The sequence below is a fragment of the Cavia porcellus genome, unplaced genomic scaffold (assembly GCF_034190915.1).
Source record: "Cavia porcellus strain 051 isolate PalLab524CR breed Dunkin Hartley unplaced genomic scaffold, mCavPor4.1 scaffold_15, whole genome shotgun sequence".
In the NCBI taxonomy this organism is placed as follows: domain Eukaryota; kingdom Metazoa; phylum Chordata; class Mammalia; order Rodentia; family Caviidae; genus Cavia; species Cavia porcellus.
Window position 1 is genome coordinate 25,706,950 of NW_026947498.1, and position 72,089 is coordinate 25,779,038.

Consider the following 72,089-nt stretch of genomic DNA (forward strand, 5'->3'; position numbering starts at 1 on the left):
AAGCAGTAAAGCCTGTTCGATTGTGATGTACTTAGTTTTTGTTACTGGAATTAGTTTCATAATAATAGCGAAGATTTTTACATCTATATCTATAAATGCTCTAAATGTATATTTTTTTAAAATGTCTTTAGTTTTTATTTGTCTCTTTTATGTTGTTGTTTCAGTCAAGATCTCACTACATAGGGCAAACTGACCTTAAAAGTCAAAATATTCCTGTTTGAAAATACAGACTAGGGAAGGAATACTCTCTGTTCTTAAAATTTTTTGAAGCATTAAAGAATATTGGTGCTAATTTTTCATTAAATGTTTGGTACAGTTCAGTGTTAAAGCCATTAGGTCACTGGATTTTGTTTGATGTGTAATTTTTTATTATTGAATTAATCATTGGCGTTGTTATTAGGCTTTTTCATAAGTCAATCTAGTGGACTGTATTTCTATGTATTTATTCATTTCTTCTACATTATCCTTCTGGTTGGTATATTCTTAGTATTCACTTAGTATTATTGTACTGGCAGTTACAGTGTTCATAGGAAATGAAATCAATATCTGAAAGAGGTATCTGTATTCTCATGTTCATTCAAGAATTACTCACAATAATCATGATAACCAACCCAAGTGTCTCTTTACAGAGATGAATTGATTAAAATATGAAATATATATTATATATACATACTCAATATATATTCAATTTTTAGAAAGAAAAAATCTGCCATTTGCTATAACGTGGATGAATCTCATAGACATTAGGCTTTGTGAAATAAACCAGGCACAGAAAAATGAATACTGCATGGTATTCCTTGTACAGCAGGTTTCAGACTTGTGAATGTGTTTTGTTCCAGGAGAATGTTCTTAAGTATGATTTGTTTGTAATTCAATAAAGCGAGTTTTACGCAGCACACCTGTGAAAGCTAGCAACTTGAATGTTCGTACATCTGGTCTTACTCTATGTAGAATCTAAAACAATTGAATTCACACAAACAAAGAGTAGAAAGAGGATAATCAAGTGCTGGTAGTTGGAGAAACAGAGAGGTATTAGTTTAAGTGTGCAAAGTTTCAGTGATGCAGGACAAAAAAGTCTGATTCACAAATATTTCTTGATTTATCGTGGGATTACATCCTGATACACTCAAAGTTCACCGTGGAGTATCAGCTGTTCGCTTTTGTGATGGCATAACTGGCTGGGAGTTGTGGCTCCCTGTTGCCTTTCAGCATGGCAAAGACTATGTTATGTTATACATATAGCTAACCTTGGAAAAGATCAGACTTGAAATTCAGTGTGAAATTGCTACTATAGATGTATCCATTTTGAAACATCTTAATGTTGAAAAATTGTGGATCAAATCAAAATTTATAGACCATTTGCAATGAATTCTACTTTTGAAATTTGCTGACAGTAGAAACTAATGTTCTGACCCCATTATACACAAATGTCAGCTGTGGGAGATGATGGTTTTGGTTACTCATTTGATTGTGGTAATAATTTCCCAGTTAAAAAGTATCAAGCTATACATTTTAACATACAGTATTTTAATGTTGACAGCTATAAGAGTTATGCTTCATTATGTCACCTCATGGGCTTAGGAAACACCGAGAGGCTTGCTGGAGAACACTTCTAAATATGAGTGTGTGGGTTTCCAAGTGGAACTCTGGGCTGATCTTTGGCCCCTTTCTCTCTCACTAACACTGTGTACCTGCTCTGACCCCTGACCATATGAAATAAGCAGCTTCGTTCCACCATTCCTTTCCACCATGACATTTTTGCCTTTGAGCCAGCTGACCACAAATTGAATTCCCTTCAAATATGACTTAAAGGGGTCGAGAATATAGCTCAGGGGCACAAGCACTTGCCTGACAGTTGTGAGATTATGAGTTTGATTCTTGGTACCAAAAGAAAATTGCTAAAATGACCTAAACTACACAGCTCCTTCTTTGAGTTGCTAATAGAAATACAGACAGTATAAGGTAGACTCAAGAAGTTTTCATTGGTAGTTGAAATAGAAGTCCTGTGTGAAAGGCCATGTATACTGTGAAAGACAAGTTGTATCCTTGTTCCATGAGTTTGCAGGAGATTGCAGTTAGGAGTAGTGAACAAATTGATCTGGCATAGGACATTGCAAAGCAGCCTGATATTCAGGCTGTGGCATGGTAGTGCTGCATGCTTTTAGCTGGATTTATAGTGAGGATTAGGGGAAAAACAGCAGAAATTTTTGAAAAACTTAAACTTTGGCTCAGAAGAAACTACGTGTAAATTTGGAGCCAAAAGAGGTGAGAATGCTACATTAAATAACCAAATGTCCACTACCTAGACAAGAATAAAGTGTATCTCACAAATCAGCACGACTTCATCTATCATGGGCTCAAGGATGCAAAAATGCAAATATTTCATTCAAAACAAGAGTTTTTAGACCCCCTGCAAAAGAAAGATCTGCTAGGAAATTGCCTTCCTAGTATTTATTTCACTTTTTCCAGCCATCCAGGCACTGAAACAATTGAATCCATTGTTTAAGAGGGCTTGGAGACTGTTCCTGCTGACAGCAGACCTTGGTACCCTCCATGTGATACTGATTTTATGATTATGCAGAATGCAAGAGTGGTGAGCTCCAGGAGGCTTCCACCCAGATTTCAGTGGAAGGCCTGGAAAGAAGACCTTGATAGGTGGGTGTATGAGGCAGGGGAAAATGAAGCCAAAAGTGCTGTAAATATCCCAGGAAGCTGGCAATGCCAGAAATATGAAACATCTACTGAGGAATGTTGCACCCATTGTTGGAGCCAGCCACGAGAAAGGTCATGTGGGCTGCAACAAGCAAGACCATAGTGATGAAGCTGCCCAAGCTCTGGAGCACATACCTCACTACCATGTGCCCACGTGCCAGACACACAGCCAAAAGATTTAATGATTGCCCTCCTGGGTTACAGTCTTCTTTACTCCTATATTGTTTTTCTATCTTCCTAACACCTCCCTTTTGGAAAATGAATATTTACCCTAGGACATTGTAGCTTGGGATATATAATTTGTTTTTGATTTCCATAGGGATTCACAGATAAGAGTTTGTCTTGAGTCTCAGAAGAGAATTGGATTTAGAATTTTGGAAAATACTACAAGCTCCAAAACTTTAGTGAAAGGATTTTTGTATTTTCATTTGTATGCAAGATATCCTATCATATTAAGAGGAATTATGAATTTATGTTTATTTGGAGGTTAAGTGAGATTTAAGAAGTTGTGTTTGGTTGAGGCAGGAAGGAGGAATGAGTGGAATGTTAAACTGAATTTGATTGCTTTGGGAGCTGACTAGTACATTGGCTGAGTGCACTCCTGGGTATATCTCTGCAGGAACAGACACAGGACTGTTGGGTGCAACATCTGGTCCCTTTCCACTTCCTCTCTGATACAGTGTGCTCTGTTTCCCAGCACTGATGAACCATGTAGCTATGTTCTACCATGGACTCCTCCCATGATGTTTCTGTCATGAAACCTGCAGGCCATAAACTGAATCACCTTAAGAAATAAGTCAAATTAAACTTTTCATTGATTATATGTGTGTCAAGTATTATGTCCAGCAACAAGAAAGCTGACTAATACAATAATGTTAGAAAATCTGGGAAGAGGAAAAAATTGAGAAAAGAAAGTTAACAGCACCACACATTAACAACAGAAGTAAAAGAAATTTTATGCAAAATTCTGATCTATTGAAGGACTAAAAACTATGGGCAAAGGCTGTTGGTCATCTTGTTAAGGAGTTTGTTATTGAGAAATAAAGCAGAAATTATATTTCTATCTTATTAAATGCTCATGTTAAATTTCAAAGATTAACCCAAACTTCCTATAATTCTATAACAATTTATTTATTTGAAAATTTTAAAATATGCAGAAGTGAAAATAAATTTTAAATAGATATACAAGATAAAATAAAAATCTTCTTTCTGCAACCGAAGTTCTAAAAATATGTTGAAATGGATTTCTTTCACTATTTTGCTAAAGATTAGATTATCATTTTGCCTTTTAATATTTTACTAAAAATCATTAAAATAAGATATTATGATGCAGCTCATTATTTTTGTTCTTTTCTGAGCCTGAAATAAATACCTCTTTAAAAATTCTAAGTTCCTGTTGACTTGCTTATTGTTATATTTGCACTGGCTCATTTAATCTTTGCTTAGCCAGCCAAATCTCTGATTTCAAATGGAATATTGGCCACTTAGGATAACATTATGTTTCAGTATCATTTGTATCAATTCCTCTGGTTTCAGGATTATTTGTACTAAATATTCTAGAAGCAGTGGGATTTGTAGCCACATCAAGCCTGAAAGAGTTAAGTTTCAAGGCTGAACAGTTCCCATAGTTCTGATTATAATTGCTGCTGATTATTTTTATGTTGTAATGAAGCAATAATGATCAAAGTACAGGGCATTTCTGAGGGATTCATGACTGGCTGGCTTTGCCTCGGGCCATTAACCCCAGTCATTAATTCCCCTGGAAATGTATTGTGTTGAGGTCATTATTGTTAATAACAGAGCTATACAAAAACATTTACATGCACTCTGGAGTAAAACTGTTGATTATTTTCTGCTTGTGGAATTTTGTGATTAAAAAACCTAAAAGTGAGGAAGATTGATAAAGAGGAGAATTATTGTTCAGTAGAGTAATAAAAGATATATATATTTGTTATGTATGATTCATTATATATGCATACGTATATATATCTATATAAAGAATTTCTCTGAACACATTAACAAACATTTCATATTGTTTGACCTTCTACTGTGTATATATATATATATATATATATATATATTATGTAAATACATACATATGTATATAGATATATATAGAATGTCAAACAATATGTATGTAGTCTATAGTACATATATATATAATATATATATATAGTAGAAGTATGTGAACATACTATATAGCAGTTGAGATTTTTAAAAGCTACCTTTTTTATTATAATGACTTTTTAATTATGAAAACAATTCCTGAACAAATACTGTACTTTGTTTCTTCTATTGTACATCTGTTCCTTCCTAATGCCACTGGGAGAATGAATATGAATAAAATTTTTTTCTGAAAACGTAAGTCAAAAACTTATTGTTGTCATTTCCTTAAAATAATGACAGTCTTGGCATTCTAATTATCATTCATCATAGTTGTGAATTTGTTTTTAAATATTGTACCTATATATAAAATCATCAAATTTCTATCCAAAATATAGTCACAATGTGATATGTTAAGGCTTTCAGAAAAATTTAATAGCCAAGCAACCTACACTGTATTTTAATGTTCAAGAGACATTCACTAATGAAATAACTGTAACTAAAACTTCACTTTAGTTAAGCTTCCCTCCAGGGCAACTTGTTGCACTCAGAAAGAAATGAGAGTCAAGGAGGCACGTATCAATAAAATTGGAATTTTAGCAAAACCAAGAAACCGTCCTTCCTCATGGCTTCTTCATTCCATTTCTTGCTGTGGCAGAGCTCAGTCATTATTGACAGAGGGTTAACTTTCTGAGAAAGATAAACTTCAAGTATTGCTAGAATTTTAAATTTTGTAAAGTGAGGAATATCATAGGTAGTTTATAGTCAATGTTTTCTTCATTATTGTTCCTATTTAAACTTTAAATAGGGAGTAAAATAAGAGGACAAAAGGTTTGTCAAGTTCAAGTTCCAAGGTATTTAACCCATAAAATTCACTACACTTAATGGAAATGTAACTGAAAATGTCATATACCTTATAAATGTAAATTTTAAAAAACTAACAAGGAGAAAGCAGTTTGGAGAAAATGTCTTTAAGCCTCAAATGGTAGAAAATTACTAATTCAATCTATAGTTCTTTAAGCAGACAAATCAGTGAAATGTGAATTAGTGGAAAGATCTATCCTCATTTTAGAGTTGAAAAAACAAGCCTCCAGTCTATAATTTAACTGAGGTAAATCAACTACAGACTACACAGAACTAGAATTTCAATTATTCATATGTTCCCTCTTTATTTCACAAGTTTTATCATAGAGAGCCATCCACTGTTATTGGTTTTAAAATGACATTTTCCAAATATTCATAAATGATCATCCTTTTCTGTAAACGGTTAATGTTATATATCAATTTGACTTGGACACATTGCCCAGACATTCAGCCAAATATTGTTCTGGGTTTTCCATTAGGGTCATTTTTGGACAAGGTTAACATTTAAATCAGTTGGTACTGATTAATAATGCAGAATACCTCTGTGGAGTGTTTGAGCTTCATGCAAACAGCTGGAAGTTTTCATGAAATGAAGACTGACCTTAAGGAAAACAAATTCTGCCATGGGTATACCTTTGGACTCCAATTCTTGGACTTCTTTGAGTTTCTAACTTCCAGCCTTCCCTGAAGATTTTGAATTTACCAAGACCACAATTGCATGAGCCAATTCTTTAAAATAATTCTCTCTGAATATACAAATATATACTTCCGGTTGGTTCTCTTTTCTCCAGAGAAACTTGACTAATACAGATGGGAAATAAAAATAGAAATTGGAAAAATGGTGTGAAAAACTAAAAGTATGTGGAAAGAGGTACATATATAGAGAATACAGTGTGAGTTTGAGACTATTCCTGGTTGGGGACTTCAAAAGGGCCCAACTAACACCCAGAAACAAAAAACAGTAGCACCTCCAAGTAGAATGTGGGGTTGGTTTGAAAAGTTAATGACATTTTATGACTTCCATGTTATGGTGAAATCGTAAAAAAAATTCCTTTATGTTTGATTCACCTAAAATGTTTCATTTATAAAAATCAACATTCCTATAAAGCATAGGATTTTAATGCCAAGGAAACCTTTTTCCTAGAAAATCTTTTGAGCAGAATGTGTATGAATATGTATGAATGAATTCATATATATACATGGAAATCACCGTTAGCTAAATAGGTAAATGAGGAGGCAGGCAAAATGTATCTTTTAGGGTAGATATTTTACAAAGCTTCTTATTTCAATGAAATATAATTTGCTTTTAAAACAAAAGAAAAAATGGAAATGTCTTTAACAACAATATGATCTCTCCTGAGGCCTCATATTATTTCAATTACAACTAATTATGTACACAGGTATATATTCATGTCTATACACAGCATGATCCCTTACGAAGAGCTTCATTTCATACCTTATTGTTTTTGAACAGACCACCCACATATGCTTCAGAAATAATTATACGTTTGTAGCTGCTTAATGATTCTTTCTTCTGTTGTAATCTTAACGGTGTTAGAGGTGTCTTCAGAAGCAGAGCACTATGGGTAAGAAGTTTTGATGGCAGAATACAGAAGAGGGGCAGTGCTTCTTAACCTTTGACTTGGCCATGAGTAAACACGATCCTTTTTATTCTTACATGTAACAGTAACAAAATAAGGTTCCTAAATATGGCTCTAAAATATCATTTTCAAAGGAGGAAATGAAAGTAAGAATAACAGAAATGAAAAAGTCAAAATCTCATGAAGGAGAATTGGGAGTCCTTTTTCTTCAAGGGGTTTTCCTCTGAGTTTGTCAAAGTATGCTTTGTGTATTTAAAGAAATTTTATTTGTTTTACATATTTAAGGGGTGATGACCATACACCAAGGTCTATAAAGTACCTAGAGTGGGGAAATTGCTTTCACTTATTGAGAACCTCATTAGATGTTGCCACCTGCACTGACATCTCTGATATCTCTCCTACATTACAGCATTTTCAGGACCAAAGAGCCTCTGTCCTGGGAATAAAGGCAGATGGAGAGCAAAAGTCTGCAGTTGGATCCTTACTCCACAATTATTTCACAGAAGAGAAAAAAGGCTGGGTTCATCTTCCTTGTTTTATTGTGTGTTATGCCTTTCACAACAGCTCAATTTGATAATTTGATGATGAGTTATGATGATGATTAATTAAAAGTGAAATGTTATTCATGACAATTGAAGGATGAAAATGAAAAGTTATCATTTCAGAATGGTGCCAGAAGCAAATTTTTACATAAAATACCCTGTTCTATTCTTAGGTTAAAATGCATTTTTCCTATGAAGACATTTTTAAGTCATATTGGTTGATTGCCATTACTTATACAAATGTAAAAATATCATCCATAATGTTACCATGCTAAACATACTATTGAATCGTTTTAAATATTTCTAAAAAATAAAATGGTACTAAAACAGCAATATTTTTAATACAGCCTTTTAGACATTTAAAGAATGCTTTTCACACAGAATACTGGAACCCTTTTACTTACATGACAAAGATGCTGTGATCTTTCCAGTAAACATTCAGTTCACTTATGCCTGTTATTATTGTAAAATATGCATTCTGCAAAGCATATTAGTTGTTTAGAAAGTAACAACAACAAAAAATACCCTCTACTGTCTTTTGTCTGACACGTTCAGGTACTACATCCAGGTAAAACTTTTGACTATTGAAAGCTTATCTTATATTTTTAGGTTTTTCTAATATGCTAATTAGTGTCACATTCCTGATCTTGTTTTATATGGTTCATAAAAGTAATAATGGGCAAGTATTTACTATTTTATGTATGTAGATTTGTCATAGTGCAGCTAGGAATAAAGCTGATTTTATGTTTCACAGGAACTATATGAAATAATGAATTCAAAAACTTAATCATCAACAATAGTTTAGAAGTTTCAGGATAATATAATATCTATTTTTTAGATCACTTTTGACAATTCTGTGTCACGTATATTACACGGCCTTTGTGGAACTTTCGTTTATTCCAGGATTTCCCATCCATGCAAGCATTTGCCATCATTTGAGTGTTTCTTATATTGAGTAACTCCTCCCTTCTAAGTTAAGTAACAACATTTGTTTCCTTGCACATTCTTTTGTAGTAAACTCCTAGTACCTGAGGTTTTGCTTTCTGCTGTCTCGGTTATCTGAAAATATTAAAAGGATTATTTCACAAATTAATACTTCGTGTGGTAAACTGCACACCATATTGAGTAGCATGTTTAAACCTTGATCAGTCCCACACCATCCCACCTCCTGGGTATGTTACTTCCCACATAGTCAGGTGGCATTCGTTTCACTTGTCAATATATGATACTACCCCTGGTAGCTAACTGACTGTGTCCACTAGAGTAAGAACACACAACTAAATTGTTTCAGCAATTGTTTCAGGTGTTGAAGACACACAAGAATGGAACGAAAGGAAAAGGAAGAAGGAAAGCCTGCTTATATTTCTTTGAAGGAGCTACAGTCTTCACTTTCTCCTGGGATGCCATTTTCTGTGTTTTCAGCATAGACCCTCCTGCCTCCTGATACAGACTCCTGTGAGATACCATAGTGAGCTCTGGGTATTTGACTGGGTCCTTTGTATCCTCAGCATTAGGACAATCCTTTTGCATTCTTCCACACCCCACTCTCTGGGTGACTATTTTAAACCAATCTCGTAAATTGTTCCTAACAGTAACTAGTAGAATAACTATTTGGATACATTTTTGTCTTTTTCCTTTCTTCCTCTTTCCCTTTCCTCCATCTTTAATTCTTTTTCCTTTTGAATGATTTCTTGATCCGTCCCGCGGATCGGTCTGTGGGCCTCGCCTGGAGAAGGGACAGGGATGGAGGGCTGGGCAAGAGAAAAGAGAGATGGAGACAGGATGAGATTCCCTCGTTTATTCAGGAAGTGTACATGGCTTATATAGAGTCAAAGGGGACGTAGCCTTACAGGATAGGCCAGCTTGGATCTTCTCATTTGTCATGGGCCTATCAGACCAGGGGGAAGTCATACATAGGTAAGTGGGAAGTTAAGTCAACAGGAGGGGATTATGGGAGATGTAGGCTGGAGCGGGAAGTTGCTTATGTCATGCACACTGTAGGCAAGGGGAGGATCATGGGAAATGTAGGCTGACACACGAAATGCCCTCAGGTGGGAGGGGCAGGGCAGCAGCAGCCACTCCCTACAATTTCTTCCCACTTCACAATATCTGCTCACTTCTGAGGAAATGCTGCCATTATAGAGGTAGATCTGGAAAGTAATTGAGGCAGGTTTTAGATTTGGGGCCTACTCTTTAATCAAAGAAAGTTTTCATTATCTGAAAGTTGAACAGAGCAGTGCTTGCCTGCAGAATTGGAAGAAAGCTCTACTTCAGTTTCTCAGGTTGCAATGGGAGAGGCAAGGTGATAACAGCAATGCCCCAGTTTCCAAGGACTACCCAGTTTCCAAGGACTACCGTAACATAGTTTCTCAAGCTAGGTAACACTGTATCAGCAGTGTACCCCTGCTAGTTCTGGAGGCTGCAAGACTGAAACCCTATGTTAAAATCCTCAATAAATATATATTACTATCTAAAAATAAGTTTTATTAGGTGTACTTGAGGTTTATAACAATGTTAGGAGACATACATACATAATAAAATGATTATTAAAGAAAAACCAGTCAACATAGTCATCTTATGTAGCTACATTTCTGAAAAGAGCAGCTGAAACATCCTTGTTAAACACAAATTCTTACCATTGTGCAATTTTGTTAATATAGTACTCACATAGATCTCTTATGTCTTGTGGAGTCTGGATTTCTGCTACTTTTTGCTACTTTGTACCCTTTGAACCACATCTGCCCACTTCTTATCCACATACCACACTCCAGGAAACCCTATTATACTGTCTATCTCTATGTATTTAAAAATATTAAATAGACTGCATAAATAGGATAGTGAAATATTTTTTCTTTTTGTGTCTGGCTTATTTCACTTAACATAATGTCCTCTAGTTCCATCTATGTATGGCAAATGACAAGATTTTTATGGATGAATAATATTAACGTTCTTAATATGCATTTTCTTTATTCACTTACCATTCTGTGGGCATTTAGGTCATTTCCATAACTAGACAATTAGGAATGATGTTGCAATGAACATGAGCGGGCAGGCATTTTTATAAGGAGGTAATGTTATCTTCTTTGTGTTTATATTAAGAAGAGAGATTTCTGGGTCATATTGTGGTTCTATTTTTCTTTTCAATTTTTTTTTTCTTAGTCAAGCTCCATATTGACTTTCACAATAGCTGAACCAGACAATATTCCTGCTAACAATGTAGGAATTTCCTTTCCTTCACACCACACCTATGCTTGTCGTGTCATGTCTCTTATTACAGTCACCCAACAGAAGGCTTTGGTTTTGGTTTCCCTGATTATTGCTGACACAGTGTACCTTCTCATTTACCTGTTTCTGTGTCTTGGGAGAAATGTCCACTAAGGTCCTTTGTCTGTTTTAATTGGCTTCTGTATTTGTATACTATTGTTTCAAGAGTTCATTTTAAATCTCAGGGCTTTTAAGAGTTCATTGTAAATTTTGAATAGATATCTGGTTTGAATTTTCCCAGTGTGTTACTGCCTTTCATTTTGGTGTTTCCTTTAGTGTCCTGAAGCTTTCTAGTAGTTTGTCTTTTATTCATTGTTGCTTTTCTATTGTGAGCTTTTAGTGTGATAGTCAAATAATCACTGCCAAGAACAATGTCAAGATGACTTGTACCTGTGTCTCCTAGGAGTTTCATGCTTTCAGCTCTGAATTTTAAGTCTTTTATTCATTTTGCATCTAATTTTATGAAGGGTACATTTATCTAATTTTAACATTTTGCGTGGAGATGTCTAATTTTGGGGAAAACTGTATCTTTTCCTCATTGTGTCCTCTTTGTGCTCTTGTGAAAAATTGGTTTATTGTATATGTTTAGGTTATTTTTAGGGCTTCCTGTTCTGCTCCATTGGCCTTCCTTTTTTCCTTTCCCCACTCTAATTCAATAAAATGTCATATTAACTTGATTACATATTTAGAGATCCCTTTTCAAATTAGACATCATTCACAGATTTCAGGAATATAATTTAAAATTATATTTTTAAGGGGACATAATACAGCACACAAGGACCACAAAATTATACAACAAGGGAACTTTTCCCTCTCTAAATTAATTTTCAGCACTGTAGCTGAATATTATAATTCTTAACTCAATCAATTTTAGAAGTTTTTATTTGTTGTCCTCCATTCCCAGTCTGTACGCTCTCAATTGTACTTGATCTATGATTGTGTATTTGTACCTGAATTACGTTCATTACTATCTTCCTCCACTTCATTGACTGGGAATACTAATTCTTTGTTTCAGTTGGTAATAAGGTCTCTCTTTCCAAATGATGTATCCTGGGCTCCACACACACAGCAATCTGTGATACCACTTTTCCTCACATGGCTCAGTATCCTGGGACTCTACACTACCATTTGTCTGAGACAATGGATCATACACAATTCAATTGGTTTAGAGTAAGAAGTCTTGGTAGATCCCTGTTCTTGGGTAACATTTATTGGCTCAAAGTGCATGATACTTAACTGATAGTGTCAATCTTGAGTAACAAAAGCCCAACTAAATTGGATCAGCATAGTTCACAGTGTGGTTGAGGGGATTTACTGAAGACAGAAGACCCTCCCTAAGGAAGTTTGCCACCTGAAATGTTATAAAAGGGAAACCAAGAAGGAAGGCTGGCTCTGTTTCTTTGGAAGAGCTCCAGTCTGCAGTCTGCTGTGGACATCGTCTGCTTCTCTCACAGACCCTTCAGCCTCCATCACAGACCCTGTAGCCTCCTGATATGGGGGATACTGCAGTGATCTCTGGGCCTTCAAGAGAGTCCTTTGGATCTGCAGCTGCAGGTAGAACTTTGGCACTCTCCCTGACTCTGGAGGTGGCTATTGTAAGCCAAACTTGTAAATTCTTATATATTTGTGTATCTTGTATGAAACTGTTTCTTTAATAAGCACTGACTGAACATGGAGTTTGAAGATCTACAGAGATCAGCTCCAGATTGAACTTTGAATAACAGATATTGAGGCACACAGCACTGTGGATCATCTGGGCTTCTAGGGGCAGAACTGAATTCCAGTCCTTCCAATATCCCTAAACCCAAAGGGAAACAACTTCAAATTCCTTGCCTCATCTAGCCATAGCAAACATGCCTGCTCATTAGAAGAGATCAATTATGTTCACTTAGGAATCTAAGAGGAATTGAACACAGCTTATATTCTAGTTTTGTCATTTTTGAGCTGTGTGAATTCCTACATAAATGCAAAAGTTAAAATAATATTTTCTTCTACAAAATAAAAGAAACATAATTTTATAGTAAAAAATGAGTAAATTAATCAACCTAAACTTTTGTCCATGTTCCAGAACACCAGATGCTTACACTTGGTCTTGGATTCCTTGCCTCAGTGTATGTCACATTGGAAACTGAGAAAAGAACAGAGGCAGAAATTTGCTCTCTGAGACTTTTTTCACTCCTTTGGATGAGTGTTGGCCATGAAAGAATTACCAGGTCTGTTCACTTGCTGGAAAAGTAGGTGCTAAGACCCTCCTGAGGGCCTGAAAAAGTAGCTCAGTGGTAGAGTGTTTGTGACTTCAGGTTTCCTCACCAGCACTGATAACAAAAACAACAAAAATTCTAATGTGACAGGTATCTTACTTTTCACCTTAGAGTAATAGGATCTCAACAAACATGTCTTGGGGGAGATCCTCCCTCCCCACCCCCAGTTTACTAACAGAAGATCACCCTCCTTTTGACCAATCACGTTTTTACATTATTATCCATTCTTAATTTAAATGCAAGTATAAAACATAGTACACTGTGAGTCTTTTGGTCTTCACTTCTGAGGGGTTCTAGTTCACCTAAAATTTTGATTAAATAAATGTGGCATGTTTTACTCTGTCAATCTGTCTTTTGTCATAGTAATGGTAGCCTTTTATGTTACATTTTGTGAGGAAAAAACATTTTTTTCTCCCTACATTTAAGAATTTTTAGTTTCTGCACCCCAGTGTTTGGATTTTGGTTAGGTTTTCAAGATATATTGAAATTTATTGTGCTAAATATCTATATCAGTGATATTATAGGGGATTTCCTTCATATATATATATATATATATATATATATATATATATATATATATTGTTTACACACTTATTTTTTCTTCCATTAGTTAAATTTGTCAACTATATTTGCAGATCTTTTGTGAGCCAGAGTTCTGAACTTAACCTTTTCCATCTGAGCTAACCCAACATTTTTCAAATTAACAGAATATGTTGGTACATACAATTAGAATAAGCATTTTCTCCTCCTTTATTTTTTAAACCCCAAACATTCCATGAACACCTAGTGTGAAGCAACATGGAGGCAAAAAAAAAAAAAAAATCACTTAAAATATGCAAAATTTCTGCTTATGCTGACCTAACCTCTCATTCTAGGACACAAGAAATAAGCACCCAGAATGTAGGAAAGTGAAAGAAAATTTATCTCAAAACTTTTAAAGAACTAACTTTCTCTATGCTATAAAAAGTATGCGTGAAATTCATATATTGCACATTCTTTCAAAAGTTGTATCATTGTGAAGGGGAAATCAAATCATTTCATTTGTATTTTAAAATTAATAACACAATGGTAATAAAGTAGAGTTTAAAAATAAGTAACTGAATATATCCTTGCTTGAATTTGAAAGCAGATGATTCATCAGAACTTGCATTCAGGGTAAGGGGAAGATATAGGGAAGAAAGGAAATGATTCAAAATAGAGATCACTTAAGTATTACTATTGCTAGATTGAAACATATAATTGTAATAATAAAAGGATGTGATGATGCAGTGAATATTTACTTCCTTCTAAGGTCCACTTCTTAATGGATATAAATTTTCAGCTGCCTACCAACTGAATTCAGTGGCTAACAAAAACACTACAATATCTTTAAGTTTATGTTTCCTGCCTTGTGAAATCAGAATAAAATGTGGTTTCATTGTAAACTTGATATATTAGGGTCAAGACAAGCTGAGATTCAGAGTGATAGCTTCTGTATAGTGAAAGCTATATATTTCAAGTTTTTCAGTAATTAAGCAAGGCATGTTTTCTTAAGAAACACTGAGAAATGTCACAGTAATACTGATATATACTTCCCAAATTTGCAGAATATTTTTAGTAACCTCCTCAAAAATATTTTCCCTTCGGTAGTTGGCTTTATTTCTATTTTCTGTCTTGTATTTTAGCCAAATGAACATCAGTCTAGTTAGTTTCCTGTTCTCTTATGAATGTGTTACATTTGAGCATGTGAAGAAGCTACATTTAATCACAGAGAAAATGCATTATTGTCAATGTACAGCATCTTCTTTTCAAGCTATAACACTGTCACATTCACAAGTGTTCAGATGTCTACTCTGAAGAAACAGAAGGATATAATAAAATTCATAATCCTAAAAAGTGTATTTGTTGCTATTGTTTGGAAATAATTTCAAGTTTGTGTAGATGTCAAATAGGTGAAGATTTCTTGTGTATCTCTTTTTCCAGGTTCATGAATTGTTAACATGTTGCTTCATTTGTCTTAGCATTGAAAATATCTCTATGTCTTTATATTTATACTTTGTTTCTTACTGCTTAGCTCCTACACATTTCATAGTGCCTTTCTTAAGAATAAGAATACTCTTCTATAAATACTGTGAATGGGGTAGGGAGACTGCAAGTTTATAAACCTTAAAAAATTTAAAATTGATATAAACTTTATGCTTTCTAATGTACCACTTTAATTCTGACAGTACTGCTCCTTGCAGTATTTCTCCCTCCTCTTTAAGCTCCATTCCAGAGTCACATGTGGTATCTAGTTGTTATGCTTCTTTAGTTTCCTTTAATCTGAACCATATCCTCAGCCAACCTTTGTCTTTTGTGATAGAAACAATTTTGAAGAGTACAAACTCCCCACTTGCTAATAATGTGTACTAATGGATTTGGTAGAACTTGCATCATATTCAGGTTCAGATCAGGCATCCAAATCCGGATTATATGCAGGAGGAATTGTGTCCTCCTCATGGTGCAATACCAGGAAGTTTGTAAGGTCAGCCTGCTGCACAGTGGATGTCAATTTGAGTCAGTAGGTATTGTCTGATTTCTGCACTGCACAGTTACAATATTTGTTTTACATCTTACAAACAGTCTGGAAATCACTATGAAAATTTCTGCTCCTTGGGGCTGGGGATTTAGCTCAGTGGCATAAGCGCCTGCCTTGCAAGCAGGTAGTCCTGAGTTTGATCCCCAGTACTGATAAAAAAAAAAAAGGAAAGAAAGAAAATTTCTGCTCCTTTCCAAAATAACCCTTCATATTTGGCTAACGTTCTTAAATAGTGACTGCAAAATACTGATTTTTTCTAACTCTGAGAAGTTTTAATATTCTAATACCTTTATTATCATAATTCTACTTTATGAAAGAACTGTCCTTTCCTTTTCTCTCTTATATACTGATTGCTTAATTGACTGAATAGCTTTAGAGATAAATAATTGCAAGTTTTCTTCAATGGTTTATATTTCATTGTTTTTCATGCTTAATTATATTGTTCTAAACTTGGCGGCGGGGGGGGGGAGTACATCTTTTTGTATATCTCTGTCATTTTCTTCTTCACATCTTCTTTTGTTCTTTAAGTTTTTGGCATAACACAGTATTCCACACTCACCTTACCCTATTCAGACCATAAGTTGTAAAAATCTCTGAGAACGCTTCTTCCCCAGGGGTGTGGTAGAGGTGTTTTGGCTCTCTGCTGCTCATCACCTCCAGAGTTTATTTTTTAGTCTCCACAGCAGACAGAACTACTGGTTATGCCACAAATCTGCATTGCTTCCAACTCCAGTCCATGGTTCTTCCTTCCCTCCACTACCACATATTTGTATTTTCCTTCACCCATAGTAAAAATTTTGTGTTCCCAAAAAGTTATTTACTCAGTCCTACAATTTGCTTATAAAAGGTAGAGAATTGCTGCACCCATAGCACTATGAAAATGAATTCTACTAAGCCATGCATGGAAGTACACAGCTATAATCCCAGCACTCTGGGAGGCTGAGGTAGGTAGACTGCAAGTTTTAGTCCAGTCTGAGCAAGACCTTGCTCAAAGTAGAAATAAAGTGATAATATCAAAGAAAAGATTTGTAGATCAACTGAAAACTTTGGATTTCATTTCCATGCACCCCCCTCCCCCATTTTTTTCTGGGTTTCCATGCATTTCCTTTTTAAACCACATGTTCTGGTTATGTACTGAATTACATATTGTGGTCAAAGTAACTGTTACAAGACACACTTAGGGAAAAGAAAGCATGCTGGGGAAGTGGGGAAAGAAGAGTGAGAGAAACTGATAGTGATATGATCAAAAGTCATTATCTTCATAGACACATATGAAAACATCATAAGAAATACATTGTTCCATACAATCAATATGTACAAGTCAATTTTTTTAAAGTTACTTTGATTCAGTTTTCTTTGGTTTGCCTTTGGATTATTTGAAGCCCTTTGGTGTGATTATCTTATAGTTTTAAAATTCAATTGGATACTTTTATAACAACTAAAATTTTTTCTCAGTGTTTTGCATGTATAATTAACTATTAAAATGTAAAGCAGTAACATGCTATCAAGAATCACAACGGTATAGAAAGATAAATTTAAAAAAGTAACACTGCTTTTATTCTACCTTCTCTTCCAACCTTATTAGTAAGAACTTCATAATTTTGTCTTTTTTGTAAGACAGATATATGCATATTTTTACTTACTCTTTTCTATGAAAATTCTATATCTGTCTATCAGGTATTAATCATCATTCCTACATATTGTTTTTATTCTTTTTTATCACTTGATAATATATTCTTAAAGGAAAAAGTGAAATTTTGAAAAAAAAATAATAATATTAGGTACCTAAAATGTGCAAGTAATAATACAAGAAAGAAAGTATTTAATAGAGGAAAAAATTGTTAAGGATGATAATGTCTCTATTACCATCAGGCAACCCTGTGACAGGTCAAATTGAACTACTTGCCTTGTAAATTCCCATTGATAAAAGTAAAAATATATATGTTCACTTTTTCTTGTCTCCATCAGTGAAAATATTGTTCCTTTCCCAGAACTAGCCTTCCTTTTAGTGTTTTTGTTTCTTTTAATTTATTTGACCTCCATACAAGCAGCTTCTGCCATATCCCATGTCTTAATCATTTTTATTTCCCTTATCTACTAAATAGTTCATCCTTTCACTGTCACTCTTCAATGCAAAGCTTCTAGAAGAATCTGTAGTTCACTCCTATTTAATAACTTTCCATTTCACTCTGTGGTGTATTTCAGTATTAAATTTTTTGTGTCATTCCAATCAAATTTCCCATCCAAAGGCTACTGATGATGATTCTGATTACCAGTAGATCAAGCATTCAGAATAATCATCATTACTCTGGAATGTACTTTGGAATGTAACCCAGACACAAATGGAGGGGAATGAGGTACTCATTCTTGGAAGAACTATCAGTGCATTGGGCTGTCTTTAGCAACCACTGTCCAGTTAAAATGGGAGGAAACAATTAATTAGAAGAGCACATTCCTTTTAATATAGTCCACAATGTTAGACTCCTCAATTTATGCTTCCATTTGTCACCCCTTTATGGATGTTAAGAAGCTGATAAACGTTAAGGGGCTTCTAATTTTGAAAAAAGGAAGTAACTGAAAATTGTAGACAATAAATGTTTTAATCAGTGTGGACTGTCATGGACTGAGTGGTTTAAACAATGGAAATTCATTTATCTTGTTTTGGAGATTGAGAAGTCAAAGCTCACTGGCCCAGCATGTCTGGGTTCTGGTGAAGGCTCTTTCTAGTTTGCTGACAGTCATTTTCTTTCAGTGTTCTCACTTGTTGGAGAGCAAACGCTCTGATTCCTTCAACTCCTATAAGGACACTAATGCCATCAAGAAGGCTCTACCATTACAGTTAGTCTAAACCTAACTACCTAACAAAGACCTCATCTCCAAATGTTACACAATCACGTGAGGATGAGGTGTTCAACATGGATTTTCAGAGATGAAACATTCAGTCTATGGCAACTTGCATCTCAAAATCTTAAAATATCCAAATGAAAATCTTTAATCCTGACTACACATTTCAGAATAAGAAATATTTCCTTCTCCTGATCTTTTCCCATTTTTAGAAACTTGCATTATTACTGATGCCCTTTATATAGCATGCAGATGAGATCAATAAATATTTGCTGAGTAAATGCATATATGTTTGTTTGGATATTCCTCTAAATGATTTGCCAGTTAAGGAGGTTATTGTGTTCATACCCCAGTACCTGGACATGTACTAGATGAAGAGGAAGGAGGTTCACTATTTAACTCATGACTGTTCCAGAGGGGCCTCATGTTTTAACACAAAATCTGTAAGCATTTCTCAAAAATTCTATCACCTTCTGGTACTTTACCATCTTGTTTATCAATACTGTGCTAATCTCTTGCCTCCCCTCTCATAAACACAATCCTTTTATCCTCTATTTTATCCTCATAATAACTCATTGTTTTCCATATTTTAAGGAATGGGTTTCTATACTCTCAGTAGAACTTGGGAATTTGTTTCAAACTTCTGTCGAATTCCTTTGGGAAAGTTCTTAAGGGGGCCAGAACAATTTTTGGAATTCTGATCCTAAAACAAACACCCAGACCTTCATGTCTTCATTGCTTGATTATAGACATACTAGGTTCAATCTTTATGAGTAGGAACTTCTAATGCCTAATTATGAAAACACGAGGAACCATAAAATTAAAGGGTATTTTGGCCACCATTTATTATCCTACTTGGTTCTTCTCATTTGACCTTGCTTTTTAGAATGTAAAAAATTTATAAGAACAAACAATGCAGTAGTAAATCATTGTTCTCAAGTATTTGTTTCATGATCCACGTAACTTGAGCAAGTGAATTATTCCAGTTGTAATTCGAATTATGTTTTCTCCAAGTAGAACAAAAGTCCACTTAAAATGTCCATTTCCCCAATTTTATATGTGTGTGTTCATCACATATAAAATTTAAAAGATAAAAGCTTGCTCTTAGATGATCTTACAGATAAAAACCAACAGAACCTATCTCACACAAAAATTGTTAAGATATGTCACTAGCTGCACTATCATCTCCATATAAACTTATACTTTTTATTGATTGCAAAGCAATCTCAGGAATCATATAAAATGAATTCCAAAGTTGTTAAGAGATTCTTTCATATTTTATAGTAAGTTAAATCACTTAATAATTCATTTCAAATAATGTATGCTACTGTTTTAATCCTTATGTGAAATATCTCCCATGATGCAATTCAGATGCTACATGTGAGTAAATGGCAGGTTCCTGACAATCCTATTTTTTCAGTTGAAGATTCATATTAAATTCTATGAGTTATTTCTTTTTCCTATAAATAGTGGCTTCAGATATATCTTTATAAGCTTGATAACAGCCATGTATGATGCAGAAGTAACACTTATATTTGGATTCTGTTAATGAATCCTTATCCTTATGTCAGATAGTAAAGATAAAGAAATGATGCATCATTAAATTGGCAGAAATGCAAAAACATAAAAACCTGTGTTGAGATGTGTTGTAATTGTTTCCTCCATACATTTATGATGGAATATTTATGGACCACTCACTTTATGCTAGACATGTTTGAAGCCCTGTAAAGAACAAGCTCTTTGCCTTCCTGATGTCTTTTTTTATAGCATCTGGAAGAGATCCATAGAAAGCCAGGTGAAGTTATAGAAGTAAACTCTAAATACAGAAGATATTTAAGATTTACAATGAAGAATGATGTGGAAAGAATTAGTATGACGTTACTTTAGATTCACTAGCCTAGAAAGACCTACAGGAGACAGTTTTAAGCATGATTGCTTCTCAAAGCCAGAGTAAACACACGGAAGGAAGAACAAAGATAAAGGTTCTTAGTAAAGAACAAGAGAGACAGTATGGCTGATGATCAGTGGGTGGGTAGACAGTGTATGACAGTGGAGAGATCAGATCCCATGGGCCCTTCTAAACCATGGTAAACGTGAAGACCGTACTTCACAAAAAATGAGAGGATTTTCCAGAGACATGCTATTTCATTGTCACTGCTTCTGCCCTATTCTTTTTTTTCTGGTGTGTTGGTAATATAAGATCCAGGCCTGTGTTCACCCCACTTATCAATCATTCTGATTCAAATTGGATTGGAATAACAATTCCAACTATCCTCACCCACCCTAAAGAAACCAAAACCATCCTCCCCACTACCTTACACAGATATTAGAACAGATATGGAAATTATCAGGGTTTTTTCAGTGTCATTCACTATGATACCGAAGACTCTGGTTTCCCAGATACTCATCATGTCTCGAAAAGTTAGACAATCTTAACTCAAATCCAAAATCAAATTTCAGTTTTATTTCATTCATGTTATTCTATCTTGCTTTAAAAGTAAAAAGACAGAAGTATAATCAAAAGAGTAAACTAAAAATCTTGCTAATAGTCATTAAAAATAAGTACATTTTTAAGCACTGCAAAGAACAAGAAGTATTTAAAGTAAAAATTAAGTTATTTCCTTCATTTCCCACTTTGCAATTCTTTGTTCTTAGGTTAAAGTGTTTCAGTGTGTTTTTCATTCTAAATCTCATGGCATGCATTCATAAAGAACATATTTATAGATAAATTTGTTTATGCTCTATGAATATCTTCCATGTACATATGGATAAACTTTCTTATTGCTTTGAATCAATTAAAATGAATGCTGATGATTTAAAATATTATGCATGCATGTAGATTTCATATTTTGGCTAATTATCTGCTGCGTGAATCCCCTATTATTTATTTAGATATTTAAACTGGGTGATGACAGTATGCCTTTTTCTTTTCTTTATAAAACAAGTTATGACCAGACATTGAGTCAGATAAAAAGAGTCAGAAGATAGGTTAAAAATTTGCAGTACAGCTTATAATATGTAAACAATATTATCAATCATGAATACATGTCAAATATGTTAAAACAACAATTAAAATATAATGGGTAATAAGAAAATGCAAAAATACTTAACCTCAAAATAGTTTTTAAATACAGTTAGAAAAAATAAATCAGATACAAATGATGAAGGCAAATGTCTTAAAATACTTCAACTCTTCAGTGAGTCAAATTTTCCAGAATGTTTTGTCAGGGACCACATGGGCAGACACTCGCTTTTGCTGTAGGTAAATGTCACACAGACACAATGAGTCCAGTCCGGTAATCCTTTCTTTCCTCCACTAGAGCTTCCAACACGCCTGTGGGCTGCTCTAAACTGCTCTAAAGACTTGCACGTGGCAGTGTCCTGCCTCCCCTCCCCCATGCATATGGGGCCACTTAGTAAGCTTGTAATCGTTTAGAAACATTCGCCTAAACATGTGAAGAACTAATAGCTCTCAAAAATGACTCTTTTTAAAAGGAAACGTTTATACGGAAGAACATCTCATAAATTATTCAGATTGTATAAAGCAAGACAACATAAAATAAATTTCAGCTGGTTTGGGGCAATGTTTCTGAGCAGGAGCCTTGTAGCTCCTGTGTGATCAAGTGAGAGCATTCGGACTGGTGAAGTGAAACAGGAAAAGAGAAATAAGGACTCTCTGGGATTCTTTTGTTTTGTTCTTTACTAAATGACTTTCTGCAGTGAATGAGAAAATAAGAAAAAAGAAAGAAGAGAAAGAACATATAATTTCTATTATGAAAAAAAAATTGCCAAGAAAATAATATAGTTTACCTTATAGATTTATGATATTTCTCAGATCAAAATTTTAAGTAAGATAAACATCAATTAAAGTGATGAGATTTTCATAATATATTTATTCAAGTCCTATGAATTTTCTCACTTTATGTGACTTTTTTATTCCAGATAACAGTACATTATATGGCTCATTTGCATAAGCAAATATAACTTTTTTCTGTTTTATTTTTCAGTGCTTTAAACTGATACACATTAATTATTGTGGATATATTTATAAAGAGATAAAGTAATGGGTCAAAGTCAAAGGATTAATAAAGGGACAGATAAGTACTTGAAAAGCTAGTGCTTCTAGCTGAACTATAAATATGTCACAACAATAATTTCTAGATTATATCAATTTCACAAAAAGAAAAAATAGTTTTTAAATAAGGTCAAAAATTTTATATTTTCCTTGATATTTCCTGATAAGTATTAGTTAAAATGTTTTTCAAAAATATAAATGGGTATGCCATCTCTGGGGGTTATAGGATACTTAATAATGAAAAAATTACCACAGATTTTATCATACAAACCCACAATTTTCATAATCCAAACTAAATGACTAAAGTCTTTGTTTTTTCCATTTTGAAAAAAAAAGTTCTTGAAATGTCCTGGATATTTTGCTTTTTAAATTATATGCTTCACAGATTTACAGTATTTACCAAAGTTATTTGAACCTCCTCAATATAAATAAAGTTACTAAACAGAAAATGCTTTAACAAAATGTAACCAAATTCATCCAGAGTTAGAAAAGTCAGCTCACGAATGGAGTTTTTGTCATTCTAACTTTCACATGTAGACAACAATCCTAGAAGTAACAGTTGAGAAATAAGAGATTTCCTTTTCAATAGGGCTTGTTTACCAAACCTTGCAGTAAAATTGTTTGAGAAGGAGACAGAGAGCAACAAAATCTCCTACCTTATTATAAGAAAACTAGTCAAAAAATTTTTGCATTCTGTTTGTAAGGAAAATCTTATCTTTTTGGATAAGCATGTCAGTTTTGGTTATAGACTTACTTTCAATTATATTAATGACAGTCAAACTCAACTCTACAACAATATATAAAGGTATTTAATTAAGGGCTGATTTTGCTTGGTTAATTATTTCTCCCTGACATACTGACTGTATGTAATAGGCCATCCTTCTATCACAACTGCAAAACATTCAACAAGTTTGGCTCAGCTCACTGGGTTTCTGATATTTAACCATAAATTTTATTGACAATACATTCTAATTTTGAGGTAGGCCACATTGAGATTCCAACTTCATTAATAATCAGGTTGATTATAAAATCCTATGTAATTCAGTCATTATGTAAGTATTGAATGATAGAGATTATGATTCCAATATTAAAATACTTGCTTTTCTAAAGTATCAAATAGAATGCTGTCACATATATAAACCAGAAAATGATAAAACAAAAATCAAAGCTTTTTTGTCCAATAATGGAAGTCAAATTGATCAGGAAGTTTTTCATTTTTTTTCTGAGAATTTTCTTACTTTTCCAAAAATACATATATGGAATACTTCATACTTTTGTAAAACTGAAAACCCCAAAATGGTGACATAAGGATGATACAGGGGAAAGAAATTTCCAACCTACTGCATGTCCAGTATGATTTTGAGTTCTCTAAAATTGAAGAATGAAATTTAGAAACAACAGAGGAGAAGAGCAGAATATATTTAGTGGGGGAAAGAAAACGCTATCTGAGAGACAGAAGGGGTCGGAGAGAGTTGCCAAAGAATCTGGCTTTTCTAGGAATTTATATAGAGCAAAACAGCGAGGTGAAGCAAATCCAAAGTGGGGTAAAATGGAAACTCACAAGGTGGGCATGAGGTGGGACAGAATTATGGTCAACCAATGAGATTTTGAGTGTAATTGCTCTTTGATTAAATCAGGATCCAATAAGCAAGCAAGTCACATAGGGGAAACATAGCTTTTGCCTAAGGGAGGGTGGATTAGTGATTTCTGACTTCCTCACGGCATCAAGGTCATAGCTACTTAGATTATCAATCCCTGATGTTTATACTTAGGGTGTGGGTGCATTTGTTTTGTCTTTTGTTTTGAGATCTGGCTCATAATGGGAGGTGTCTGTCTCCTCCAAAATTGCAAAATATCTGGTCTTCTGCATTGACTCCTCCAGGGTCTAGCCCTGTCTGACTGCCTGTAATAGTCTATCTAATTGAGCTGTCTGTGACAAGAAGCATGGATCTTACTGTTCTAGGCTCATGATAACATCTTCTGTGCTTATTTTTCATGTTAAATGTGAGGAAATTTAAAGAAGTTTTGTTTTTAGTTTAAAGAAAGTTAGGAGTTACCAAAAAAGCCTCTGATTGCCAATTTGCAATAAAACATATTGTGAGATACAATAGGGGAACACTTTTAGTTTGAATAGGACTGGTGAGGTCAATACTTAAATGTGCATTCATCAAAATAAACTTTTCTTTGAGGCATGGCCTAGTACACAAATAAGTTAAATTGGTATAGTCAGCTGAGCTAGTCAGAAATAGTATCAGCAGTCAGACAGGGCTAGGCTCTTGAGGAAGCCTGCCCAGAGAACCAAATGTCTTGTGACTTTGGTGGAAACATACACTGCTTGCTGTGGGCAAGATTTCAAAATAGAAGGCAAAACAAATGCAACCACACCCTAAGTATAAACATTAGGGATTAGGCATGGGTCACCTTAAGAAGCCAGGAGTCACCACCCCAACCCTCTTCAGGAGAAGTCACTGATCCCTAAGGATGCTCACTTGCTATGGCTTCCTAATTGTCCCTAATTTGGTCAATACTGCCTTAAAAATTAATCTGATTGTAATTCTGCCCCACCCCCCAACTGTCTTGTAAGTTCCTTGTTTTCCCCACATTAGACCTGCCTCACCTCAAGGTTGTACTTTATAAAAATCTCTAGAAAAGATGAAACCTTTGGCAACCCTCTCGGAACCCATTCTGTCTCTCAGACAGAAGCTTTCTTTGAATAAGTATTTTTGCTTATAACCTCCATTATTCCTAAAATTCATTAATTTTAGAGAGCACAGACTCATACCAGACTTTTATTCTTTGTTCACAATGGTTTTAGTCTGTTTTGTATTATTTAATTTCAACATACCTGAAGGTATGGACAGCTATTTTGAATAGAACAAGAGACACAGTAGCCATTGTTGATTTTCCTACTGTATTGTTTCGAAGGCATTTAATGCCTTCATTACTCTGTTTTGATCAGTTTTTTATACTATTTTTTGTATGAATTAATTGTGTGTGATGATATAGACAACTATTTAGAAGACAACAAGAGACTTTACGGTAGCTACTGTAGATCTGTTGTCTTGCTTTTGATATCTTTGCCACTTACATTGTTTTCTTCTAATCTTATTTGTTCTGTTTTGTTGTTTTGTCTTTTAAAATAAAATAAAAGAAATGAAAGAAAAAAGACATACAGTCTGTTGGAAATTTCATTGCTCTGTAGTAAAATTGCAGAACAATGTTCTAAATAAATATGAGCATTAATGCTATTCTTAGTCATGTAGTTATTGAATGAGAAATGTTCAATTTCTTTTGGAATGATGATATAATGTTTAAAAAGTTCTATTATTATCTATGTAATGAGTAAGCATATTTTAATTTATAAACATTTACTATGTATAAATTCTTGAAGAAAAACAAGGAATTCTAGTTTTCCAGCAGGAAATGTGCTTAAAAGTCCATTGTAACAACAAAATTCCTTTTAAGTAAAAAAATATATTAATGGTGTAAAATTTTAGTAGTATGTTGGGGAACAAATTCACAATGGCTAATTTTACATACTTCCCTAAGGTATAAAAGGAGGCTTGGGATTATAGTAGCACTCTTTTGAGACTTTCTTTTTACTCTTTTGGGATGGGCCATCCTCTCCCATCCATTAGGACTAAACTAAAACTACTAAGATTAAAAAGAACACTCTGAGGGCAAGATCCTTCTCAGCATAAAATCATAACTACCCTCTTGAAATCATCCCAGGATTATCCTTTTGTCTGCTAAGTCATCCACTTTTGAATCTTCTGCCAATTTTGAATCTTCTGGTAATTTTGAATCTTCTGCGAGCCCTCTTACACTGTATACCTGTATCCAATAAATACTGACTGGTTTGGAGTGTCTTGGTCTCTGCCCATCCTAAAGCATTAACCTCTCAGCTCCTTAGCATGCATTACTAAATTTGACTCTGTTGCTTATTTCATCCTCTTGCTACACTATACAGACATTTGATGAACTTGGCCAGGTCCCAGATAGATGTACATCCAGGTTCTTCCTCAAGTGGATTAGGCTTTCTCCTCATTAACAATGTTCTGGCTCAAGTTTGGAAATTGTTTAGGCCTTGTGCACCTCAGTTAGGGTAAATAGGCTAAAGTTTTACTCATGTGACCTAAAACTTTTCTGATTATAAGATCAAGTAAAAATTAGTTGTCTTTTGCAATGAGCTACATGTAACCTCAACATCCATATGTTAAAATTCTAACTCAAAAGTGGTGACATCACAAGATTTGGGGTCACAAACAGGTCATGAAAGTAGAGTTTCCGTGAATAATTTTCATGTTCTTATAAAGAGGGACTAAGAAACATTCTTCTTCCCTTCTGTCATGAGAGCATACAGTCAGAAGATAGTCATCTTTGAAGAAACAGCCCCAGTAAACACCAATTTTCTGAGTGTCTTGATTTTGAACTTCCCAGCTTCCAAATTGAGAAATATACTGATATTGTTTTTAATATACAGTGTACAGTGTTTCATAATTATAACCAGAAAGAACTAAATCAGATTTTCTTCTATTTAAATTTAGAAAGTTTATATTCAAGTAGTCAACATTATACTCCTCAAAAAGTCAGATGATTCAGATTGTTGTTTTGATTCAGTATTTCCAAATTGTTAACTGGTACTATATTGTAGACTGTTTCACCCAATGAATTCAATTGTTGGATACCTTTCTAACTGCTTGAGTTACACTATAAATTATAGATACTCTGTGAGCTATATCAAGAAATTTATACTAATCCAGCTTATTTTTAATCTATCATTAGCCTTAGTATCCATTTCTATTCACAGTCTTTGAATTTAACTGAATGAATCATAATGTCTTTTTCAATGTGGAGTATGTCTTCATTGAGCACTAAAGATGTATGTATTCTGGGCATTGTTTTCTTCAAGTAAATTCCTAGTTTAGGAACATTTGAGTTGTAAACACTTACAGATGTACTGTATAACAGTCAATTTGTCAGATTACGAACAAATTCAATCTAGGTATCTTCTAGAATAGAATTCATTTGTAAATTGGGCACTTAGGCTATTGGTCAATTTTCATCATTAATACTTTGTGAATTGAATGGTATGTGAGGGCACAGTATCTGAAACCATACCATTTAGTATTATTCCAATTATTAAATTATCTTATAAAAACATTTAAACTTTATCCTGAAGGAAAAGAGAGGGGTAAAACAGAAAAGTTTTTATTTCCTAACACAATAAGTATAGAACTCCCTTCAGCAATCAGAATTATTCCTGATTCACACAAATAGTGAGCGACTGCTGCATGGTAGGTTACTTCTGAGGTCATGTGCAAAATGAATTTGGGCGAAAGTCAGGCAGTGAGAATCTGAAACTAAAGGGCCTTGTGGTAGGTAACATTCTGGGTGAGATGTTTGAGTGTAAGAAAAGGAAAGAGAAGAATTAAAATGGGCATTGTTAATTGAGTGACGGAGGCAGAGTCATATTGCAGTGGATGGAGAATTTAATATTTTTAAGAGACTAAACTACAAGAGGGACTATGACAACTCAAGTTTGAAAGATACCCCTATGTGACAGATTGAATTTCCTGGTGTTGGGAGTTGGCAAAGATTCACAGTTCCAGTCTGAGAACACATTGCATTACTTGTCTCAGCTTCTGGTTATAGGTGAAATTATTTTCTTTGAAGGAGTAAGAAAAGTTAATATACATTATCCTGAAATGATTTACTTTTATAACCAAAAATATCTTTAATTGGCAGCTATAAGTGTCTTCATTATTTGCTACAATGTTTTCACTTTCAGGAAGAGGTTTATATTAATCATCTGTTGGCCTGTTTGACTGCTGTGAGACATTCCTTCTGCATTCACATTTATTTCTTGACCAGGTCATCTGCATAAATAATTTCTCTCCTGCCCTTGGATCTATGTTAATCAAATCCTTAGCACTCTACCATTTCCTCTTACTGGAAGAAAAGATACCCAGGCTTTTAATTTTATTTTTCTTTCTTCTTTGCAAGAATTCTTTTTTTCATGAAGGGTGTGCCAGTCAGGTTTTTACTAAAGAGAATTCATTCTTTTAATTAATAAAATATCTGATGGCTTATGACATAGTTATAGTGGCTTCTCACCAATATCATCACACTCCTCTCCTTGGAGTTGTGGCAGGTCTGCACTCTCCTCGTTTTGGAGGTAGGAATGACCATATGATGCGCACAGTGATACGTTTATTTCCAGGAAGACAAGCTGAGAACCATGCAGTTCATCTCAGTGTTCTTGTTCCCACTTCAGATTTGTTGGGGGTACATGCAGAGATAGAGTCTAATTCTGTCATATCCTTAAGCAGAGGCACTCGGATTGCATTTGTCTTATGACTGAGCAATAAATCAGAGATTTGGGAGTATTCAATAATGAAAGCACTGACATTTTTATAGCAAGATGTGATGCTGATGTAACAAAAGTCTAAAATATATGGTAATGTTTATAGTGACCAGTTTGTCAGAAATTAAATATTTATTAGAAAATATATAAAAATAAGTGATATTTAGAAATAACAAATTTGATAAATTTGTTGGCTACTATAATTCAGATAGAAGATTAGGAGTCCGTTAAACTTCTATAGCCCTAGAAAATGGCAGAAAACAGTATATTGCATTTTTAATGTGGTAAAAGGAAAGATAAACTCAGAAAATAACTTGGTCAAACTGAAAAATGTTTGATAAAACAGAGAATGGATAGTATAAGAATCTTTTAAGGTTGAAAGAGGCAAATAATTCCCAACTCAAACATGTAATGTATAACAATGAGAAGAATATTGATCATAAAATCCTATTAAAATTTCAGATTACTACTGAGTTAAATCAAGGAAATGGCAAATGTCCTTAGCAGCAAATATTCAGAATTGGTTATGATACTCTAAAAAGTGCAGTAAGTATTTCTGAACAAATATTTTCAATTGGAAAATAAAAATTGATGACCACACATTTGGATTTTCCACTGAACAGTGCTAGGTTCATGTACCCATTAATACACCGGAAGAAAGAAGATAGAGAGCTAAAAGAGGAATGAGACATCATAAACTAAGAAAAATATATCAAAAGGACTGTGAACATGGATTTTGATACTTAAAACTCACTAAAACCAACTTGTTAAAAACAATAAAAAACATTTTTGAAAGTAATGTTTTGCAAAAAAAAAAAAATAATAACAACAAACAAACAAAAACCCAGAGCTTTTAAAAAGTAAATGGAAAAAAAAAAAAGAAAGAAAGCCTGCAAATGTTAAAAGTTTAGGTGACCTCTAGGGTCCCCTCCATTATACAAGGATGTGAGTTGAGAAAGAACATAAAACCTAAGATGGTGACATTTGCCAATAGCTTTTTCCCATTATGGCTATGAAAATAATGGAAAATAAAGTTTTCCTACAATGCAGAATGGAGAAAATACCAAAGGAAGTGCATTGATCTTCTTAAAATATTCTTCCTACAGAGGATAACTTCCCTTTCAAATATACCCCCATGACAGTCGCAATTGCTATTATCACTGTCTGAATTCATTCTCCATTTCTCCTCATTTTAAAAATGGAAAAATTTACTTCATAATTTCATCTTTTATCAAATCTAACTTCCAAGTATAATTGTTAGAATTTAACTTCCTACAACATGTCTCCATCCAAACACTTGACATCAGTGAAAACAAACATATAAAGAATTTGTTGATTGATCTAATTTTAAATTCAACAGTAAAAATTTCAGTTGAATTCAGTAATGCGTAGAAAACACACTATTTAGATGTTCAGTTTCACACCCTGTGAAAATCATTATTCTTTCCCACTACTCAGCCCTGGCATGAAAGTAATTGCCCTTGAAAACAATATAAAACCATTAAGAATTCTGTCAATTACAACTTTGTAGCAAAATATAATCTGACTCTCTGTCACTTATAATGCCCTGATTTCACTTATGAAGCAAAAATGAGTCAAAAATCAGAAAGGAAAAAGTGCGATGACTTTATGGAGAAAGCAAATTAGGAAGAAACTTCAAGAAGGTGCTGAAAAAACGAGGAAATTACATGATTTGTTTTAATTCAGATGGTTTCATCTACTGTACTTTTTGTCAGCATTTCTGAATTGCAACATCATTATTGCCTTTGATCTCCATAAAATCAAGAAATCAACCAATAACAAATGCTAGCAAGACTGTGAGGGGAAAGGAACTCTTTTGCACTGTTGGTGGGAGTTTAAATTGATGTAACCACTAAAGAAAACAGTATGGAGATGCCTCAAAATGACGAAAATAGAAATTACATATGACCCAATGATTCCTCTTCTAGGTATCTTCTCAAAAGAGTTAAAGACATCATGCCACAGAAATACACATATCCAGGTGTATGACAGTGCATTTCATAATAATTAAATCTTGGAAACAGCTTATATGTGCATCAACATATGAACAAGTAAAGAAAATGGGGTATTTATATATAAAGATAAACAAGTCATTTGTAGGAAAATGAATGTACCTTGAGACAATCATATTAAGTGAGTTAAAATAGACACATCATCATAAACATTTCAGGGTGTCTCTTAAATGAAAAAATCATAAATAAATAAAGTATGAAACAAGAGATGGAAGATAGGAAAAAGAGAGAGGGAAAAATGTTATAGTACAGTAGAGACAAGATATCTAAACATGTATCTTGATTTATAATGGTTTTTTTAAATGTGTTATATGTTTTTTGGACCACTAGGTTTTTTTTAAATCTGTATATGTAATAACATATTTCATAAATTATTATAAGATAAATGATGCTGACAAAATAAAAGTGGGATTGTGGGAAAGGATAGAAAAAATTGAAATGTGTTATGACAGGTACCAATTTCCTCAATAAATGTAACCACTAGGTACTGCAAGTACATACTAATAAAAGTAAAAAGATAATTTAAAATATTTTAATTACATTTTAATGCTTACATATGTATTTAAAAATACTAAAAGCAGAAAAATACAAATAAATAACATAAATTGTTGCTTGAAATTTCTTGTATGAGCAAGATAAATACACACACATCTCCTACCTTTAATTGCACTTAGTGACACACCTGTGTTAACACCAGGACAGTGTCTCATAGTATAACCTTTTTTAGTCAATGTATTGATTTTTATGACTATATAGTATATGATGGAATATAGGGGGAGTAGACATTATTGCAGTGTAAAGAGTAATTTAAAAATAGCACGAGGATGCATATTTTGAGTTATGTATGAAGTAAATTGTCTGCAAAGTAGACATATTAATACAAAGTACCCCCACTAACTTAGAATCAGGAAAATTTATTTTTCTAAATATGTTCATTAAATATTGTATTTTTGACAAAAACATGCACCTGCTTATTTTTGCTATGTGACTCTGTCCTTTTCAAATATCTTTTGGTACCTTTACAAAATTAAAGACCTCTTTTTTTTTTCAAATTAAGAACCTCTTGATTCAGAGTTGCAGCACACAGCTGTAGGTCCAGGAGTTGTTGGCAAGATAAATTGTATTCAACACACTGAGACAGAAACAAAGTTGTTACTAGAACACCTGCTGAATTTCAGTACAAAGACATTTCACTTGAAATTTTTCTAGTTCAATTTTTTAATATTAGAGAAAAGTTTTAACATATTAAATCAATAATTTAGAAGGTATACTTCATCTTTTAAAAATTGAGTAGCAATACTGGAAAAAAATTGAATGATTAAAAATATGTTAACATAGATGAGGATAAGAATTGAATTCCAAAAGAAAGCATGACTGACTGGTAAAATATAATCAAGGAGGGATGCTGGTGTACTTGGGTCCAAAATGTCCTCTCAAAACATTGCTGTGTGAAAGTTTGGCTTCCAGATGATGAGGTGTGAGGAACTGAACGGACCATGAGTGATCCCACCGGTGGATCATTCCGTGGGCCCCGCCGGGCCTTTGCCTGGAGAAAGGACGGGGATGAAGGGCAGGGCAAGAGAAAAGAGAGACCGAGACTTGGCGGGATTCCATTCAAGCCTCCTTTATTTTTAAAATGGCTACAACTTATATAGGGTGGAGGCGGGCCAATAGGACAGGAAGAGTTATCTGAAGGACACAGTGTTATCTGATAGGTCATCACCACATCCAGATGTATGATGTAAGCAGGAGAGGATTATGGGTAATGTAGGGGACATGAGGATCATGGGAAATGTAGGCTGAAGTGGGAAGTTGCTTATGTCATGCGCATTGTACACAAGGGGAGTATCATGGGAAATGTAGGCTGACACACAAAATGCCCTCAGGTGGGAGGGGCAGGGCAGCAACAGCCATTCTAAGCCGCTCCCTACACATGAGGTCTCTAACTTTGCAAATTGAATTAATCTACTGATGACTTAATATCTCAATGGACTGAATGAGATAAGGGGCCCAAGTGCCCAAGTGGTCATGCAGGCATGGTGTTAAAGGATAACTCTTCCTCTAACACCTTTCTTCTTAAGCTCTTGCTCTCTCATTCTTGGCTGCCATGAAGTGTGTGATTTTGCCCCACCATGCCCTTCTGCCTTGATGTTCTGCTTGACCAGAGGTCCTCCAACCGTAGAACTGGCTTATCACAGACTGAAACCTCTAAAACCATGAGCCAAAATAAATTGTTCCTCTGCTGAGCTGTTTTTCATAACAATTTGGTTATACTATTGAAAGGCAGTCTAACACAAATGTTATAACAAATTATTGGACCATAAAGAATCATGCTAATATTTGAGGAAATAAGGATGATGTATTTAAAAGGAGAACTTTTTATATAATTAATTATAGTAGATAGATGTAAGGAAACGAGGATACAAATGAGACTATATTTTTCAGATGATTAGTGATAGTTTTCTTGGATTTCAGAAAGAACAATTAAACATCAAATGAAAATGATTGAAAAAGAAAAAGGCTTATAGTTGGATTAAAAGCAGAAGTGAGAGTAATGTAATATTAGACATAATAGTTCAGTTCCACATTAAGGGTGAGAAATGATGATGAGGAAATCAAGATTGAGGAAAACGAAAGTGAGATATAAAATGCCCTTTAAAGAAAGTGCCAGGTCAGTTCAGTACTTGGTTGATGAGATTGTGCATTGGTACTCTTTTAAGAGAATCATCTGACAATACATCTGTAACTTATAAAGCTGAACATTTCCCACTTTACAAAGAGAGAATCATTGAAAATAGTTTCACAAAGTAATTTTCTCTCCAACACACCTTTGAGACAAGTCTACCTGCAGCAGTGATTCATATGAAATATTAAGAATAATGACTGAGCTTCATAGCTGCCTAGGAGATATGCAGAGAAAAAGATGCATATTATTTTATTTTTTTTCTTTTTACTGCAATGTATCTTTGCCTTAATAATGTTTATAAGCAATACATCACATTGAATATATTTTGTCATTCACAAATTACTAAAGAAGAGAGTTAAATGAGGTACCATTTGCTACAAGCTATTGGGAAGAATATCTCCCTACTTCTCATTCTGCTTAACTTCTTTTTATTTTTTACTTTAATGTCCCCTAGTCTGCTCTGAATTCCTTGGTCCAAATCAGAATTAGACTAAGTTGTAGTGATGAAAATAAACTTTTAATTAGTAGATAAGTAATATCTCCCATGATGTTGTGTTCACAGACAAAATGTAAAACAGTACATTGACAACTATCTTCCTGCATAAAAAATGAAAAGGTAAAAGTAACAAAAATAATGATTCATAAATTTCAATGCCCTCTTTACTGAATTTGGAATACATTATTCATTTTTACTTTTCTTTCTCTCTTGTTATCAAAGGTATTATAGAATATATAGCAAGCATTCTCAGTTTTAATCTGTTTTAAGATATATGCAACCATGTTGACTGACACAACAAAGTCATCTATACAGAAGGTTGAATAAAAAACACATTACATGTGTATAAATAAAAATGTCACTTGAGCTGCAAGTAACAAGAAAGAGAATAATCTATACCTAAAATACTATAACATAAAAAGGTACAAGCACCTTGTAAAATACTTGGAAACAATTGTTTCCATTGGCTACTTTGGGGTAAAAATGGCAGTAACCTAATTTGGGATGAGTGAATGTGAAGATGGAATGTTATATTTTGTTACACAGAATTCTGCATTACTCAATTCTCCTGATAACATATGCTATTCTTGTACATTTTTATTTTATTTAAAAAAAACAATATCTGGAAATATATAGTGATTACAATATAAAAAATGTCACATTCATGAGGAACTATAAAATGCTAGTCACAGAGACTAGTTCTCGAGTTCGTAGTGCTCTGCATGTTAAATGGTAAACTTCTTGCTAGGAATGCAGCATTAGATACCAGAAAGTGGTAATAAGAAAAAGAGGCAGAGCCAAAACACATTTGCAAGGGAAAAACATTTGAATTCATCATCCAGGCCAACAGATAAAAGAGAATTAAATATCAAAAGATACTTCAAAGTTGTCTCTTGAGCGATGATTTACGACTGATACTAATGGGCTGTACACAGTGTTGACACACTTTCTCAAGATGGTATTTTTACTTAACTGGCTTAGTTTGAAAAGATGATGAAGACAATGAGGTGGGGAGGCACCCGTAGTTAGCCTTTCAGCCCTAACTGCAAACATGAAGGTGAGGACTTGACTGTTTCGCTATTGAAAATAAGGATAATAGTTCTATGAGTCCTTGTGCAATGGGAATAAAATGAAAGAGGACCAAAAGGCTGGGCACTAACCTTTACAAAGTCTTGAAAGGAACTTAAAAGTAACATATTGAATAGTATATATAAAATATCAAATGAGCAGTCAAAGGACATGAAGGAAACATTCCAAGCAGTGGTAAAAGATCAGCAGTATCAGATTTTTATAGTGATATCAGAGACCAATACATGAGAAAATTATTTGAATTAGATATGAAGTAGTTACGAGCAACCTTAAGTAAGAAATTTTCTGTTAATACCCATTTCCATTTTTAGGAAAAATTATATATATATATATATATATATGCACACTGCCTTGTATATTTAAATATGCTATACCATATTAAACACATATTCTGTGAGGAGAAGCTAATATGGGCAAATGATGTGAACAGATAATAAGCAGGCTGAAACACAAATAGCTATCAAGTATATGAAGAGATCCTCAAGCTCATTTGTAATCAGAGAAATGCAAATTAAAGAAAAATAATTTACCACTTTACAACCATCTGATTGGCAGAATATAGAAACAGAATGGTGGTGATTATTAATGGTGATGTGAAAAAAGCAGACTTGCTTCATCTTAGTGAAGAACTCTTCAGCAATATTCACTCTGACTGAAACCGGATAGACTCTATGACCCAGTAGTTTTATTTTGGCTACATAGACCAAAATATTCTCTCAGTGGACAATGAAGGGATTTTCATGGCAATTGTGTCACTTAGGAGAGTTTAGGAGATGTCAGGGGAACCCCAAGTACCCTATTTCTCCACTTAACTCAATGATTTTGTTTGTTTGTTTTCACAATGCCATTGATTTCCAGGTAAGTAGCCTACCTCGCTCACTGTATCCATTAAGACTATGGAGTACCAGCCCTTCTTTAGTTCTCTTGGTTTCTGTGAAGAGTGGACAGGTGTGTTTTGGAGGTGTCAAGTCAGTGGTTAAGTACACTAAGTCAGAAGTCATGCATTCAAAGTCTATTCACACTATTTATCCAGAATTATGTGATGTAAGTGATCAAAGACTGTAAACCATCCTTCCACATATTTACATATGGAGTGTTGTGGACTAAATGTATTTGTGTTCCCAAAATTTATATATTGAGACCTTTCACTGCCCTGTGATGAAATTAGGAGATGAGATCTTTACAAAGTAATTGAAATCAGACCAGAGCCCTAGTGATGAGAAAACTGTACTTACAAAAGAGTCCCCAAAAGTGGTGGCTGAGAAGTCAAGAATTTGGCAGTCTGCAATCTGAAAGAGATTCCTTAATAGAACCTGACTATGTAGACACCTGGATCTCAGACTTCCAACCTCCACAACTGTTTGAAGTTTTGTTTCTTTGTTTCTCTGTTTAGAATCTACAGACTGTGGTAAGTTGATAAAGAAGCTGAATATAAAACCAGAACTGACTGTGAACAACTCCAAAAAATTTACCTCAACTCAAGCCCTTTAGCCAGAAAAGAAAAATCTAGTGCAGCTTTGTGGTAGCAGATATGTAGTCAATTTAGGAATTAAAGTTTCTATCTCAGTCACTTTGGGAACTTCAGGAAAATAGAATATGGTGAAGGTTTTCTATGTAATATCATACAGCAATTAGAAGCAAAAAGCTAAAATGTACACAGAGAAGTGAGTAGTACTGAAAATAAATTCTGAGTAGGAAAGGGAATAAAATAATGAGATTTTAGCCCAATATTTATATAAAATAAATGTGCAGATGCTTCTCAACTAATAACGAATTTTCATCACAATAAACCTATAGAAACCTGGAAATTCATTTGATACACTTAACCTAGCCTATATTAACCTAGTTATATTATATAACTTAGTTATATAATATATTAACCTAGTTATATTATAACAGACCAGCAACCTAGTGAACTATAAAGTATCAATTGCTTACCCTCATGATTGGGTGTACCTTAGCACAGCTACTCAGCACCATGAGAGAGTACCAGAACATGTATGACTAGGTTGAGAAAGGACCCACTGTCAAAATTAGAAATATGGTTACTACTGGTTGCACATAGATTTTGCACCACAAAATTTCAAAACACCCCATGTTTAAAAAGTGTAAAAATTTGGGATAGTTTTTATATATCGGTCAGAAACAATAATGCAAAGATCTATTTAAATGTAAGCATATGTATCAGATATGTTAAGGGTCTATGGAAGAGAAGAAAGAGACCAAGAGTGGAAAAAAATAGGAAAAAGTAATAAATTCATAAATAAGACAAAAGAGTATTCTATAGTCACCACTGATGAGATGACTCTCAACATGAATGGCAGACTTCACTAGTTTGGTCCTTCACATGAAATTATTCACAAAAATAAGTAGCTTACAAATAATGGAAATTGTTATCAAATTAAGGTGCACTTAAATAGAACTAGACAAATTTAAATCAATAAAGAAGTTAAAATCCAATAAAACAGGACTTATCGATGGGGCGAGGAAAATTTTGAGAATTAAAAGGAAAATGCAGAATGTTTTAGAAGTAGAGCACAGACAATTGAGATTGTTACTAGATGGAATTATCCAGTATTTCTGGTTGATAAGAGAAAGAAAATGTATGAAGTTAATAAAGGGACTAATCAATCTGCACTTGGGGAAATGTGTATATTTTTGGGTTACCTTTTGTGAAGGCTTGTGAGTACTACAAATCACCAAAGATGAAAATTCTAGGAGTAGTAGCTCAGAATAAAACAAATTATTATTGGCAACTTCCTACTAAAACCTCAAAATATCTGCAAATGGGAGCACATGTGTGTAATTCCAGCACTGAGGAAAGCTGAGATAGCAGGATCAGAAATTCCAGTCCCACCTGGGCAATTTAGCACAACCATGTATCAAAATGAAATTTGAAAAGAACTAGGTATGTCTCTCAGTGGTATAGGACCCTAGAATTTGATCCCCAGTGTCAAAAGAAAATTCAAAGTATGCTAAATTATTGCTTTTGATTTTTAAAGAAGTTATACTTGCTAATGTAGGCAGAAGCAGAAGTTCTGAATACATGGAACATACTTCCAATGGTCATAAAATGTAGGCTAAGTCTCCTTAGTGAGGAAGCAATAATTCCTCAACTCCTCAGTTTCATCTTTGTCCAATGCTGAACTTCTCTGAAGGCCTCGATTTATGATGCTTACTTTTAAAATAAATCACCCAGTGTATGATTTGATTTATGCCATTATGGCCATCTGCTTCTCTTCTTTTCAAGAATAAACAATTATGTGATGCTACTTAGTGAGTTTCAACCTGACCTTAGACTAAAACCCCCAACTTTGTGAGGGCTTGATGTCCACCTATCACCCCGCCGGTCCCTAGTAGGTCTTCTATATACCCCACAGCTCAACGCACAGATTACCTACGGATGTTTTGTATTTCTCATTCTCTTCCCCTGGTTGCATGCCCAGGTTGGAAGTGTCAGTGAACAGTGATATCAAGTTAATGGCTGGCACAGACCATTAGCCACATTTTGGAGAGCCTATTATTAAATATCATGCCATGTATTACATTATTTCATGCATTACTTTGCCATCTTTTAAAAAGTACATTTGTATCTGCATGGAGGATCTTTTTGAATTTCCTGGTCAAACGGAAGAAAGTTAAAATTAGTGTTGCAAAAGCTGAAAGTGATTTTTGTGGTTAGTCAAAGTTTCACAGTTCTCTTTTGGGAAAAAGATGACCTCTATTTTATAGATCCAGAACTTGATGCCACATAGGAAATATGTGCAGACAGAGGAGATGAGAGGAGAAAGGGCAAAGGGACACGGTTAAAAACATGGGCTGTAAAATAGCACATTATTTACTTGAACATTTAATAATTTCACGTTGTTTAAGGGTTTTAAATAAAACTCAGCAGACTTGGTTCTAACATTTATACAGATATTAATTATAATTCATTATCATTTGATGTTACTCTTCTTCAGAACCCAAAATAATATTGACGCCAGAAAATATGCTATAAGCTAGAGATGCATATGGCTTACAGAGAAGATTATAATAAACAAACATTGATTTTTGCTGAGGTGAAGATCAAGGTAAAAATCAATCAATATTTTTCCATTTCAACAAAATCTTAATATCGCCATCATCAGAATCCGGTGAACTTGATTCCGCGTGCTGTCCACTGCAGAGCCTCAGGGAAATTAGAGGCGTCTCTGGAGAGGGTGAAGAATTGTTTGTCTACAGTGGCCCTCTACCCCTGTTTGGCCATTTCCTGCCTCTGAATTCCGAGTCTTGTCCAAAGTCTCTGGCCAGGAATTAATGAGGAGAGATGCTTCCCCTTTAAATATTCCAGCTTCAGATTAATAATAATTACCCTCCTCCGAGATAATTAAAGGAAAAACAAAACTAGAGTACAGTGTTACTGAATGAATAGTAAAAAGTAAGTTAATCACATTTTCATATTCTTCATTCAAATGCTACAGAATTCAAATCATACAGGATTTTTAACAAATCTTTTTATGCACTGTTGCCTGAAAAATGAACTATAAAAAATGATGGATTTTGTTTTCTCTGCTTTTATAAAAATGACATTTAATTTTGAAACTTGAGACTATTTTCATTTTTCATTGCTGTGAATTTTAATTTTATTAGTACATGTTTGCAGTACATAATAATTACATTCATCCCAGGGATTTGCTACATGTAACATAGCACATCTTCATTCTTTTTCATTTTTTTACCCTCTTCCTCTGTTTGTATCTTTGACATGTAGCTGGAGAATTTTCCCTTATTAGATGACTGTATTAAGAATCAAACACAATTTGTATTTATTCTATAAGTTTTCCTCCTTAATATTATGTCCATAAAATCATTCATATTTCATAGAAAATTTTCTCAAATTTTAAATATATGCAAAATATACATATACTCCCAAACCAATTGCTACACATGCCAATAAAAAGCCTACGGTGGCCTGCTATGTGAACTGCCTTTTCTTTCCTTACCTCAGTTTGAAAACAAAAATCAAAGCATTGATTTCCCAGCTTATGCTGCAACCAGCTGTATCACTCTTCTTCTGTGCATCAGTCAATTGTTTCTGATCCTTTATTAACAGAAAACTCAAATCACAAAACTGCTAGAGCTGAAAATTCCCTTACATAACAGCTCTACTTTCTCACTTTTTATATAAAGTATTCAAAAGGTTGATGCAACCACAGAAAATGTGGAAGAGCTGAGGACAGAAAATCTCCGGTATGAAGCTTATAAATATAACATATTCAACTTGCAACTTGTTTAATTTTCCAAACATGAGATTGAACTTGCATTTCTATTAAAAGGAAATTTTTGAAAACTGAGACACATTAAGAATGTTAGGGAAACAAAAGAATGGAAAAGTTACTATATTTTGACTTGAATTGAACTCCTCAAAATAGAAAACCTTTACTGATGATTAAGTATGAATTAGGCTAATTTTCAGTCCATTTCCATGTGTGTTCCAGATTATTTGTTGAAATAAAATTTACCTTCTCTCTGCTCTTCTTTATTTTCCTGACTTTGTCGAAGAATTTAAAGTGACTAATAAAACTATACTGCTATTAACCTCAGACAGTCTGTGCTAATCAGTAAGAAACTATATAAATTCCTTCCATCGTATGTCCTTTGGCTCAAGAAAGCAATAGTTAAAAAGTCACTAGGAAGGAACTGAGTTCAAACCACATATTCTCCCAAACTGCCTTACAAGTTCTGTGTAGTTTCTTTAAGAAACAATACAAGAAAATCAAACAGACCAATTTAAATCGAAATTAACACAGAGAAATCCACTCTAGCAGGGCAGGTACCAGCACTGTTCTTCACCAGCTCTGCTGCTATCTTATTAGAAGTAGGATTAGGAAACTGGATGGCTGCCATCTCAGTGAGCAAGTGCATTGTAACTGAGGGCAAAGATTCATAAGCTGTCAGAGTAAATCTAATTTCTACTCATCTCTGGATATATCAATCTAATTTCTGGAACTACTCACAAGGGTAGTGAATTAGGATGTTTTTTCCTAGTATCATGATTTACTTGCCATCTATTTAAAAGTTTACTATCTATGATCCTAACGCAGAAAAGTGCTTTATCTAATGAATTCCATTTTTACTTATTAAAATAGACAACTAAATAGATAAGCAAATCATTATAGGTTGAACAAAATAAGGCATGGGGAGACAAGAAACATTAGGGAGTAGAACCAGGTATGCAGAATTAAACAAGGGTAAGTGCCAAACAAAAACCTGAAAAAATGACCTTAAAAATAAATTAACTCCTTTCTAAGTTAATTTCTAAGTCAATTGTTATAAATGTCTTCTTCAAAAAAATTTAAATTCATCAATATATGCTACCTTCGTTAAATGTAAAAGACATTGTATAAACCTTAATTTCCATCTAGAAAAAAATTGTGAGTTTAAAAACAACCACTCTTCGGCAATACTATTAATGTTTTACTGGAGTACATTAAATTTAAGGTTAAGGAAGGAATGACTTTATTGAGCAACCATAGGTTGAACATGTGTCATGTAATGAACAGTATACAGACTACCTGGCAGTGTCTGGCCTGGCAGCACATTGGGTAGAAGACATACAATTATTAGCAGGTAAATTATATGGAAAAATGACTGTATTACAAATAAGTAATGTGACTACCTCAGTGACAAAATTCTGAGAGATTTATTGTTCCATAGACATATAAAATGTATCTATCTATACCTCTACCTGTAACTATATCTATCTATATGGTTTTATTATATTTTTGAGATTTTCCTTCCCATTTTCCTAGGAGATAATGCAGTTTTTAATGAGTACAGCTAGAGAGAGAAGAAGGCCATACCAGGAAGCAAGCCCAGTCTGGGAACGAGCTCCATGCACAGGCTGCTGCTCAATTGGAACAGACAGACCTTAGCTTCTTAGGGCATTGCAGGCTGGCAAACAAGAAGTACCAATCCCCAGGCACTCCCCACTGCATGCCTCCATAAGTGACCAGCTTATCCAGAGAAACACAAGCTGTGACGATAGCTATGGAAGTGAAATGCAGTTGGATGCCTGTGGTGCTTTGGTGTTTCACCCACATTGCAGGTCTAGGGCCAGTGGTCTGATCATAGGTTCAGAGCATAGCACTACATAGTGTGGCATCTAGGATCTCCTTCTGAGGGTTGCATCCACTGTTGATTCCCTATGGTCTTGTTTTGGAAGTCCTATATCGTTTTTATTGTTTTGTTGGGCTAGGTTTTATTCTTTTAGGTTTTGTTTGATTATGTCAAATCTGATGGCAGGAGCAGCTATTTCAAATATAACAAGAAATATTAAGGTAGCAATTTTGGATTTACTATTGGCTGGTATTGAAGTCCTTTATTGCACTCCTCATTGTTTTTCTTTTATTGTTTCTATTCTGTTCTGTTTGATGTTTACTATGTCTGAAGTTATCTGCAGCTATTTTTAAGACATGAAGCATTATGTTAACTACTGTTGATTTCATAATGTTTTGAAGTCCTGCATCTCTCACACTGGTTTGTTTTGATTGGTTTTATTCTCTTTTATCCTCTTTAAAAGAAAATAAATAAGTGCACCTAGCTATCACTGATTCAATGAGAGGGAATACTTGATCCAATCTAGGGTAATGAGAGTACTCAATCACCTGACCAAGGTTGATTCTTAGAGGAATCGGCAGCCAAACCAAGCCAGGTTATCCTGTGCAGTAAAGTAGAGCTAGGCAGCAAGTCTTGGAGACATCTGATTTTCAGGTTTATATTTCAGTATCCATGCCTCCACACTTCTATGGTTTTTAAGATAGCACATTAATTTTTGTTTAAACTCACTCAATCTGAGTGTCAAACAAATGCATCCTGACTAGTAGAGTTGGGGCAGGCAAACCAAGGGGACTTGAATTATGGTAAACAAAGTCCTAAATTGCCTCCAAACAAATTGTTGTTCATACTTTTGTGTAGTGTTCTACCCTTGAATTATGAAGAATCGTGACTTGCTTTTAACTGGATGATAAAGTGTTACTGTCTTTGTTAGGCGACTGAAATTGAAAATTTTAAATATGACAATATCAAAAGTTTAGAAAAATTTAAAAATGGTTTTTAGTTAGCTGGCTGAAACACTGGTGAGATTGTACCTTGTATCATCATCTTGGATATGTCAACAAGTATGGGACGACAGATATTTCTGAAAGATATCTTGCACCTTTCTATTTACTTAACTATGCAGAAAACTAACTCAAAGCTACATAAATCCCATATATAGCCCATATTATATCCCATATAATATCAGTCAAATCTGTCTTCAACTCAACTTCCTCTAAGCAGATCCAAAATCTATCAGAACTACCTGAAGTTGCTCCAAATAATAGGAAATGTGTAACAGAGGGAAATTTGCAATAGAAGGAAAATTCAGTCTTACAAAATAAGTTGAAAATATCTTACCTCTGGAATCTTTAGAGAGACCTACAATCATGTGACGATTAATGAAGACCCCTGAAGTAATATCAAAGAAACTTTTGTAAGGAATAGCAGTCAGACTTGACCTTTATCAGTTTCACATTCATTCTGACTTGGAATTGTCCAGTCACACAATTAGTGACAGGACCTGGGCTAAAATGATGACCCTATAATACCCAGTCTCATGTGCACAAGAAGTTCAATCAGTTTTAGAATTGTAATAGAATTAGAGTCTGAAACCTGTGGTGGAGTGGTATGTTTGTGTGTGTGTGTGTGTGTGTGCCCCTCCAACTACCTAGTGGAGGATTTATTGACAGAGCCAACTAATATTTTTAGTCCTTAAAAACTAAGTTAGCTATGTTATTTTGTATTAATTAGAGAAAGTATTTTATAGATAAATAAATCTATTATCAAATATTATATTGGGAATTATACTTAAACAGTAGATTGGAACCAGTTTTTGTGAATTAACAGGCCAGAAATAGACTTTCTGGAAAACCAGGAGTGTTTTGTAATAGCATCAAGGCTATAAATCACAGAGTACCCAAAGTGTCTATTGACAAAGTACCCAAAAATAGACTCAGTTGTTAGTAAAGTCTTGTACAGACAAATATGGATGTTTCTTTTGTTTTTGCAATCTCTCCTCTCTCCATTAGTTTTACTCCTGCTTTCTTAAATGAAAGAATATCTCATCATGGAGAATTGGTTATGTTGCTGACGTGACAATAAATAGAGAAAAATCATCAGGGACAGGATAGATCCTGAAGTAAGGTTTAGATAGGAGGCCAGGAAGCAGAATAAGCCTTTTAGTTACATGCAGCCATTTGGAAAGGCTAAATAAGTATTTGCAGTGTTCAGAGGAACAGGAATAAAAAGAACAGGATTAACCTGGGTAATCCTCTAATACAAAAGTTTCCACCTAAAATCATGAGCATGTAATCAGAAGCCCTGTTTTTACTCGAGAAACAGAGCATTACCAGGATGGTGACTGATACATTTGTTCACTTCAAATTTGCAGTGATGTCCAAGAAAAATACAAAATGTCAAAAATTATCACCACCTTTCAAATCAAATTATATTTGGGGATAGGCTTTGATAGCATTTCTGAGAATCTGAATATTGTTACAATATTTTAGTCTGAGTTTTTATTGTGTCAAAATAATATCTAAAAAACACATAGAACAGCAGAAGGGATCCTTGAGTATCTGAGTTTTATTAAATATTAAATTTCTATCTTAATTTTGAAATTAATCAGAACATGTTGGTTGTTACACTTTCTACTTATTCTTTCTTGACAAAATTCAAACCAGTATTTTCTATTATGTCATTATGAATAGACAGTCAATTCTTGGTATATTCAAAAAGTTCTGGTTAGGTGTTTGGTATTTTTCTTGTGACCCATAATCTTTCTTTCTTTTTCTTGTTATTTATACAAGAATAATTTTTCAAAGAAAATAAAATATCTTAATATAAATTTTATTATTGTAGTACCTGCCAGAGACTGTAAGAAAGCTAGAGATTAATTTGTAATTATTATTTTTTTTAATTTCTATCAGTCAACAAAACAGACTAGATAGATTTGATCTGTTACAGTAATCATCAAGTCATTTTTATTACGATTTCTGTAATGTTTTTATACAAGTCATGTGTAATGGAATTGCTCAAAGTAAATTTACTATAATAAAGACATTTTTATCCTACTGTATCATACTAACAAATTAAATCAGAATAGGAATTTTGTAACTCTTTGTAGTTTTAAAATATAAAAGAAAAATGAATTAAAATAAAATTCAGTCAATAGAGGCAATCCGTTTTAGTGGAAGCACCACTGGTAGACTTGGGTTCTACCAAGATAGGCACATCTATTGGAAATAGAACTACATTTTCTTATTCACTTTAGTGTATTTTGGTCTACTGATATTTAAATGACAAGGTAATATACTTCTGGGCTGCTAGATATGTAAAAAAAGATGTAATAAGGAAAGAATATGACTAAACAGTAGGAAATTGCTTGCATTTTAGCTATTGCTAGTTGAAATACTGAACACAAGCGTTGATAGTTACCTGTAGACAAACCTGATTGGTAATTATGCAAGCAATTACAAATGAGCAGGAAAATGTTTAATGCTTCCACAAGTTGTATTCCTAGTATTTATTCCTAGTCAGGCATGTTTTGGAGTAGAAAATAAAGATGGTATAATTGTATATGAAAAGAATTCAGGCAAACTAATCAAAACAAGTGAAAATTTTTACAAATAGAATCCCTTAGTTCTTTTAAGACTGGCTAGTCAGGCACTTAAGTATATTGCATTTGTCAGCTAATAAAGTCTAAAAATCTTTCACAAATTTTGTTAAAGAGGAGATCTTTTATTTCAGGGATATATACATTAGGACAAAAATGAAGAGAAATGATGAAAAAATTCTGTTTCCAATGTATTTTAGATTTATGACCAAGAGAATATGGCTAACGTTATAAGATATTGATGATGAAAGCAAACATGGATGCCAATTTATGGCTTGAGACATAAGAAAGCATGGATGGTGGATTAACAGTCTCAATAGAGATTCACAAAAAATTATCCTAATAAGGTAATCTTTGGCATCAATACAGAAGCCTTTCAATTTGTAAGACATTTTGCTTGTTGATAAATGTGGTGATTAATTTTGGTTAACTTATATAGGTCAAGTAGTTCTCAGAGAACACAGAACTTGAGACTCTCTGTGAGAACAGTTCTAGCAGATGTAAATGTGCAAGTCTGTGGACTTAGTAAAATAGATCACCCTAACCTGGATATTCATCCTTTAACCTATTGAAGGTCTGAAGAGGACAGAATGAGGAGGGTCGAATAACTCACTTTTTTTTTTTCTTGCTTGCTTCCCTGTTGACCTGGGACAATTCATTTCTTCTCCTGACCGCAGACTGGGATTCGTATCATCATCTCACTTGGTTCTCTAGTTTGTTGGTAAGAGACTGTGGATTTCTCAGCTTCCATAAACCCATGAGCCATTTAAAAATAATTATCTATCTATCTATCCATCTATCTGTCTATCTGTCTGTCTATCTGTCTATCTATCTATCTATCTATCTATCTATCTATCTATCTATCTATCTATTCTATCCCCTTATTGGTTCTATCTCTTTGGAGAATCCTGCCTAATACAGTACAGAGTTGAAAATATCAGAATATTCAAGTACAGTTGGTTATCTAGAATGATGAACTGCTTTAGAAAGCTCAGTGAAGGAACTTTCTAAACACATTCAGGAGTAATCTGCAAATGTGTTAATGGTGTTGAGATTCTAGTTTTCGAACATTCAGAGAGCCTTTGGAACTATGGTTAGACACAAAAGTGTACATCATATAAATTTGATATTGGAGTTTGCTGATAGATAACCTCTGACTTATGGATTTTTATTACAGATAAGGTGCTCTGATCTCTTTGGTGATTAATTGTATTTTTATAATCTGTCCTAGTACTTCTATGTTAAAATTTTAAAATAAATTTTCTTCGTCTCATCCTTTACCTTTGTCTAAAGCTCAGAAAATGGAGGTTTGTGGAAGTGACCATCATGGAAGTAATCTAGCTGATGCTGAAAACTTTATTAGCCTATATTCTTTTGGGAAAACTTGTGTGAATGTATACATGGCATACACAAGTGTGATACATAAAATCTATCTCATGTTATCAGTTTCATATGATTCTTTGGTTTTGAGATTTTTTTTTCAGTAATGGTGCATAATTATTCATTTGCAATTTAAATTAGAGCTATGACGTATTTTCATTATCAGTTGTGCTTACCTTATATAAAAATGTATCAGCATTTTTCTACAGCAGTAGTTTGAAAAGTTTATACCCTCAAGTCTTCTAATTTATCCATGTTTCTCGCTCAAATTTCTCTGACTTATAAGACCAACAATGATAGAACCCAGAAAGAACAATTCTGAGTTCTTCCAAAGGTTTCTTTGTCACCAAAGTATCTCAGTGTGCCTGAATCACCTTTTAGTTTATATTGATACACTTTTCTGATTTTTAAAATCACTTGGAATATTTATTTTTTCTCAATTTTTGTTTTTTAGTAATGATCCATTGTAGTACTTAATATCTTGGGAGGTATTGGTAGATGTACATAATGTATCTTAAACGTGAATGGATCTCTTTCACCCTACCACTCTCCTCCCTCCCTCCTTCTCTTAGTCCTCATCTCATTTACAGAAGATCTGTCCCCCTACATCTTATTATGTGACTTCTTTTCCTTCTTTATTTATAGCTTGGTTTTCTTATATAAAAGAAAGCATGCAATGTTTAAGATTTAGTTTCTCATTTATTTCAGTTAACATTTTGGTGTCAATCTGCCTCTATTTTCTTACAAATTTCTTGTTTATCATTCTTCATCACAGAGTATTATTACCTTGTGTATACACACCACATTTTCTTTATCCACTCATTTTTTTCACTAAAAAAAGCAAAACCAAAAAATGATACAGAATGATAGAAATGATACAGAATTTCAAAAGATAACATTAAGAAATCATCACTAGTTGATATATTACATATTGTTATTGTAGAAATAATTGTTCAAGTTATAAAATCAAAACATAAAAATAAAGAGAAAATCAAACAATGATAGCACAAACTATTGTTTGATGAACTAACAAAAAATTAGTGTTTTATCATGCACTATAGTCAAAATGGGTCAACATCTAAATGTTAAAACAGAAACACTACATCTACTGGACAAGATATCCACTCATCTTCTGATGGATATATACACTACCTTTCATTCTGGTGATTCTAATTTTTTGAGTTCCTTACATATTAAAGATATTAGTTATCTTTAGGTAATAATTTGCCAGGAACAACTGGTAATTTTTTCCCATTCTGTAGGTTATCTTTTCATTCTGTTGTTTGTTTCCTTGAATGTGCAGAAACTGTTTAATTTAACATGATCTCATTTGTTCATTCTTGATATTATCTCTTGTGTAATTGGTAGTCTATTTGCAAAGTACCTGCCTACACTTATGTTTTGAAGAGTTTTATCTATTTTAACCTGCACTAAATTAAGTTTTTCTCATTTGGCATTTAGATCTTTGATCTATTTTGATTTTAACACATGGTGAAGATATGGGTGTAGAATCAATCTCCTGCATGTGGATAGTCAAATTTCCTGGCATCATTTGTTAAAAAAACTGTCTTTCCTCCAGTGTATGTTTTTGGATCCAGAGTAAAAAATGAGATAGCTAAATGTGCCTACGGTTGTTTCTATATTCTCTTTTTGTTACATTAATCCTCATGTCTTTTTTTTTTACCAGTATGATGCTGTTTTCATAAATGTATCTTGGTAATGCAAATTGAATTCTCAGATTGTGATGTCTCCTCTATTCCTCTTGCTGCCCAAGATTACTTTTGTTATTCTCCAACTTTTCTGATTCTACATGAACTTTAGGATTGCTGTGTCTAGTTCTGTAAGGAATGCTATTCATATTTTGACCAGGAGTGCATTGCATCTACATATCAGCTTCAGCAGTATAGCCATTTTGACAATATTGATTCTGTTTACCCTAAACAGGGCCATCTTTCCATACTGTGGTGCCCTCTTTGAGCTTCTCTTTCAGAGTACTGTAGTTTTTTTTTTTAATTTTTTTTTTTTAAATTTTTTAATATTTTATTTAAGGAGAAAAAAAAAGCAGAGAAAGGGTACAAGTTATACAGATTTGCAGAAAAAAAATGAACAGTAGGAAATCACAAGTTAATGGATTACATATTGTCATCTTAGAAATAATTGTTCGAGTCACAAAATTAAAGCTTATAAAGTGGACATTCCAACAATGATACTGCAAACAGTTCTGTTCAATGATCTGATAAAATTCTGTGATATCATATTCTATCTTATACACTTAAATATACATGCAGTTATATAGTTTAGAGCACTTTCTTTTCCTCTCTTTTGTACAATGACTATTACACATTTTGGGTTTCATTGCTCTCACGGTTCTTATTACTTTTTTGGAAGAGAGTAAAACCAAATGTGACATAACAGAACAGAATCGGTCAAGTCAAAAGGGTGGACATAATAGATAATGTGAAAACATAATACAAGGTGATCAACAATGGTTACCATAATGCCTCCCGCTATCTCTAATAGAATTGCCTATACCATTAGTTATAATACAATTGAACAAAACAGTAAAGAACAAAACCGACAAAACCAAACCATTGGAGACATTGTAGGTCTTCAAAAGTAGATAAAAGTCAACGAGAATGGGCGTTATAATGAATCTCATTATCTTCACAGCTGATGCCTAAATTTTCGAACCTGATACTATCCAGCAAAACAGAATAGGGGAACATCAGTTAAAAACCAGATGGTGAGAGTAATACAGGGCTTTAAATCGAGGTAATGGAAAGTCAAAGTGGGTTACTATAATATATCCTGCTATTTTTTTCCATTAATTAAAAGGATAAAAATTTTAAAAAAGTATTAAAAAAGTAAATAATGGAGTGGAGATTGAGATAAAAGAGGGCATAACAACTAAACAGCACAGATCAAAACATAACCATTTAAGCAGAATAGTGTTTCACCACCAGATAATCCTGACCTAAAAGTAGTTACCATATTGTCTCTTTCCTTGAAATCCTTGAGTACAACTTCGTATACTGTAGCATTAAGTATATCAAAACAATGTAAAACCATTTAAGAGAATGACAGCATTACAGAGTATTTAGAATCGACTAACAGAAAATGAATAATGATTTCTGTATAATCTCCTTGTCTTTAAAAGGTTTTTGCTTATACTATCATGCATAATAAAATCCAGTAAGATACAACCTATTTAGACCATTGGAGACAGAAGGACAAAAGCTAGATGAGACTTCAAAACAAGATGGTACTAAATCAGTATTACCTATTAAGATGTCATTTTCTCCAAAATAGCTGTTCCTATCATCCAATCTTCTCTGCCTCATTTCTGTTGAGCTCTTATTCTGTCAGTAGCTGTCAGTTTGTCTTCTTCACTTTGTTCTCTGCTCCATTAGTTGTGGCCTCCACTATTTCTGGATTCTTTGTATTTTTCTTTTTTTAGAATATCCTGCAATACTCTCTGTAGAGTTGAATTGGTGGTTGCAAATTCCCCCAGTTCCTCTTTATCCTGGAAGCATCTTGTTTTTCCATCAATTTCCAGGGACAGTTGTGCAGGATATCTCAATCTTGGCTGGAGATTATTATCTTTCAAAGCTTGAATTATTTCCCCCCATGCTCTTCGTGATTTGATGGTTTGTGCAGAGAAATCTGCTGTAATTCTGATGGGTGCTCCCTTGTAAGTGGTCTGTTTCTTGTCTCTGACAGCTTTTAATATTCTGTTCTTGTATTGAATTTCTGGAATTTTTATTATTATATGCCTGGGTGTTGCTCTGTTTGGGTTGTAGGTAGCTGGGGTCCTGTATGCCTCATACATCTGAGTATCTTTACCTTTTGCTAAATTAGGAAAATTCTCCTGGATTATTTCTGTGAGTAGCTTTTGTAGTTCACTTGTTTGTGTCCCTACTTCTTCTTTTATGTTCTTAATCCTTAAGTTATGGCTCCTCTTATCATCTTCTTGTCTTTGTATTATTGCTGTTTGTTTCTTTGTTATTTTTAAGAAGTTTTTCATTTCATTCTCCCATATTACAATTCTGCCCTCCAGTTCAGATAGTCTGTCCTTAGTTTCTTTCAAGCTGTTATGCCAGTCTTCGATAGACTTCTTAGTTTCTTGGTAGTCCCTTTGAACCTGCTTCACGTATTCTATGCTTTCCCTGTTTTCTCCATCAAACAATTCTCCCCTCTTTTTCTGTTCTTCCATTCCACCATCTGTTTTTTCTTGGGTGGGGCTTAGCATTTCTCTAACTATTTTGCATACTTCTAGCTTCAGGTCGTTGATAACTTCATTCCTGAATTGGTCTATGAGGCTCTCTATATGGTGCTTTATGTGTATTGGTGCGGTGTCTGCTATTGCCTGTTTCTCAGAATTGGGGGCCGAGGAGCCTTTCTTGTTGCTGCCTCTTCCCATATTCTCTGTTCGTTATATATGCAAGCTTATATGAGAGGCCCAGCTTCTCTCCCTGCCAGCCACAGCCTGATCGAATTGCGCCGGTTAGGTGTTCCCACTCACCGCTGCGCACCAGGCAGCCTACGCGGAGGCCCGCCCCTCCCGGCTTCCGGCAGGCTCTGGGATCTGGTTTGGGCCAGCCTACGGGGTCCGCCGGCAGCGTCACGCAGGCCAGGCACTTTTCACCAATCCCGCCCGAGAGGGGAATGTGTGGCTGGAGTCTCCACCGCGCCCTGCTCCCGCAGGACTGCTTGGGCGCAGAAAGTCCGCTGGAGTCAAACTGTGGTGGAGTGTCAGTTTCTCTCACTCACCTCGCCACAAGTCAGAACATGCCTCCCTGCCCGTCCTGTTTTCGACTCCGTTCGCAGACTCCCGTTCTCAGAGTTTCCGCGCGTCTCTCTCCTTGCCGAGCCGATGTAGAGGCAGCCAGCCGCCGCACGGCGGGAAACCCAAATCGTGGCTTCCAATGGCGCAGGGTCCAGCCTCAGCAGCGAGACTTTTCTGTTCCTGTTTTAGCACCAGGACTGCATTCCAAGTTGTTTTCTCTCAGCCGAGTTTGTTCCTGAGTCAGCAGAGCATAACTCCACCTGCTTATGTCTCTTTAGTCCGCACCATACCTGGCTTCTGAGCCTAGTTTTTCAGAGAGCCTCCGGTAGTTGCTGTTATCTGTCCGCCATGTTCTCCCGGAACTGAGTACTGTAGTTTTTTTGCTGCAGAGGCCTTCCATTTATTTGAAAATTTATCAATAGCATTCAAGGAATTTATTTATCTAGAAAATGTGTTTCACTGATAAATTTGATTGAGAATAAGATTTAACAGAATTATAATACTAGTCTACTGATCAGTGGAACACATTAGTCTAAACTCTTTAGTAACTAGAAATTTCCAGTGTGGTCAGTGATTATAGTTGTGAATGATAGCTGCAACATCTCATTTTTGGGAAAAAGCATTGCATGAAAATGTTTATAAAAATTTTGACAGCTTTCATTTAAAGAGTTTAAAATATGGGCAAAATGTTTTTCTGGTGTTTTATGGTTCAAATTAGATTGAGAGATTTAGAGAGTTCATTTTTAATAAAAGAAGCTTGAGATTAAACAGCAAAATATAGGATAACTTGTGTATGTTAAGGTTTGAGAAAGAAATTATTTTAAAGTTAAGAACCCGAATGCCTACCAATTTGTATCTACATTACATCATGATTTCTTGCCCATCTTCATCCTCAATATAACTAGGATAATACATATTTGAAATGTTCAAAATTCTTTGGGAAATTTCAGAATTTAGATGAATCACTGGCATCAAAGTCTGTCTTCCTACCATGACCTCTAAATCTTGTCCCTCCCTACTCCTTGCTGAAAATCTTTTCAGATTTGTGGATATGATCATATTCATATGCATGTATACATGTGATTATATATCATTATATATACATATGTGTATACATGATATATAATATGCATATATGTGTTATATACATATATAAGTATACACATATATATATATGGTCAATGGCATTTCTGAAATCTATGATCATTCCAATTGCTCTAGAGATTGCATCTGGTTTGATACCTGCTGTCACATTTCATTCTTGCCACCTCACTCAAAAGTTAATTATGAAATGCAGTAAAGCAATTCAGAGGTTTAATGGAGGGCTGAGCATCAGAAAATCAAATAAACGTAATAAGAGTTGCAGCAATGTCTATCACATGGGCTTTTAGAATCCAAATCTATTTTTAGAAATAATGTTGCTAACAATCTGCCAAAAAATGTTCTAAGTATTTAATAAATAGTACCAATTAAATAAAAGAGAAAACAATCCCAAGAACTGTGTAACATTACTATGATATATATATATATATATATATATATATATATATATTACAAATGAAGCAGAAAGAGTTAAGAACATTGTGCAGAATAACAGAGAAATTTCGAGACATGAAAACTGGTTTTGATCTTTCAGTAACTATGAAAAGCTACCTTTCTTCAGATCATTCAGTGTCAAACAAGTTAATGGGACATTCTTACCACTATGTACAAATTTACCATTTCATAAATGTGTCTTTCTACAAGTGTAGTGTATTTTCAAAATATTTGGCCACATGCTATATTATAGTATATATACTTACCTGTATCCTACATACAACATGAAAGGAACACACAGACTTCATGTAATGCATTAAAGTTCTCCTTTCTTCTTATATCTCCCTGAACTTCTTTTAAGAAATAGCCCATTTGAAAAAAAAATAATTTAGACAGAAAAATAGATTTCTCTTCAGAAAAATTCATAGAAGATTACAACCAAAAAGTTAATGTTAATATTTATAGTCACAATCTCAAACTTTGTCAAGTAATAAAATTCTTGTGGTCTGTAAGTTGCTAGTTAAAGCGTTAAACATCTTCATTCTGTGGGAACTGGGTAATGTCCCTTTGAAATGTGATTGCAACTTGAAGGAAAAAAGTTACTCATTTGGCACCAAGTATGAAGTGGTAATACAAATAAATCTGTAATTTATTGTATCTAAAAAGAAGAATTATAATATTTTTAAAAGAATTGTCAAGAAATACACTATTTTTATTCAATATATATATAATTTTTAAAATCTTAACCCCCCCAAAAGTTCTTTCTAGTTCTGCAAAGAAGAGAAGGTACAGGAAATGTTAAAATATGGAAGATACAGAACACTGGAAAACAACCTGGAAGTGGGACAGGGAAAAATATTTATTGATCAAGTTTTTAGTTTGTTTTTTTTTTTTTTTTTTGTACTGGGGATTGAACTCACAACCATGCGCTTGCAAGGTAGGCACTTATACCACTGAGATTAAAACCCCAGCCCCTGACCAAGTAAACTATTTAAATATAAGTGCTTCATCAACATACATAAAGAAATTATCTATTAATTTAAATAATTTGTTTCTCATGTGTTGTACTCAGGGGTTGTGAGGAGAACAATTAGAATCAGGACACAGAATTTATAGTATTATTTTATGATAGTCACCCAGAGTTAACACAGGAAAGTACAGGAAATCTGTCCACAACACAAAAGACACAGAATATTCAGCCAAGGGCCTGGATCCTACAGCAATGTCTTGCATGAGTCCAGATGAAAACCCAGAGCTCATGACAATGCCTCCCATGAGTCCAACTGGAGGACCAGAGCCCATGAGAAGGACTCATGCCAGTCTGTTTTATGGATCTATGCTGGGAAGGCCCAAATGTCAGTGGCGGAAGCTAGAAAGTCTATGCAGGCAGAGTGAAGGAGCTGTGCTGGTAGGTGGAGGCTTTTACATTGGAGCTGAGAAGTCACACTCAAAATAAGAATCAGGACTGCCCCGAAAAGTACCACAGCTATCCTCTGCCACACGGAGGTCCTGCACTGCTCTGATGATAGGAAGAGTTGAGTTCACCAAAAAGTCAGTGTGACAATTTTGTCCTGGAGACTTAAAGGCATACATCTTGCCCTCCGGAACAAGGAAACGATGCTCGATGCAAGGATCAGAGCTCCTCCAAAGTGAAACACAGCCACTGTCACCAACAATGTCCCAATTTCCTCTGATATCGGTGGTTGAACTCACACTGAGGAAGCTAGTCATGTCTCCTCCAGGAGATCCAAAGGCTCAAAATAGCAACACTTAGTGAAACCCACAATGCCTAGCTCTTCTCCATGTCTGTACTTACGCTGGCAACTTTCCTCAGGTGGACCATCTGCACTCAGCACCAACAGATTTAACTCAGCTGGTGTTAAGTTGAGCACCACTTCTTAATCCATAATATCATGTATTTATAAACAAAACTCTACTTGGTTTACTATTGTGTGTTAATTGGTGTATTTGGTTTGATGTAGTCAGACTTTCCTGCGAAATTCTGAGTCATTATCTTATCATGTTTGCACTTCTCATTATGGAATACATATTTATTGGGTAAATCTTGCAAAGATGCAGTATGTAAAAGAAGCTTTGGCCTCCAAATAGAGAGAGTACTCACAGCCTAAAAAATGACAAGACTCTCTTGGCAGGTAAATGAGTCTACTAGTCGGTACTTACAGAGGACTGGATGACTTACTTGCTGTAGCGTTACCAAATTTGCCAACTCCCCGTTGCCAAATGACCATTTTTTATAGAGCACTAATTTAAAAAAAAAACAAATTATGGAGAAGATACAATGGAAAAGGAGCCTTTCTACATTTTTGGTGGAGAGTAAACTAGAATCACAACTTAGTATAAGGGTTTCTTTAAGTGTCATATGTGCCTGCCTAGCAAGTGCGAAGTCATGAGTTCAATCCTCAGTACAAAAAAAAAAAAAAAAATCCTTCAATAATCAAAAGTAGAAACTCCATTTGATCCAGTGATACTACTCATGGGAATAATCCCAAAAGAGTTAAAGACATCATATATGCATTTTATACTTATAGCAGTATAATGCACAATTGCTAGTACTTAGAAAGTGTGTAGATGGCCATTAACAAATGAATGAATAAATAAAATGTGATATATGTGCGCAATGGCATACAATTCAACTATAAAGAACAATAACACTGTGTCATTTGCAGAAAAATTGATGGGACTTAAGATCATAATATTAGGAGAATAAGGCAGACACACAAAGTTAACTATCTCTTCTTACATGAGAAACATAAAACATAAACACATACAAAAATTAAACAAATATGTGCTAGGAAACAAAAAAGAAGACTTTTTGGAGATAAAGAATGGTTTCAAGGGAAGATGAAGAGGGAGGGAAAGGAGAGAATAAAGGGATGGAAAATAAGATATTGTATACTCATATACCAATCTCTCATTACAAATGTAACTATCATATGTTGCACACACACATACAGCAAAAGCAAGATCATAAGTGAATGAAGGCCAATGGAAAACGTGTGTGTGTTGTTCCCATCCTTATCAAGAAAGTCTTCCAATACTTGTAAAGACCATCTCACTGCAGTAATGGATGAAATTGTTGTACTGCAGTTTGCCTTATATCCTTATCAAATGTCAAGGGCTCACCGGACAGTGAAATAAGGTGAGGGGGTTACGAGATACAGTTACTTAGGGTAAGATTCAGAGGGTAATTCTTGCTGCAACAGTTTTATCAGAAACAATAACAACACAATACTTTTAAATGTGTTACAATATACCAAGTACATGTACTAACAATATACTAAGTACTTTATCAATGATATCTCTTGATTGAAGGTGATAGCAGTTTTTGCAGTAATAAGTTGTAGATCTAGAATATGTCCAAAAGCCTCAGACATTCAGAGGTTGGGCTTTTGGAGTACAATTGGATCATGGAAACCATATTCATTAGGACTAACTCTTTTGAGAGTTCTGAGTTGAGTGTGCCGTTGGAGGGTGTGGGTCTAGTCAGAAGCTGTGGGTCACTCAGAGTGAGGTATGACCATGACCAGAGGGTATATGTAACTGCCCTGCAGCTCTGCCCTTTGCTCTCTGTTACTGGATCTTACCAGGACGGGCAGCTATCCTCCTCCCAAATCTTCCCTCATCCACCACTCTATTTCTCCCTTGCAGCCAACTGATCAGAGCCTGTGGCCAGGAGCCAAAATAAACTTCTCTCTTTTAAACGTGGGTGTCAGGTCTTGTGAACCAGTGACAGGAAAGAAACTGAGACAGGTAATTCAAAACAAATATTGGTTGAATTCTAAATGAATAAATACACTAATGTATTTTTCAGAATTTGTAACAATTGTGCTGAGTTATGGTATAATAATTTAAATAAACTTCAAATGATATAGAATTCTTTCCAATTACTGGAAAAGTTCATATACAGAAACTACATTCTCAAACTGGTATGGTTTGGATCTCAAATGTCCTCCAGCAGCTCTTGTTTTGAAGGCTTGGTCCCTAATGCTGCGCAGGTCAGAGGAGGGGTTTGAATCCTGAGGGCTGGAAGACTATCAGTGGACTAATTCGCTCAGAGATTCGCAGCTAGATATGCTCTTGGGTAGAAATGCAGTCTTTAGAAAGGGGGACTGTGGGAGAAAGCAGATCATTGAAGGACAGGCTTTTGAAAGATACACTTTGTCCTTAGACGCCTTTTTTCTCTGCTTTCTAGCTACAAGGAGGTGAGCCATTTCTTGCCTTCAGGCACCACCTCCATGGTGTTTGTAGTCATGGAGAAATAAACTGACGCTTAAAAAATCAATGACACATACAAACCAAACAATAATAACAATATCAACAACAAGAGCAAACACACCAGAATACAAGAAGATAAACACAAATCTAAAAAGAAAAAAAGACTACACACACACACACACACACAAATGAAGGCAGAGATTATTTGCTTTGTCACATCTTATTTTTGGCCAACATTCATGAGTAAAAGGATTGAAAATATTATTACAAACCCAATAGTATATCACCTATGCTTTGTACTTTGCTTAAGTCTGTCATAAACTCACTTTTTTTCATAATGGACATGCAGGTATATTTCTTTATTACAATCAATTATTTGATTATTTTCATGATCTCTCAAGAAACTGAACCTTGTGCTGTTAAAAATGGCTATTAGCTGTTATGATTTCTAAGTTGTTGCATTGACCTTTATGGATCTTATAATGAGCAGAGATTCACACTCCTCAGAAGATTCTCTTACAGAGGATATTTCAACTCATGCATGCTGTAAATTACAATACCTACAGGGTACATAAAATGCCGCACATCTAAAAGCAACTACTAAGTAGCTTCATGTAGTTCTTACTGTCGCTGAGGTACATATCTGAAAGCCCACTTATTTCCTCTTTCACAACAGCAGCCTAGTGGGAAGCATATCTTGCTTAAGCAATTTTGTTTTTACCTTAGTACTCCTAATTTGTTTGCTTTGAATTAAAAAGCTTGAAAACACTCAGAATCTTATCAACTGTTCTCCAGGTAGCTCTACTAAATAGTCATATATAATAATAACATCAATGTGAATGGTGCCTTTTAACCCTCAGCACTCAATTCTAACAAAAACTATATCCTTCTACTGTAAGGATGTTATCTATCCAGTTGCTACCTGCCCTACTTCAGTTCTGACTGTGTCATCTTGAGGGCTGAATACATAATGAAGCATGACATTCTCTCAGTATATGGAGAACAACACCTTGCATTTCCAAAGCCAGAATGATCCTGCACTAGTGAAGGGAAAGCAGACAGCCATCTATATTACTGGGACAAAATTGACTGCTGAGATCAATGAAAATTATAATTAAGCTGTGGATATTTATCCCTCTTCAAGCCTTCCATTTCTCAAATATTTAAATGATGACTTTGCAATATGACTTTCACATCATCAGCGTCTCCACGGAAATTGGAAATTACAGTATGTGATACAATTAAAATGTATATCCACAACCACTCAGAATAATCATGGCTAATTAGAAATTATGAATCATTAAAATGACATGGCTTTCTGTCAGTATGTGTGCACAGCGAATTCTTGTCTTCTAACTTCCCAATCCAATCTCTGTAAATCTAAAGAGGTACATTTGTTACAATATTTCTATTAAGCCTCTCCATTAAGTAAATTATCATTTCAGCCAAAGTTTAAAGGTTATCTGGGCTAGCAAACTATTCCACATAGCTAATACATATAATTAGCTGTGGTTAGATTCCACATTAAACTTTTCCACTGCTATTTAGTGGATTTTAAAAAACAAATAATTTATACAGTCTTATCAGGGTTGCTACAATGCTCCTGATGGAATCCAGAATATGTTTATCATAATAAAATCCTAATTGCTATTTTTTGTATCCATCATTAACTTAAAGGTTAACTATAAAATCATCCAAATGCTTGAGTCTATGATAGAAACATTCAGCATGCTGTGTGAGTAAAATGAAAATTGAAGGAAAGAAAAAAAGAGAGAAAGAAAGAAAATTTATTTGAAAATTTAAAACTTTTAAGAATTTTTTCTTTATAAAAGTTAACTATGAACTCATAAGAAAAAAAATAACTCATAGCAGTTTTGGTACAAATGGGGTAGATTTAAGTAATGTTCACTAAGAATATCAACTTTCAGTTTTTGTGTTAAGTTCTCCATTTACGAGAGAGATAAGGGTGAGAAATCCCAGGAATGACTGCCATGGAACAGATACTCTGTATGATTATCAAAATATTCTACATGTTGTTTGCCAGCCCAGAGTTCAAGCAGAGAATACACTGATAGAATTCTTTTTTAAGGCAGAAATACTGAGACAGAGGAAAAACATAAAATCAAAGAAAATTATGACCTGTTCTCTCCAAGCAAACTGTGGATAGTTCCAAATAAATTACAGAAAGAAAGGTTAGAAATCAGCCTCCTTGGAAGGTGCAAGCATGCTCCAAGTATAATTCCAGAAATTTGTAATCTGAAAACTAGAAAGAACTTGATGTCAGACTGAGGTCTAGAGATATTAGTGGGTACTGGGATAGGGTTGAGTGCAAGAGATGATTAAGGTCAATTTGCACATAGATATGTTCATCTGAATATGTTTCATGAGCACACACATATATTATACATTTATATATATATATATATATATATATATATATAGAGAGAGAGAGAGAGAGAGAGAGAGAGAGACACACACAGAGAGAGAGAGAGAGAGAGAGAGAGAGAGAGAGAGAGAGAGAGAGAGAATGAGAGAGATTGAAAAGCTCACTACCAAACATATGTTTTTCAGTCAGTGCATAATTGACATTGCCATTAGTATTTGCATGTTTCTAACTATTGCCCCTTATTCTCCAAACTGTCCCAGCCTGGTCTTCATGGTGGAGTTTGGTGATTCTGGGACTTAGTAAACAGCAACCTTGCTTTGTTGGCTCTACCATTAATGGGTAATGGCAGAAGACTATAAAGTTATTGGAAAAAAATAAAAGAATTTATTCTTCCTTGTTTTGCATTCTTTTCTTTGCAAGGTCACTTTATTCTCAGATTGGCATCTGACTCCCACAGGCAGTTTGTTTTTCCATGTGATAAGGAGTCTTATCAGGCCCCTTACAGATAACAGTATACTCTCCTTAAGCCAATATTCTCCTTAGGGGTCTGGACCCAAATCTGCTCCACTCTTATAGATTTTGTCTTTTTAAATGACCAACTCAATATTTTATTTTTTAAATTAACTAGCAAAATTAACAGGTGATGTTCAACGTGAAATTTTTATATATGTACATGATGTGGAAATGATATAGGGGTACAAAACTCCTGACCTACTACATGTCTAGTATGAGTTCCTGGTCTCTAAAATCAAAGAATGAATTTTAGGAACAATGGAGGTTAAGACCAGAAATATTTTTTGAGAGACAGAAAGCTTCTGTCTGAGAGATAGACAGAAAGGGTCCCAAGTGGGTTGCTGAAGAGTCTATATCTTTTTGGGATTTTTATAGAGTAAAACCATGAGGTGAGGTGGGTCTAAAGTAGGGAAAACTGGGAAGTCTCAAGGCAGATGGATGTGAGATGGGACAGAACTATGATGAACATATCAGATTAACTGTCCAGGTAGAACTGAGTAAACCAGGGACAAATGAGTAAGCAAGTCACTGAGCAAGCCAGCATTCTTATGGACCAGTGACTTCCTATGGGAGTGGGGTGGTAACTCCTGGCTTCCCAAGGTGATCTGTACCTAATTTCTAATGTTTATACTTAGGGTGTGGTTGCATTTGTTTTGCTTACTATTTTGGGATCTAGCCCACAGCAAGATATGTGTGTCTCCTTCAAGGTCACAAGACATTGGGTCCTCTGTGCTGGCTTCCTTGAGGACCTAGTGCGGACTGAGTGCCTATAATATTTCTAACTAGCTCAGCTGCCTATAACAGATCAACTGAATAAAGCTATTTAATGTATCTATTACCTGACATAACTTTCATGGGACAAATAATGCAAATCTACTTTGTTAACAATTTTTCTATTATAATATAATGTTTTAATGGCAATTGTCATCCAGTGCACTAAACCTCGTGAACATGTTCCTCCCCACAATCTAAAATTTTGTGTTCTTTGACCATTATCCTCTAATCTGTCCACTTCTTCCAGTCCCTATTCTACTTTTTGTTTGTATGATTAGACCCTTTTGACCATTATCCTCTAATCTGTCCATTTCTTCCAGTCCCCATTCTACTTTTTGTTTGTATGATTTGACCCTTCTATATTACACAGATAAATAAAACCACGTGGCACTAGTCATTCTGTGCCAGGCTTATTTCATGTTGCTTCAAGTCCTCCAGTACATTTAAACTTTTATAAATGACAAAATTCCTTTCCTTCAAAAGGTGGACCATATCACATTTTCTTTATCCATCCACTTACACTTGGATTGTTTTCACATGTCATAGTCTGTTGTTGCTGTGATAAAATACCCAAGAAAATCAATTTAAAGGACATAAATATTTTGGCTCACAATTTCTGAGTTTTCAGTTTTCACTTGGCTCTAATGTTTCTGGGCCTATTATAGAAAGTAGTGACAAGCAATGCTACTTACCTCATGCTGGCCAGAGAGAGAGGGAACCCATGACCTACTTTTGTGATAGCTCGGACCCTGGAAAAAAATCCAAGGAAGCAAGAAATTGAAATTTAGGGAGCAAAGGCTTTATTCCAGGCCTGGAAACGAAGCCTCTGGGAGCCAATATGGAAGACTGCACGCCTTACAGCTAAAGGGTTGGGTTTTTAAAACTGAAAATCACAGGGATGTTGCAAAATTCAACACAGTTTGATAACATCTGGGCTTCTTGGTATCTCTTGTAACTTCCTTGTAGTTAAATGTTTCTTAAGAATCAGCACATTTTATTACAGATAGGCTGAAGGGGATGGGGGATTACAAGAAACTGAAACTTAAGCCTTTTATGGGAAATGGAGACTTAACCTAAAAAAGAATTGGGAGGGAAGGGGGGATTTACAAGGAGCTGAGACTTAAGTCTTTACTGGAAATGGAATTTTAATCTCTATTGAAATGGTACATACAGAACAGGAAGGAGACGCATTGGTTAGAACTAGGCTACAACATTCCCCTCTGATGTTGTGACTGAGGCCAAATCTTTGGCCAATTATTTAGGGATTTTGGGGAACAAGCTCGTATTTCTCAGTCATCACAGAGATCCACGAGTGGATTTCTCATGGGTTTTAGTAACAGCTCTGCCCGTGAGAGCTTAAAGCCCTAAAGGACATGAGCCTTTCAGTCTGAACCCAGGGTGGTCCAGAAAGACTCTGCCTTGGGCTGTCTAAGGATGTGAGAGGGTCATGTGAACCCATGGAAAGGGGGAGAAAACCCCTACTCCTGCTGCCCCATATGTAAGGCTCTTGATATTCCTAGGCCCACCAATAAAGGAATAAATTGAACTTCCATCTTTGAGTGGCCTGTAATGTAATCTAAACTAAGAATGGGGACAGGCTCATCCCTAGGTAAGATCCTTGAGGAGAGGTTTACTAGTGATAACAGGTGTAAGCTGTTGAGACCTCAGTGTCTGGGTCAGCCTGTATAAACACAAGGGAATAAAAAGCATTTTTAGATTTAGGACTGTAGAGTGAGTGGTGGAGGGAAGATTTGGCACCACTGGGTGGACTGGGAAGAAGCAGTCTGGAACCTGCATGAAATAGGCCCTGTTTGTAAATGGCATAGGTTGACTCTCAACACCCACTAGAGTTTGAGGATTTAATATAGCAGCATGAAAACTCAGGAAGAACTCTGTACATATGGCGTCTATGTCCACAAGTATAGAGAATGTATTACCTGAGACTTTTAGTGGGACTTGGACTCTGAGACAAACCCATAAAGGGGGCTGTTGTTGGCCCTGGGCCCCATCAATCTTCAGCAGCAAGTTTAAGCAGATCTCTCAGCGATGAATCTGGTAGTGTTGGCACTTTCTGTGAGTGCTGGAAGTTAAGATGGCTTACCCACTCTCTGGTGACTAGGACAGTCCAGTAGCCCTGGGTAAGGTCTCAAAGGAACACCAGGATGGGGCACTGTCTTTCCCAGGGTCTTCTGCTGCATTTGAGGCATGGTCCATGGGGGGGGGGGGTCCAGGCAGCTCCACTTTGTGTCAGTTTACCTGTCTCAGAACTCTATGTGTCACAAGTGTTATTGTTATCTCTGTTGTTGAAAATGTGAAAAGCCATATTAAGGTCTCTATGAAGTTTGAAGGTCAAGTTTTGCCTTTTTGTTTTGGATTTGGACTACAGTAGAAGGTATCTGTAGAATTAAATAAGTATGCAGGAATCAAATATAATCAACAGGGTATTTATGAGTTTAGCAATGGCTTCTCATAAGGAGGACAGGTCCAGAGAATTTTAGGAACTGACATATCATTTATGTCATAAATAAGTATCTCTTTATGTTATTAAAATGTCTAATGCCATCTGATTTTTGGAGGATGGCCTGTTGAATTAATTTTTTTATCTTTTTATTTAGGAGAGAAATCAGCTATGGTGTCTACTAATACCAAGAGATTGCAGTGTCCTTGTAAACCAGGTTTTACCATGTCCATAAAGTCAACTTCTCAGTGTTCTCTAGGGGCAGTTCCTTGGTGCTGGGTGGTCTCCAATGGGAAGCTTTTGGTCGACTAACAAGCACTGCAGGAATCTGGAGCTCAAAGAGGCAGTCAGTTTGGAGAGTCTTGGAATGAAAAACCAAGTTCTGAACAATTCACCAAGTTTAGTTCCCCCCAAATGGGTGGTTTGGTGAGCCTGGTGTAGCAGCTCATGTCCTAATGCCTCAGGTAACAGCACTTGCTTGTCTGGTAATTGGTACCAACCTCCTGGGGTGAAGGACTTAGCTGCAAGTTGAGATACTAATTGTAGGTCCTTCTTTGTGTAGACTGGTTCTGATAAAGTGGGAGGAACCAACATCAGAGCAGTCACCTCCTTGGTTGGCCCCTCTGATGTAGTGGCTATTTTTCGAGCAGCCTGATCTGCCAAATTGTTTCCTAGGGTGATGGGGTCATCTCCTGTCTGATGAACCTTGCAGTGAGTAACAGCAATGCACTGAGGCAGCCAGACTGCTGCCAGCAAGTCTAGGATCTGTGGAGCATTTTTTTTTTTCTTAGTCCTGGCTGAGGTTAAGAGACCTCATTCTTGATAGATGGCTCCATATACATGTACAATAGCAAAAGCATATCTACTGTCAGTATAGATATTTACCCTCTTTCCTGTAGCTAACTTTAGCACCTCAATCAAAGAAATGAGCTCCACCCTTTGGGCAGAAGTGCCAGGCTTTAACTGCTTAACCCAGAGTACATCTTTTTCAGAGGTCACTGCTGCTCCAGCCACTCATTTGCTGTCCTGGATGAAACTGCTCCCATTGGTGAAATAGTTCTCGGCATTTCCTAAAGGCTGGTCGGTGACATCAGCCCGTAGGTTCTGCTGCAGTTCGAGGATGTCAGCACACTCGTGGAGAGATGCACTCTGAACCTCTGGATTGTTGTCAGGCCTAAGAGTGGCTGGGTTTAAGGCTGAAGAGGTCTTGAATACCACTAACTCTGGGTCTAGAAGCAGGGCCTGATAGTGTAGAATTCTGGCATTCGAGAGCCACTTTTCAGGAGGGGTTTTAATAAGAGTCTCTACACTGTGGGAGGTCACCACAGAAATCTTCTGTCCATAGTGAGTTTTTTAGCCTCTTCAAATAACATTACCACAGCAGCTAGCATTTTCAGGCAGGGGGGCCATCCTCCTGTCACCAGATCAAGTCTTTTGGAAGTGGTAGGCTATAGGCCTCTTCCAAGGGCCAATGTTCTGGGTTAGAACTCCTTTGGCAATGCCCTTGAGTTTATCTATGAACAAGGTGAATGATTTGGTAATGTCAGGGAGTCCCAGGGCTGGGGCCTCTGTCAAGGCCCACTTGAGCTGCTGGAAGGCCCTTTCATATTCATCAGTTCAGTTCAGTGATTTTGAGTTTATCCCTTAAGGGAGTCATATAGGGGGCAAGCTGTTTCAGTAAAATTTAGAATCCATAGCCTACAGTATCCAACTGCCCCCAGAAATTCCCGTACTTTTTTTTTTTTTTTATAGTTTCTCTCTCATAGAGCAATTCTAACACCTTGGTTATCTTCTTGTTGTTAGCTTATTGTAAATTCTCTCTGTTCTCAAAGACCTTTTGTGCTATCTCTATTAACTAGCTGAGGGGCATTTTCTCAAATCTCTTAAACCTTTGCAATTTTTGTCTAACATGTGGGGCCGACTGAGTTGCAAAAAGAACAACTGGCAATACTGGGGACTGGGGCAACCTACTTACCTCGGGCTGTCCAATCAGGGTGGGACAAAAGGAAAACATGGTTTGGGCATTCTGGATCAGATAGCAGGCTTCATCTGGATGGCACACTGCTTTTTGTCCCAGGGTACCACGTGGCAGGCCATTGTTTTACTGAAATTATATACTTAACAAAAGGGGCTTTTTCATGGGTAACAAAATTAATTGTGCCACATAATCTCCTGGATGTCTACAGCACATGCAAGAACTTTTATTTTATCTGTATAATCACTCACATTAGGCACAATAGTTATTTCTTTTAAATTTAGATTGGCTTTTTCCAGTACAGGACGAATTTTTTTTTTTTTTTTTTTTTTTTTTACAATCAAAATCTCAACTCTGTTTTTATAATCTATAACATTTCTGGAAATTCCTGTCCCCCAAACTCACAGTATTGTAAATTATCCTGTTGGGCTCTTTGCTCTTGATTTGCAACATAAAGCTGCTTAAGAGCCCCAACAATAGCCATGCCACAGAAAGCATTTTCTCTTTTACATTTTTACTTTAAGACAAAACCACACTTTTTTTACTTATTATCAGTCAATTACCTTTTTTCTTGCTTTTTAGACAACATTAAGACCTTTAACAAAATCCTTGAAGTGACCTTTTAGTAGTCTAAAACATATTTAACCATTTTATGTCTTTTTACCACATTGAAATGTATTTTAAAAAACTGTAACCTTTTAACTGGCTCAATTACAGTATGATCTGTTTTTTACTTGGTAAAGTTGATATGATTCTTAAAAACATAAATATACACATATATGTGCACATATGTTTACATTTTAACCAAAAGAAAAATACTCTTTTTAAAAGGCATGCTTTTAGAAAGACTGTGTTATATAATAGTAGTCCAAAAGTTTTTGTCTGCCTCAAGTAAAAGGAAATTCCAAATGTTTAAATTAAAACAAAGTAGTTTGAACTTTGACCTTACCATCTTACTGTGCAAGTAAAGGTGCTCTAATGTCTCTACTTAATGACAAAGAATTCAGTTTCCATTCTCATTTTGAGGAGCTCACATTTAGACAAAATCAGGTAGGAAATCATCTGACTACTAATCTAAATACCACCTTTTAATAACACAATTCACCAGTATTTTTCCCTTGAGTTAAATTAAACTTACCTTGAGACAATTACTCCTTTTATCTTCCTATTTTTTGCCTGAAGGCAGAAAAATGTTATATTTTTATATAGAGAAATTAAATTATCCAGTGATATTTTTTAAAAAAAAATCAACCTTTATGCACTTTAGAATGTAAAATAACAGTGAATAGTTTAAACTCAAAGAGCCCATTAGTTTGAGTATTTTTATAGGCTTGGTCTTTCCATGTAAATACTGGTTGTCTCCCTCCTCACCCTTGCAGTCTCAGGCTCTTACCTTTTAAACAGCATCTGAAACTCCCTTACATCCATAGATGTTGAATGCCTCTTAAGCATGTGGTGGTATAAAGTGAAACTTACGTTACACAGAAAATGATTTCATGGGGTGGGGGCTTGCATATACATTAAAAAGTATGTATATTTTCATTGTAAAAAACCAACAATTGCTCAATTTTTTAGAGCCAAAGAAGCTCTTTAAAGAAGTTATTCCAAAGAACAAAGACAAAGTCAGGTTAATGACATTTAATTCTACTTGATACATTTATTGGAGTTGTGCCCTTTCTACCACACTGGATGAAATAAACTTTCAAAAGCAAAAAAAAAAAAAAAAAAAAAAAAAGGCATGCTGAGGTTGCAAGTAATCAGTTGAGGACTAAAACATTAAACAAGGTGCCACAACATTAAAGACAGAAACAAAGGTTGTTTTGTGCACAGTTTGGTGAGCTAGAGGAAATAATTTTTTATTACGAACCTTGAGTCTAATAAGCCATATGGATCCTGCAACAGAAATGAGCAACGAGCCCCTAAGTTAGTAACAAATTCAAACAGGCAGACAATTCTAAAGTATAAAAACACTGAACATAAATATCTAAATCCTTTTATCCATTTTGGGCTTGTAGAAGGGGTTTGTAGGAGAGAATGTTCTGTTAGATTTGGGGTAACCAAAAGGAGAACAATTAGACCAAATGGATACACAGACAGACATACAAGACAAGACAAGATGCAGCAAAAACGGCCTTTGCTCAAAAATTGGTCAAATTTTGGAATTGTTCAAATTTTGGGATCTGGAGGAAGTAACAAATTAACTAGTGGAGCGGATCCCCTCCTGAGGCAGAGTCACAAATGGACCAGATTTGTCCCAAAAAACCAACTCACTCTGTCCTCAGGAGGTCCTCACTCCCCAAATTGAGGGCATCCCCTCCCAAAGTATGAACTGACCGTGGTCTAATTAATCCCTCCAGAGTACTTTTAGGTGTTCAGAATTGAGTTGGGGGGTCTTGCTTCCATCCCGGATGAGCCCCCAAATGTGATAGCTTGGACCCTGGAATAAAATCCAAGGAAGCAAGCAATTAAAATTGAGGGAGCAAAGGCTTTATTTTAGGCCAAGCCTGGCGACATAGCCTCCAGGAGCCAATATGGAAGACTGAGCACCTTATAGCTAACGGGTTGGGTTTTTAAAACTGAAAAACCACTGGAATGTTGCAATCTTTGACACAGTTTGATAACATCTGGGCTTCTTGGCATCTCTTGTAACTTCCTTGTAGCTAAACGTTTCTTAAGGAACAGCACATTTTATTACAGATAGGCTGAAGGGAGTTGGGGGGATTACAAGAAACTGAAACTTAAGGCTTTTACGAGAAATGGAGGCTTAACTTAAAAAGAATGGAGAGCAGAGGGGGAATTCACAAGGAGTTGAAACTGGCAATGGAATTTTAATCTCTATTGAAACGGCGCATACAGAACAGGAAGGAAGTGCATTGGTTACAACTAGGCTACAAACTTTCTTCTACTGTGCCCCACCACTTATGTTTCCATCACTTCCCAGATTAAAATTAATTAAAACCTTTGTGATGTAACCACTTTTGTAGATTCTTGTTGAACACTGCTGTATTATTGAGCCAGCTTTCAGTACAGGAGGTTTTGTGAGAAATTTATGATCTAAATCATAATGTATCCAAATCAGCATTATTCTGAATAGTGCTGCAATGCATGATAGGAGTGCAAATAACTCTTCAGTATACTGACTTCAAACCTGTTTTAGTTATTTTTCTTTCTGTTGAGACAAAATACCTGATACCCACACTTTAAAGAAGAGATAGTTTATATTAACTCACAGTTTGTATAGTTCTCAGTTCACAGTAGGCAGGTTCCAAGGCAGAGTAACATCACGGAGGAAAAACAGCCCATTGCAAAGCAGGCAGGAGAACAACAGCAGCAAGCCTGCCTTCACTCTGTCTTTTCTCATTCCATCTATACTACAAATCAATTGATTGGTGCCACCCACACACAGGGTGAGGCTTCCATAATTCACACGCAGACTTATACTAAACTCACTCAATTATCACATACCCTTAATCACAGGGTCAAACATCTCATCAAGGCCCACCTAGACACTTGGGAAAATCCCTGCTTATGAGAGCATGAAGCTTTAGGGCTACATCTAGACACAAGCCCTAACAATATAGTCAAGAGTCAGTGTGTTGATCACATAGTAGTTCTACTTCTAATTTTTTGAGGGACATCTATATTGTTTTTCAAAATTGTAGTAATTTACATTTTGACTACTGTTTTGCAACAGAACTCTACTCCACATACTCACTACCACATAACCATTTGTCTTTGATTTACAGCCATTCTAACTGTCATGGAGTAATATTAATTGTGGCTTCATTTGCATTTTCCTGATGAGTAGTGATGGTGAATATTTTTTCCTATCCTTGTTAGTTTTTCTGGCATCTAATAATTCCAAACATTTTTGTTTGTCTATAGGTGGTAGCTATGTTTACAGTTCCTCCTTCTCGGATACTGTAATATTTTCATTATCCCTTTAGCTCCTCTACTTTATTCTACTTTAATTTCTTGTAAAAATAACTGGCATCACTTTCTTAAAACATCAACAAATAACTACATTTTAAGGTTCATGCATATAGGCCCATTTTATAATTCATAATAAAGCTTATAGTTCATAGCGTGGCCACAGTGAACATAAGAAGTTTGCCAGTATCCTTGTGTTTGAAGAACTCCTCCATACTTAAAGCTTTTGTGCTAGTAGAAGTGGCAGCAATGTCAAGTTGGAACCCCATCCTCATGAAAAAGGTAGACTCGTAACCCAATATGACCAATCCGCTCTTCTTAATCCTCTCCTATAGAGACGGGTTTGCAGTAGACATGGCATGTTGCTGGGTCAACCCCAGTGTTCCATAGGACTTCACTATTAGTATATGTGATGAACTAACAGTGATGGGAACAATAGAATTGTAGCAAGTAGGTTTCCTTTTGTGGGAACTTTCATCTAGAGAAGATGGAAATAAAAATGAATCACAATGGAGAGAGAAAGAGGAACTTCATTTGAATTCTTATGCAAGTATTTGTTATTAGTTCACTGAGACCTTCTCAGGTATTTAAGGCACTTGAACAAAACAGCTGTCAAAAGTTATCTCACTAATTGCATCAAGAGTCATGTGAAGGAACAAAGAAACATTGTAAACATCTCCGCTTTTTCTCCGAAAAACACAGAGATGTTTGTTGTAGTAACCAGAAAATGTACAAGTTTATAGAGTCCATAATGAAGCAGCTTTTACTTGCAAAATTTAAAAGGTAAGCAAATGTGTTACTAATATTTAGGAGGCTGGTATAGTCCTTCTGCTTATAATTAAAACCATTAAAATACTCTGCTAGCTATTTATTTTGTTTGCATGCATTGGAGATGTATTATTAATTAGTGTATTCAAAACTAATTATACTTCGCAATTCCATCTTGCTTAAGGGCACACTGAAGAATAACACATCTTTGGCTTTACATATAGCTCATTACAAATTATTTTAGGAAGCAGTCTTTTCATATGTTAGTGTTAGAAGAGATAATAAATTAGAATGGCTAACACAAATTTCAAAAGCACCAAGCTTTAGAAATCTAATACTTGAGTTATCCATGGAGACTCATATGAAATGCACTGCTTCCCTATACACATCCCTCTTAATATTGATGGTCTGTTTCCTGTCATTTGAAATGGAGAAGCAGAGACAAAGAAGCTTGGGATGGCTTATGGCTTCTCCTCTGGGGTAGTGTTTTCTACTCTCACAAAGAGACCTACTCCAGCCGAGAGGGGTTTCTTAGAGGCATTCGGCCATCCACGATTTCTATGTTGGCTCAAAGGGAAAGACACTATGAATTTGGAGCTCACTTCTTGCTTTTTTTCACCTGTATAATTTTCTATCTCAACACAACTCTCAGCAACAACTCTGACATCAATTGTTCCTTAGAGATTGTCAACTTACAAAACTAGTTGGGAGAAGTCAACTCACATGTTCTGTGTGGCACAGCGTACAAAAGTCCACTAGAATTTAAGCAGTATTGACACAAAACTTACAGTCCAGTAGATAAATATGGAGACATATTTCCTTAGACCTTAGTTTAGAAATGTAAGACTCAGATCTCTTTTTAAACAGCCAAGCCTCAAGGAATTGATTAGCTTTCCAACTGCTTTTCTTCTTTGATCATTCACTCCATTGGGCCTCAAATTTGTAATCTTCAATGAATGTTTGCATAAAGTCATTCATTTATATCCATGTGTGTAAGGCACAGTCAAGAAGATTTGAAAGATGCACTTCCTGTTAATACCTGTCCTTCCTGCTGTCTCTCCTTCCCACCTTACCCCCTCTGTGAACACCTACACACTGTAAGCAAATTCAAGATGAATGCTTTGAGCTAGCATGGCACACCTTCATTAATCTCTTCC